The sequence below is a fragment of the Vanellus vanellus genome, assembly GCF_965231255.1.
Source record: "Vanellus vanellus genome assembly, chromosome: 1".
Classification (NCBI taxonomy): domain Eukaryota; kingdom Metazoa; phylum Chordata; class Aves; order Charadriiformes; family Charadriidae; genus Vanellus; species Vanellus vanellus.
The window spans coordinates 54932691-55003749 of record NC_138905.1 but is presented as its reverse complement, the minus strand read 5'-3'; the positions used below and the strand labels follow the sequence as shown (position 1 = coordinate 55003749).

At 48.2% G+C, this 71059-nt stretch overlaps 1 protein-coding gene across 1 annotated transcript; it reads right to left on the bottom strand.

The window, feature by feature from the left end:
• Positions 1-37523: 37523 nt before the first annotated feature.
• Positions 37524-52834, bottom strand: EMP1 (epithelial membrane protein 1). Its single transcript, XM_082482672.1, has 5 exons — positions 52712-52834; positions 41176-41293; positions 40095-40197; positions 39847-39987; positions 37524-39240 (listed from the first exon to the last, which is right to left on the bottom strand). Exons 2-5 carry the CDS (start codon positions 41251-41253, stop codon positions 39077-39079), a joined length of 486 nt encoding a protein of 161 aa, XP_082338798.1. The 5' UTR covers positions 41254-41293; positions 52712-52834; the 3' UTR covers positions 37524-39076.
• Between the last annotated feature and the right edge of the window lie 18225 nt (positions 52835-71059).

Genomic DNA, 71059 nt, shown 5'->3' with positions numbered 1-71059 from the left:
GACACCATGATTCTTCATAACCAGAGCAGTCAATTAAATTAGCTGGAAGTGGAGAGACGCAGCAATGAGGAAGGCAGAGGAGATATACAAACATAATACTGTATGCACGATGGCCTGCAGCTGCAGAGGGCAGGGAAAGCTCTACTCCTGCTACTTAGGGAGCCAGAGAGAGGTCTCTGTGTAGGAGGGCAGGCATTCCTCAACTGCTTTGGGTTGCTGCTGCTGCAGTCCACTGGCTGAGGAAGGGAAAGGGTCAGTTCCTGACAGATTTATGGGATAGAGGGTTCTGCTCAAGTCTCACATGCCCCTCGCTCATATTCTGTCGAGGATGTTGATTCTCTGTGAGGTCTGCAGGACAAAGCTGAGCAGCACTTCCCAGACAGTGGAAGCCAACCCTTCCTCATGTCTGTCAGCTGGCACCATCCTCAGTGGGGAGCAAGGAAGACTTCACCGGGGGCAGCATGGGGCTGTGTTTCACCGGCAACAGTGAAGAACAGCTGTGGGTGTAGCACAGTCTGGTAGGTACGCCAGCTCCAGCAGGATATCCATTTCACCCAGGGTCTTCACACCAGCTGTGGTCAAGGAGCAGGCACCCAAGGAGAGCGTGGGAGAAGCAGAGTGGGAACAGAGCCATCTCTGTTCCCAGCAGGGCACAGTTCTGGAGGGGAAAGAAAAGTAGTGTGACTTGGTTGAAACCCAAAAGGGGGATTAAGAAGTGTGTGATGCCATTTCCCAAACCTGGATTTTGTCCAAGACACTTGGATCAATACCTTGGGGTTTGGCAATTGATTCAGAACAATTACCTAAGGACCTTGGATCGCAGCCTTTTCCAAGATCTGTCCCCAGCCACATGGAGGTCCGGCCCCCTGTAGGGGTGTGATCCACCAGGGAGGAAGAGGGAGGATTGGCACGATCTGAGTCACCAGTGCCGTTTCTTGCAGCTCCCCAGTGCTAACCTACATATTAGCTGAGGACTTGGCTGCAGCCCCTGGCCAGCTTCCATACTCTGCAATTGCATTCTGCTGCTTTGAAATCCCCCTCCTCGCACACCTGCACATGCGTACCCCATGGTTCCAGGGGGATACAGAAGCTGTCACTGTTTTCTATCCAAAACTCCTGCACAGTGGTGGAGCTGGCTCATCCTTCTCAGGAACCGGCTCCATTTCAGTGCCATGAGACATGAATTATGTGTCTGGAAAGGTTATAAAAACTCCTTGGGACCCTTCGGAAGGAAGATGCAATCTTGAGATGAAAAGTGGTATTAAAATGTCACCTGGTTTGACTGCTGGCACAATCAGGGCCTGTGGCTTTGACTGGGGAGAGGTATCCTCGTGATGCTCTAAGGCAAAGATTGCTGACACTAAGCATATTCCGTTTATGAAGTCATAAAGGTGTCTGTACTAGGTAACTGATTTAGGATTTTGTTCCTCCTTCCTCCTCCTCTCCTTGTCCTGTGGCTTTTCTTCAGCTTCCTCGTCCTCCCCACATTATCTCTTCTCCTCCCAGAGAAGCCGAGTATGTCCTGCCATCAGAATGATTATTCTCCCCTGTATTAGAATGAATGATTAGTCTCTGTCTAGTTGCCTCCATAATTAAGTGCTGCATGAAAGAATATTCTTGTAAGTAACCAAGGCGGTCGCTCCCTGTGGGGCTGTTGGGAGCATGGTACGCGCCAGGAGATGGGTGTCCTGCGTGGAGACGCATTCACACCCAGCCCCTGACACAGGTACCGCATATGCAAGCTGCCATGCTTGTAGCTGGGGCACGTACCTCCACAAGATGGATGTGCCCACACGATGATCTCTTTGCATTCATTTGTGGGCTGCTACGGCTATCCCAGCTGATGTGTGCATGCACAGGGACACACACTCAGCATCCCTCAAACAGGTACCCAGCCCTACCTGGTCTTATATACTCCTGACCAAAGACAGAGCCTCTGCGTACCTCCAGCTTCCCTTTCTCATTTCCCTGACTCAAACCCGTCAGTCTAGTCCTTTCCTGTCTAGTAAACCCCCTGGATAACCCCCATAAAAGAGCAGGGTCTCTGTGGAGGGCTGGGGTGAGGGGAGAGGTGGTGAATGGAGAAGAGGCATTAGACAGCAATAAAGTGTAAAGAACACCCCACCCTTCCTATAAATATCCCGACAGCTCCCCTGCTTCCTAGCAGCATTAATGAGGCTCAACAGGAGTGATGGAGGGCGACAAAGGAATCGCTGATGAACAATCAGAGATGGTGCTCGGCTGCTAATGGGACTAATGAGCTGCTTTGCATAAGATGAGAGGGAGGGAGGAAGAGGAGCAGATGGGCTCTTAGAGGGAAGGCCAGTGGCAGCGGGAGCACCATGAGGAGTGCCCTGCAGTGTGGCAGCACTTGCTGCTTTCTCTGCTCCTTCCTCAGCAGGAAGCACTGACCACAGGAAAGCCAGCACTGGGCAGCTCTGTCAGAGTGGCTCAGGCACAGCCCCCATTGTGGTGTGAACCCCAACTTATCACAACATGCCTCAGCCCCCATGGCAGGTCTTGTGCATCAGAGAGGTTAATCCAATCATTTACTGAGGAAAGAGAGACACGCTGGTAACACCGTAGGCCAGGGCATGAAGATGTGGACCTCCAAAGGACAATTCACCCTACTCTTAGAGATATCCAAGATAGAGCAGAGGTGTCAGGCTCTGAAAGTGCATTTACCATGGCAGGCTGGATTGATTCTCCATTCATCTACGTTCCGAGCAGGCACCGGGTATGACCAGACAGATACCCTGGGTGTTATTATCCTGCGTTGAAGGGGATTAGCCTCTTGCTCCCTACCTTTTGCCAGTAGGAACTGGGGTTCAGCTGTAGGTGAGAAGCTCAGGTTTCACGGGGAGTTGGCAGCTGTGATATGGTTGAGGAAAGGGGTACAGGAGACAGAGCAAGAGACAGAGACGTATGCTGCGAAGCAGAGATGCTAATCTGTGCCTCAGCCAGTCAGGTATAGGCAGGGGGAGAGTCTAACCCTAGCCCACACCACCAAAGTTTGACAAAGATTTTGTAACTTAAAAACCAGTGTGGCTTGGTGCAATCTGGCAATGCCGGGCAGGTACACAAAGAGGATTTCCCAGCTTGAGAATATAGAATCATAGAATGGTTTAGGTTGGAGGGGACCTTAAAGATCATCTAGTTCCAACCCCCTGCCATGGGCAGGGACACCTCCCACTAGACCAGGTTGCTCAAAGCGCCATCCAGCCTGGACTTGAACACCGCCAGGGATGGGGCCTCAACAACTTCTCTGGGCAACCTGTTCCAGTACCTTACCACCCTCAGAGTGAAAATTTTTTTCCTAATATCTATTCTAAATCTACCCTCTTCTGGTTTGAAGCCATTGCCCCTCACCCTGTTACTACATGCCCTTGTAAAAAGTCCCTCTCCAGCCTTCTTGTAGGCCCCCTTCAGATACTGGAAGGCTGCTATAAGGTCTCCCCGGAGTCTTCTCTTCTCCAGGCTGAACAAAACCAACTCTCTCAGCCTGTCCTCATAGGAGAGGTGCTCTAGCCCTCTGATCATCTTTGTGGCCCTCCTCTGGACCCACTCCAACAGGTCCCTATCCTTCTTATGTTGAGGGCTCCAGAGCTGGATGCAGTACTCCAGGTGGGGTCTCACAAGAGCAGAGTAGTAGGGCAGAATCACCTCCCTCGTCCTGCTGGCCATGCTTCTTTTGATGCAGCCCAGGATACAGTTAGCCTTCTGGGCTGTGAGCGCACATTGCCGGCTCATATTGAGCTTCTTCTCAAACAACACCCCCAAGTCCTTCTTCTCAGGGCTGCTGACACAGGCAAACCACATTTGGGCCACTTTTCCTTGGTACATTCGTACCACTTCTGCAATGACTGCTAATGTGAGACTGGAGAGACTATGATGCCCTGTTTTGCCTCTTACACCTCACTGCTGATCCTTCCAGCACTGCTGGGTGAGAGCAGGAATACCATCTCTGTCACCCTATTTCAGTTCTTGACCCCTCTTGTGAGGCTGCAGGGCAACCAAACAAGCTGTGGTCTCTATTGCAGTCTGGGCAAGTGTCTGCTAATAGCCAGCCTGAGGTCCATTAGTGTGTTTCCCTTTCACAGAAGGTCTCTGAATAGCCAGAAGATGGTGACAACCGTACAGCAAGAGCAGCAGGTTAGAAAGGCTGCAGCATTGCACTCGTTTGAATTCAGAAGCAGATGCTATAAATTATCTTGCAAATGGAGCTGTAGGAATGATTTTCTGCCTCGCCTCCATAATTTGTTGGCACTTTATCTAGGTGCACAGCTGCGGGTGGGGTGTCCTCGCAGGAGGGCGAAGGCGCTGAGCTCTCTGCCCATTTATTAGCTTGTACTGGGAGAGATGATTATGGGCTGGGTGCTGCTCCTCTAGTGGAGAGGAGCTGATGAAAACCCTTTTTCCCCTAGGGCAGGCTGTGTGCGAGGCTGTACACTGACTCCCAGTCCTGATAGGGTCTCCAACGCAGGGGGCATCTCTAGCATGTCATGGGCCTAGAGAACCAGTTCTGTATTCAGAGCATGCTGTAGGCTATGTAAAGCCACCAGATATTCAGACGGCACTTATGCTTCTCTAACTTTTCAGGGAAAAGGAGTAATGAAAGGGGATAATGTGGTACTAGGCAGATGAGAATTACAATGCTATGTTGACTTGAAGCCAGCTAGTTGGAATGTCCTTGGTGTTGGGCCAGGAGAGACTACATGCCCTACGTGCCCTGGGGGCATTCACAGGGAAGCCATTCTCCCACTCTCCTCAGGACTTCTCCAGCTGCTGCTTCTTCCCCTCCAGAGTCCTGCATGTTCAACTCCAACATGTGAGCTCCCCAGGCTGGTCCCTGGAGGATGAGATACCTAAACATGGAGATCTAAGGTGAGCTGTGAGGCAGATCATTTATGGGATCTTTGTGTTGCTTGTGGGATATTCCGTCCTGTCACATCTGCTACGTTTGGGTGCCTTGAGTCCAGCACTGTCTGTCTTGCTGTGAGCATCCCTGTGTCACTTCCATGCCTCCAAGGGCTACTGCAAACGGTCCTCCAGGATCACCTCCTGGCAGCTTTGTGTAGTTGCAGAGAAGCCCTGTAGAAAAACCCCACAGGTTTTCTCTGACTCTGCATGGAGAATATTGCAAGGAAAAGAAATAAAAAAGACACGGTTGACTCAAAATCTGCAACCCATCTTTTCAAATGGCCACAATGCTGTTCTGACGCCTGATCAGAGAAAGAAGTCTACCTCTTTGGTAATGTGATGGGTAATGCAATGATATCCTTAATGACTGCAGTGATACGACGCTAATGGAGGCCAGAGCCTTGTACACACACAGATGTAGATGTGTAGATTTTGCATGTCCTCAGAGTTTACAGGAGAAATCCATGAGAGGTGACGGGGGCAAAACATGCAAACAGGACAGACAAGATGACACATGAGTTTTGCTGTTATGGTTTGTCACTGCCATGGTGGTAGTGGTGGTAGGGGTGAGCTAGTGGCACTTGACTAGATGGGACAAAAGAGGGTCTGGAGGTCAGCCAGTAGCACTAAGGGGGTAAAACCTTGCAACACAAAACTGCAGAGAGCAATGGGAGAACGTTATCTATGGCTGTTGGTCTCTGCCCAGTCTGCTTTCTGTAACTGCTCTGCCAGCTTCAGGCTGTGCTTGGCATATGCTGCCAGCTCCTTCCCCAGAGAAAGGAAAGAGCACTGCTGTGTGGGCCTTAACACCTATGTACAGTTTTTCCCTTCAGGATCCAGAGGTGCTAAGATTGCTCACTTGGAGCGCAGCTTTGCAACCTGTTCGCCTGCTGCTGACCCTGGCACTGGTACCTGAGAGCACACATACTTGTTTTCTCTAGCTACTGGCACACTTCAGTCTCCACTTGCCTCTTCCCTGTGGTTCCTTTCCCAAAAGTTAGTCGGGCAGAGGCAAAAGAGGAGGAAGGACACCAGACAGACCTGCCCAAAAGAAATTTTTCTCTGTATGTTCTTTCAGGGTCTGGCCCTTAAAATACAGGTGAAGATGGTTGTTGCTGCCCTAAGTGACTATACTGCATCTGATCAGTGTAGACTTATCTTCCTTCCAGCTGGTAAATGCTCTCCTACTTCCTCTATGTAATATGCTATTATGGCTGAAGGATGCTGGGTTATTTTTTGTTTAGTTGGTACTGTTTCTAGCTTGGGAAGAAAATGTCTTTGCTGAAACCATGGTGGCCATGGAGCTGTTGTGTTGCCTGTATTCATTCCATCTGTCTGATTGTGCTGGGTCTCAGCAGCTGAACTGCATCTGCTGAATTCTTTAGCTGAACACCTGGAGATATGACTTTGGAGATACTTGTATTGTTAGACATTTGTATGGAGGTCAAGAGCTGTAGGTTCAACTACTTCTATCACAAACTTCTAGTGCAACTTTAGACAAGGTGTTTTAACCTCTAACACCTCATCCCTGCTTTCCATCTGCAAAATACAGATATCTAAATCTTTCTCTTACCCACTTGGATTTTAAGTTCTTTGAAGCAAAGGATTTATTTTTACAACATGTATAACAGTCTCTCTTTGGGCTTCTGATCATCACTATGCCATAGACAGATAGTTTCAGTTAGTATTAAAGCCGATCATTTTTAGTAAGTGATGATCTAATGATGCTCTTTGCAAGAGGATGAAAGCTATGCTTGGAGTCCTGTTCCAGTTCTTCTTATGTCAGTATCTTCTGTATCTCTTAAGTTCCCTCTCCTGTTTCATATTCCCTTTTTCTCTTGAATTCTTTTATGCTGTGCTGCTGGGGCAAAATAGCTGCCACAGACCACTTCAGACTTGATGTATGTGGGCAATGGGAGGTGACAGATGGGAACAAAGTCCTCTTATCTTGAAGAGAACTGCAACTTCATAATCCAAAATCTGCAGTCAAGAAGGATTTTAACTCTTAAGTTTCTGTTAACACCTCGGGCCGTATTCATACACCAAAATAGCATGGTGGAAGGGCAAAAAACCACAACGCACCCAAACCTTCACAGACATTTGGCCTGCGGCAGTCACCTACACATACCCAGGAACTCACTCTCTGTCATCTCTGGAGACACTAATTTCTGGGGGCTATGTAACATCTGGGAACTTGCATACATCAAGTAGAATATTTACAAATGCACCCAGCTGAGCCAAGGGGTCTCTGTAATTATCTTTCACTTCACTGGCAACCCTAACAGAAAAAGTCCTCTTTCTCTGGTAGATTGCTCCAGCAGAAGCACCATAGGCCCCGTTGCCATGGAAACAAAACCTTTTCCTTCTCATATTTCAGTAATGTATTGAAGATTTTCAGGGCCTTTTCCCCTTTTTCCTCTGCTTGGCCTTTCAGCATTTACTGTGCATCATATGCTGGAAGTGCAATGCCCTTATTCTTCAAAACCCAAACAAAAAACAACCCACAAAATCGTTCTTCCATCTTGACTGACTCTCCCTCTGCCATCCTTCCCTTTTACTCCTTGTCTCTCTCATTTGATGGCTTAGGCTTTCTGCAGCAATCGAGCTCAGAAACAGCAATTTGCTTGGTGTGATACAAAGTTCCTTTGCTGGTGCCCAAAAGCCCTCCCTGAGGGTGAGGGAGAAACGCTGCTGCTGTGGACCTGTCTTGCGGATGAAGTTTTTCCCAGTTACACAATGCAGTTGAGTGTCTTTTGGGGTATTGGGGTTGAGGAGGCAGGAGGTGTAAGGATTTCCACTCATGGGAAGAAAGTGATGAAATGTGCTTTCGCAGCAATGATTCCCATCTCTGCAGTTTCGATGCCTTACCAGCCGCTACTGTGAAACCTACAGCCCCAGCCTGCTCGCTTCACGGCGCAGAGCTGGGTGCACCTGCTTGCTGGAGTCTCGGTTGCTGAATAACACAATAGCTGAAATTAAGAACAGATCTAGGACCAGTTAAGCCTCGAGCTTTAGAGATGGTCCTCGCTATGCTGTGCAGCTGGCTGTTTCCTTGCATCCCTCCACTCCTCTAACAAGCCCTGCGGCTCCCTCCAAACAATGCGTGTCCCCCTCCAGCAGGAGCTCCTCCCTTACGGTCCACAGGTGACTCCTGGCTTGTGAAAACCTTTGTGAAAAGCCTAGAGAAGGGTCTTATGTGGGTGGTCATCATGGTACACCCCCTGAGCAGTTATGGGCCGCACTTCAGATAAACGTTATTATGAGCACATCCCCTCATCGCCACTTCCCTCCACTCTTTACGTGTCCCTCCACAAGCACAGCTCTGAGTGCCTTTGCTTTTACCTGCTAAGCTGACTACAAAGGATGTAGCGTGTTTGAGTTTTGTTGCTTTTGAGTGTGTGGGAATAACTGTCGGCCCTAGAGGGCAAACAGTGTTTTCTAGAAGATTAAAAATAAGAAAGAGGCAATTTATTTGAATACAGCAGGGGTTTGGACAGCACTGAAGGCATCCTCTGACCCATCAAAAGAATAAGCTAGGACATCAAAAAGCACTAGAGAATGCACAGGGTTACGGCGTTTACCTGCCAAGAATAAGAACAGGAGCTGGATCTCATAGCTGAGGTACTGAGATGGGATGACAAGAGAGCAGATAAACAACCACCAGTGTTAACGGGTGTTTGGCCCACTGCAGAAAGAGAGGAAAAATAAAAGGAGGGGTTTCCTATGGTTCAAATTGCTCCTCTCTGGTAGTACGGGAAGACACGCCCTAAACCAGTCATCAACCATCATCACTGCCACCCCATCGTCTACAGCAATTGGCCCACTCCAGGAGAAGGGTCAGAGGGGAACATTACCAGAGCCCGATGTGTGCACTGCTGGATGGCTTAAGGCTGCAATAGCACAGAACGCACGTGTGACTGCCTCCCAGGGAGATTAGTCTCTGCTGTGTTCTTATCTGTGCTCTCAAACGGAGTCAGGCTGAGCTAAGTCATTATTTGGTCAGGAGACCCGTAACTTGGGCTAGAAAAAGGTTCAGCGTTGGCGAAATTCCCACACCGTCCGTGGAAAACATTGTTCGCAAGTCAAAGGTGTGCATTTGGCTGTGGGAGGTGCTCTCTTTCTGGGGAGCAGAACCACAACACTGAGCACTTGGAAGTCGTGGAAGGATTTGCTCCCTGGGTCCAAATGACATGGGGAGGCAAAAGTGCCAAACCCCACTCTGAGTTCACAGCCTAACAATAGAATTGTCTACCGCCGAGGAAAGTGCTTGAGACTGAACTATTATGTAATTGCACTGTAAACTCATAATTACTTATTGTGTTTCCTTCCAAAGATGCAGGGCTGAACAGAGTGTCTTATTTTGTAGCAATTACTGACAACAAATGGTTTAGTTAAAGCTTAGTAAAGATACTTTTGGTCAAAGCCTCTATTTTTCCAGCGTGGACTAGAACTTAATATTTTTGGCCACAGCCCAAAGAGGTGACATTTCAAAGTATGAATAAAACTAGCATAACAACTTGCAATCATGCGAGGACAACTAAGATCTACATTTCCTGTAATTCCTTCTGTTGCCTGCTGTTTTTTCTCATGATCTGGACCATCTCAGTTTGGTTAAACAGCCAAATAAAAAGGCAAGAGCGATCTTTCTGCTACAGTTTTGTCTAGTGCCTTGCACAGGAGCTGTTGGGGACTGCTGCTGGGGGTCGAGGTGTGGGTCCCCAGCAGTGGAGATGAGACTGCTGTTGCGATAGGATGAGCAGAGATGGGCTGCATGGACCTGGGAGGGTGGTCCCATGGGAAATGTAATTATCAGGCTGGTGTCAGTCACAGTGGCAGTGGGGCTTAAATCCCCATGGATCAGGGTTATCAGAGAGCGATCAGCGCTGGCAGGAAAGGGGGAGCAGTTTAAGCAGATGGGATCTCTCTAATCTTCCTAGTAGTTGTGTTTGTGCGTTGGTGCCGTGAGGGCAAATAATCTGGACATCTAAATCCCTTGTCTACACTTGGAGTATATCCAAATGGATGTCAAGGTAAACAATCACAAATCCTGGCTTGGACTGTCTACCCTTGAGGCCTCCGGCGATGTCGCCAGGCTGGGTGGTTGTGGACTGCGGTCCCTGCCAAATGTACACAAGGCTTACCCTGGATGCATCCTTCGGAGCAGAGCAGCCTTCCTGGCACAGCTTTTAGGAGCCAACCCCTGCGCTGGCACCCAAGATGGGTGAGATTCCACCCCTACCCCCCCACCCACCCCCACGCACCAGTCTGCAGCCTCGTCTTGTGGTGGAAAGGGGCTCTGGGATGGATAAAGGGCAGGAATTTGGGACAGCTGGGAGCGCGTGGGTGACAGCCTCTCCCAGGAGATTTCATGTGCACAGTGTTGTCCCCAGGCGAGGGTCTGTGCTCTTCAGACGGCAGCAACGTGAGGCTGTGGGGGCTTGGCTGGGCTCCCTGTGGCCCTCTGCCGTAGTGACGTGCCACAGGGCTGTGCGCCGGCGCTGCCTGGCTTCGAGGGTACCAACCAGCAGAGCCCTGTGGCATGGGGCAGCAGGCCAGCCTGCTTTCTGGGGAAGAAGGAGGCTGCCTGTGAGTGCCGTTTCATTGCGGTAGGAGCAGTAGATGTGCCTCTGCCCACCAAACCAGAGCCCCACTTGGAGGCACATCCTCCACCCCAGCTCAGCACTGCTGGTCCCTTTCATCCCAGAACCCGTAGCTGTCATACTGCTATCTCGGAGCTTAAATGCATCCTGCTTCCCTACCTGCCCAGAGGCTGCTTCCTATGCCCCCTGCAGACCCTCCAGACCACCTTGCTTCTGTACCCCTTGTCCCAGGCCTCTCCTAACTTCTTCGGAACTGCCCACCTAATACGTGAAGTGCTCCACAGCCCCCTCGACATCTTTTTTTCTCCAAATGTGCCCCTCTTTTCTTCGTTCTTGTTAGTCACAATTTCTGCCGGTTAGTGCGGCTGCTCCAGCCACCCCTCACCTGCCTCCCCAAGGGGGTGATGGCTCCAGTGCACCCTGCAGATGTGCAAACAGCTAGATGCAGGAAGCACTTGCCAAAATTCCTCTACTGGATGAATTAAAGACCACAAAAAAAAAAAAAAAGACATGTCTAGGGAAGACTTGACCTATGCTAGTCTTATTGTTGTTGACTTCTGCTAGGGGTACAGTAACTTTTTTTTTTTTTTCTTTTTACATCTATCATGCATTTGTTTAAAAAAATGAAAGGGTTTGGGTGGAGGAGACCAAACTAATTGAGCATTTGGGCCAAGCTTGTGCAAAAATCTTGGAATTTTGAAACAGTTAGTTTTGGACACAGCTAAAAATTTGTGTTGGGTAATGTTGGAATAGGACTCAAAAATTCTTAAAAATACAAATGTTGTTTTAAAAGAAACTGACCTTGCTGAAAACAAGAAAATTAGGAACGTCTTTTCAGAGTGATTAAATATGTCCAAACTGTAAGAGAGGTCAGTTTGGAAGGAATGAAAGGGGTCAGGCTGAATCCAGCATAAACTACTTTGCTTAAAATCTGCTTAAAAATATTGTTTTGGGTTGAATGTTATTGGAGGCTCTATAAAAATGAATAAACGTCTCCCCAGCTCTATTTAACATAACAGTGAGAAATGCTAGAGGTGGACTTGCACACTTTTGAATGGAGACAACCCTATTTTTGTATGGTACAGAAAGAAAGAGACAGTCACGGCACGGAAGAATGTGCAACCTCTGAAGAAAAGAACGGGGGGAAAAGAAATACGGAGGGAATGAATAAATCCTGTCAGCAAAAAGGAAGCCTTGCTAATATGTATTTGTTTTATGGTGATATGTTTTATTAATGACTTTTTAAACACTGTTTGGGTTTGTTTAAACACCGGTTTTATACAGATTTAACTAAATCGGTTTACAAAACAATTGAATTAAGTCAGGCAATCTCTTAGAGCACAGACACCTGTATCAGTTTAACTGTTTATATTAGCTCAGCTTGTGTCAGTAAATCATCCTTCCTTCGCTGCCCAGCTTCTTCCCACAGATGCCGTTTGAATTCATCGCAGGTGGCTTTGCCTCCCTCTCTCCCCCTGGAATTTGACCCCATCCCCCTGCAGCAGGAGAGCAGTGAGATGGGAGAAGGACAGGCTGCACGCAGGCCTGCCTCCCCCGTGGGCTTCTCAGAAGGTGGATCCTGAGGAGGAAAAAGAGGCACAGGGGATGGCTAGCAGATTTGCAGACGCAATGCCTGCATCAACTCAGAGATGCGGCTTGCAGCCGGCTACGGTGGAGCACTGGCTCTCCCAACAGCCACTTTTGTCGCAGGAGTTCTGGCCCAAGCAAAAAATAAGTTGTTGTTTTTTTTTTTTTTTCAGAAAGTGAGCAGTGCACGTGAAGACGTCACTTCTTCGTGTTCTGTCCCCATGTTGACTAATTTCCCCCTGCCCCAAAATGTTTTGTGAAAATGTCTTTTTGCCCAGGTCACAGTGATGCTGTTGTTATGTGGTTGCCTTTGACTCACACTGAAGCAGGATTCCTCAGTGGCTTCCGCAGCATGGGCCCCAGAGATGTGCAGAGCAGCAAGTGCCCTTTCAAACCAACCTCTGTTGATCGACATCCCTGACATTCTTTGCACCTTCCTGCAGTTTACTTGGTTCCAGTCCCTGCACATTAACAGGTGGCATTTCAGCCTCAACCTATGGCTGATGGTCAAGGAGGAAACAAGATGGTGGCCAGGGACCATGGTGGAGCCACACAGTTCCCACCACCCGTCCTGGAGGATCAGCTGCCTTGCACTCAGCCTGTCATCTGGTCCATCAGCTGCGGGTGCTGTGCATATCTGGACACCTGCAGCCAATGTCACTGTGTGGATAAAGAAGGAATGGAGCTTTCCTGCAGTACAACAAGCACACCCATTAAAAAACACCTATGTAGGTGTTCAATCAGGAAAGAGGAATGTGTTATGCCTCTAACCGGTGTCTGGGTAACATTATTTTTGTAGCATTAATTTTGTAGCCATCTGTTGTAGGTGTCCCCCATGGTGCAGGAGTGGTGTCCCAGACTGGACCAGGATGGGAGTCCAGTCCACGAGGAGGGACTTCTTTGCTTTGAGGGTGGCAGAGCACCGGAACAGGCTGCCCGGAGAGGTTGTGGAGTCTCCCACTCTGGAGACATTCAAAACCTGCCTGGACAACCTGCTGTAGGTGCCCCTGCTCAGGCAGGGGGGTTGGACCAGATGATCTCCAGAGGTCCCTTCCCACCCTGACCATTCTGTGATTCTGTGAACCTGTGCCGTGGGACCCACCGGCCCTTCGGGACTCGACGGGACCCTGTTGGTGGGCGCAGACGAGAAGGACCCACCCAGACCTCTCGCCTGGGAGAGCAGGGGGCAGCCCACCCTTCTCCTAGCAGGACCCACCAGCTCTGCCCACGGGTCAGCCAGAGGAGCGGGGGCGAACACACACACTCAGGGCCGGGGCAAAAGCTGTGCGCGGTGGGAGAGGTGGGAAGGACTGGGGTGTGGGGGTGTGGGGGGTGTTTACTGCCTTCGGAGCCGCCCCGGGGCTGGAGCGGGACCGGGCGGCGGGGCCGCAGCGGCGGGGGGAGAGGCCGGGCCGGGGGCGGCGGGCGCCACCTGGCGGGCGGCGGCGGGAGCGGCGGGGGCGGTGGCGGGGGCCCGGGCCACCGCTGCGCCTCCCCTTCGGGGCTGTGGCTGCCGGGGGGGATGGGGGGTTGTTCGCCCCTGCCCAGCCCCATGCTGCCCCCCCTTGCCTGGCGGCACGGGTCGCATCCCTTTATGGATGTCTGCTTCGCACTTCTTCTGGCCACGCCTCGCCGCTGCAGCCGTCCGAGATGCTCGCTCTTGCCAGGGCATCTTTCCCAATCTGGTACCTATCAAGCTAAATGAGGCATAATTAGGAATAATTATGACATGACATAGTCCGGAATGAGAAGCAGATGGGGCTTCCCCCAGGATATTCCTGGTTGGATTTCAGGGAGGAGGGGACGGGGACAGAGGGGGGACATGGCAGTCTTTTACGGTTTCCTGCCCTCCGTCACCTCCGCTGGAAGGGGCTGGAGACAATGTCCTGGTCAGCCAAACGCTGCAGTGAGACCAGTGAATGAGGTCTGTGCTGTGAGATGCCCGTCTCGGTCACTGTGGCTACTCTGCAGTGGCTTTACAAGTCACTCAGTCTGTGTTAGAAGAGCAAAACAGCACCTGTGTCTGGCCATGTGTGCGATTGCTCTGACTCTTCCTTCAATGCAACATTACTCTTAATTTTACAGTAACATATGGAATTTTTCTCCAGGAAGGAGGTGGAAGAGGGGGAAGTGAGGAGTATTGGCTCTTTGGCGCAGGCAGAAGACTCTGGTGCTGAACTGCAGAGGGCAGGAAGGCGTTTTCACCAGTCCTCTGCGCCCCTTCTGAAGGACACTCAGCTGCTCTGTGTTGTAGGGTGGCCTGTGCATGGCAGAGATGCTGGAGAGATGCTGGGGACCACTAGGAGGGAGATATTTAAGGGAAATCTCAGCCTTTGGCTCTTCTGGGAAGATGCTCCTTGGAAAGGGGGTAAGAGAGAGGCCCTTGGTTGTGACATTTCTGGCACGTTTGTTTGCCTTTGTACAGGGACAGGAGGGAATGCAGGTTTTGACTGGAGATGTGTGGTGCAGTGGATCCACATGGCTGTGTTGTGGAAGATGTACAGAGAGGGTCAGTGTGAGTTATCATGTGAGCATCTGTTTCTCATTAAAAACTTATGTTTTCCACAAGAAAATCCAGGGCTAAGGGAACCTGTAACCACTCTCTTTTCCCATGACTAGAACATGAGATGTTGGAAGGCTTTATCGCTGGCATTTTGTCACTCTTGCATATCTGGGTACATCCCTCTGGGGAGAAAACCAAACCTTCCCACACAGGAGGGGGTGATAGTGGGGGGTAGACTTCAACGCCAACTAAAGCACTGTGTTTATGTGCCTCTGTAGCTGCCTTGCTGTCTGGAGGCACAGACAGGAGGCAAGAGGCCAAACTAGCCCAGATCCCAGATCAGGTATGTTGTTTGGGAACCGATACAGGGCCGTTGTGTTGCTCTCACCTTCACCTTCCTACTGCCCTCCGGCTCCCCAGCCATGCCCCTGAGGCAATACCTGACATGCAGAACATGTCATCCCTTGCTATATGACCTTGGCTTCAGGGACAGCATCCAGAGGGAGTAGTTGCTTCACTTTCCTCCGGGATAAAGCTTGCTTGTTGCTGAGAGACATTTTGCACTTAGTTTTTCCAGCAGCCATTCTTTAAGTTGCTCCTGCCTCTACTTACCAAAACTATACATTTGCTGTTCCCAGCAAAAAGCCTTTTTTTTTTTTTTCTAACAAATGAAGGCAAAATGAGATTTTCTTAAGAATGTTATGGGAGATGGATGGATGTACCCAGGAGTACTCAGGAGCTGCAAGCTATTTCTGCTTGGACATATGGTCATCCCATGTATGCCTCTGATCAAGTAGTGTTGCTTGTGACATCTCCAGTACGCCACGTGGTTGAATTCAGCCTGCTGACCACTACTGTCACTACTGACCACTGCTGACCGCTATTCTCTTGGGGTAGCTTATCTATCATCAGGTCTTCTTGCTTGTTGCAAGGTTTCTGCCATGTCTCATATGTAAATTAACTGCCTGGTTCGACAGTGGACTTGCAGAATAATTCCTCCTAAGGAGCTGCCTCCATGCTGTGATAGTGCTGGCTGTAGGTTTCTAGTTTGCTGGGGCTTGGAAGCCCTGGCTTTGCCAAAGTCGATGGCTTCTTGACATTTTTCCTGGTGAGTGGGAATGAAAAGCTGTATTTCTGATTTTTCCTCTGCAGGGAATTTTCAAATTGAAACTGAAGAATCACTTCTGGAAAATCAGTCTTGTCATCTCCAAGTTCTTTAAAAGTGCCATGCTGTTAACATCTTTTCATGCCAGGACAGTTGAAACATCTATTATTCTTATTTCAGTTTCAAAACCACTAAAGGGAGGATTTTTCTTAGTATCTCCCGAAACCCCTTTTCTAGAATAGCTGCTTCTGTTTCTTTTATAGCGAAATATTTTAACACACTGATAGAAAGGGAGGGTGGATTCATCTCGTTCGACTTGACTCGTAGAAAAGTTAAGCATTTAAGCACAGCTTCTTGTTTGGGGTCCTTTCACAGTCAGGGAGAGAAATGTGAATCGACAACGTGTTCCAGTGAGGTCATGCTGTAACTTGAGCAAGAAGAGATATACCTCCATCTCACAGAGCCCTGGGTGAGTAGTACTGCCCACTTCTTGTTTGTTTTGTGATCAGACCCACTGAATCACCCTCTGGATGTTTCTGTTTCTCCCCTTTTGCTATAGAGGGAACCCAAATGATCAGCTTTGCCCAGATGCCTAATTGTTAGATAGCTAAAATTAGTATGATGAATGTTACCCCGCAGGTCTAGTTCAAATTTGAAAATGGGAATCAGATATTTATGTCATTTGGACATTTTTGAAAATGTCCTCACTGGTAGACACAATTGTCAGTACCCTCTGTAACCCCTGAGCGTGCATAACTGAAGCTTGGCTACTTCAGGAGATATTGCTTGGTTTCTCAGAGAGATATTGCTCATAAGCATAATGCTGTTGTTTGCTTATACACTGTGACACATGCAGTGTTCACACACACTGATTGTGCCCCTCCTGGGCATCCTAGATAGCACTTTTTCTGTGATGGCATCTTTCATCATGTCCAGTTTTAAGAACTATCTTCATCAGCAAGACAAACTGGGGAACATTTTATGCTAGAATCATTCTAAGAATAGAAATCTGCTGCATATATACGCAGGATGCCTCCTGGGTTTGTTGCCTTGTGGGCTCTTGGATCCTTTCTTGGAAGTATAGGTAGACACTCTCTTTGAAGCAGATCAAACTGGAAGACTCCTCTGTGCTGGCTGTTTCATGTAGCCCCACAGGTTATAGACTTGTAGCGATATATTACCTTGAGCTTGCCCAGTGCTGGGTTCTGGCAAGCTTTCCAGCTGAGTTTACTACAGTTTGTAGTAACTGAGACAGAGTGGGAACGGCCCACGTGAATGGTGGTTATACAATAGAAGTAATCTCATCTTCTCTGCATTGCTGGACACCTAAGGGTCAGCATCTGTAAGTGAGATGCCAAATCAGATTTAGAAAATATACATGTGCCTAAGGTTGGCTTCTTATGAGATCTATAGATGCCCCCAGGTAAGTTAGTGAACGAAGACTGATGAAGAGACACCTACCTCTCTTAGATTTTAATTTTTTCTTTTTTAAAATAAATGCCTCTATCTTCATTTTTAGCTTTCTGGATGCTTTTGTAGATATGATCTGCTCTTACTTTATCATTTCAGCTCAGTTTGAAAAACCCAACTTGGAATAAGCAAGCATCTATTTCAGTTTCTCTTTGTTCTGACTGGGGGTTGCTTCTATTATCAAGAGATGATGGGGCAGCTCAGTCCAGATAAGAATTATTGTCTTCACTGTTGTCTCAGCTTATGCACTGCAGGCTGACCCCAATGAACAATAGATAATACAAACTACCTCGCCTTTGTCTGTGTCTTTCCCACATTTTGGCACTTACCAGCTGATACAGGGACAGGACTCTGCCTGGAAAAGTCAGGAGGAAGCACAGCATTAACCATTCACTAATCAGAGATTGTAGAGACTCCTGGTTACTGACCATTCCCACAGTGGTTTTGTTCTGTCTTCATCATCCTCAGTCGTAGCAGCTAGTAGGATGTGCACCAGTAAGGATACTTGCTGCTCAGCATATGGCTGGGTTTCACCTTGAGACCTCAGTTCTGTCAGCAATTTAAAGATTAAATGCCACCTCTCTAAGTGAGTGTCAGAATCACCGCAAAATTCACTGAGAGGTAAGAGACATAATCCCTTAGGTGCATCTCCATTGATCTTCTCATGGTTCCAAAGCAGCGTGTAGTCCTTAATGCATGACTGTCCATTTCTCCAGATTAGTTGATTCAGTTACACATCCCTTGGGCTTGTCAGGGGGGAAATTTGTATCCTTGGAAAGAAGCAAAAGTCACATAAGAGCTACTCCAAGCCATACCAAACAGCATTACTCGCTGCAGTAAAAGTGCAGGTGTCTCCTGGGACTGGAAGGCAGATGTTTCTGTTGGTCTTGCTGAAATCAGCCCCAATCCCCTGTCTCCAGTGCAACAGTGCATGCTATGCAGTATGGTTGTTGCTGCTGGCGTCCAGCAAAATAAAAGCTGCTGTGCTGGATGGAGAAAGATATTTCTTTATATCTTCACCCAGCTTCAGAGGGTCTAGCATCACATTCTTCCCCTAGACAGCTGGTGAATGGGTGGACCTATGTGTGGCGCCCTTGAGAATTGTTGACCAATGTTTTGTGTATTGCATGGATGATGCTTTCCCAAGGAAGCATTCTCTTTTCCATTTCTTTCATTTTTTTTTCTCCTTCCTCCCTCTCTTCATGCTTTCCAAAGTGTCTGTTTTTTTTCTGATATATTCAGTCTATGAAGACGCAAGGTGGCTTGACATCCTGCATGTGAAGACATGGAGACAGAAGTGATATTACCGGGGCTATGTTCATGGGCATTTTCTCCAGAAAACCTGTTGAAAAAAAAACTCTTGTCTCTTTTTTTTTTTTTTTTTTTTTTTTGTTCGGTTGTTGGGTTTTTTTGTTTGTTTGTTTAATTATTGCAAAGGAGGAAATGCAATGAACGGGGACACTTGCCTGGTATTTTGCATACACAGGCATTTCGGTATGAATTAAGGAGTCGACTTCAGCTGATCATTTCTCACGCATACCCAGAGCCCTCTGGTGGTCACGGAAGATTTCAAGTTTCCTTTTTTTTTTTTTAGTTTTATCCAAACGTACATATATGGCCATTTGTAAGACTTATTTTGTGTGTGTATGCTTTTAAGGGGGAAGTTTGCAAATGTTGGTGTAACTTTTTTCATTATTTACCCGCACATTTTCCCCAGTTCTGTCTATTAAAAATGGTATTGTTCTGCTGCCCAGTAATGTTTACTCGGAAAATTGGCTTGGCCTAAGAAGTGCCATATTTACTCTGCAGGCAATGGAAGCTGTTGATGTGCAGTTAAATAAAATTCAGGGGGTGTTTTGGAGTTGGAATTAATTTCAAATTAGCATGTACTGAAACGTTGACTTTGCCATAACGTTTCCTTTTAAACCTCCAGCTTGGAAGCAGATTTTATACTGCTCTCCAAGGGTGACTGACTCTGTCGAGGAGAACAGGGAAAGCGGTGGAAGAAGGGGAGAGGAGGACACATGAAAAGGGCTGTGCAGCGTTTTCCAGATGTCACCCTCCCTTCAGCCTTCTCTTCTTAAGCGCTTTAGCTGAAACAGCAGCACTGGCTGGCTGGTTACCCCAGACTCTTAAAAACATAAGACTGGCCATGCTTGGTTAGACCAGAGGGGCGTCTCTTCTTGCGTCATGCCTCCAAGAGACATTGTGATCAGAAGTTGGTTCTCCCCAGTTAGACTCGTGTCTTGCACTTCAGGCGCGCTGACCCCTGCAGTATCAAGCTATGGAGCAGCCCTCTGTCTGCATCTGAAAACCAAACCTTCCACTTCGTGCCGTGGCCAGACTTTGACCCTCCTACAGTCTACAGGACATCATGGAGATCATCTCTGCAGATCCATCTAGAGAACAGGAGCTGCTGTCCTTTAGGAAATCACAGGATACCCTCAACTATGATGTAAACACTCCTCTCGAGAGGTCTGTCATGCAGGGTCCCCTCACCTGTGTGCTCCTGGATCATCCCAGCACAGACCAATACAGGACCTCTGGAAGAAACTGCCTTGTTCTGAATGAGCGTAGCTGTGATCTGTGTGCTGGGCTGGCCAGTGAAAGGCTGCAAGCAGTGGAAATCCAGCAGGGAACAATGAGATGTTACCTTTTTTTGCTGGCTGAGGAAGAAGGCAGCTCCCCCTTGGGAGGAAGAGGCAAGGGTCGGTTTGGAAGAAAGGAAAGAGACTGACTTGTAGCAGGAAAAGAGTAAATACTGCTTGAGAGGGCACACACGACGTTTTTGGTGTTCAACATGCAGTAAGCTTTTGTGTGTTTGTTTATGTGCGTGCACACCTGGGGGAACTTAAAGACCTATTCCCACAAGGCTCAGATAAACCTATGCCTTTCAACCTCTGGGGGCAAGGCAGCCTTGTAGTCCCTTTGGGATGCTGGCAGTGAGGTCATTGCTCGGTGGTTGCAGGATGGATTATGAATGATGGGATGTGTCCAAGGCCAGCCAAGGAGCAGCTGGAGCAAAGACCTGCTGCAGAGCTGGGGCCAACCTGATGCTGCTGCTCCCGCCATCGTGCTGAGAACTGTAGCAGATTTGGATCTCTTGCTTTCTGGGTAGGCAGCATCCCAATCTGATTACTAAAACATCTTCCTCTTTGCACTTAAGTGGGTTGAAGAATTATTGCGTCCACTTATGAAATATCGCTCTGGCAGCTCTAGGCATCTGAAGAAGAAGCCGGGAGGGGCAGGCAGTCTGTATAAGTTTTCTCATGACGTGAGTTGAGTCTTCATCTTGTTGCTGAGCTGGGTGGAAGCTGTAGGGGTCAGGAGGAGGCCTGGGAGCCAGGCTGTTCACAGATCGCCGCCTTGATTGTACTCTAGTCTCTCAGCCACAATTCCCTCTTGCACTGAATAATAGTAATATCTGTTACCTTCCAGGCTGCTGAGAAAATGGAATAGTTAATCAATTTGAGGATGGTATGATATTGCAAGCTAAGCAGATCTGGGCCTGATCTACCTTTGGCAGAGAGGTCTGGGCGATACAGTAGATAACATTAGGATCCTGCCTGTGACATCGTGCAGAGGTGATGGACTTGATGGTCTTTCTGTGGTCCAATGATTTGTATCAAGCACAAGTGTCTTAGTTCCTTTCTTATCACAGGCTCGTTATCATTTTCACAATGATATGGCTTGGTTTGAACCTATGACCTTGCCTTTCTTTAGTCTCCTAAGCCAGCCCCTGTTACATGCTAAAAAAAGATTCTTTCTTTTCCGATCTCAGAGAGAATAAAAATCAAATCCCTACAGAACAAAGAACCTTGAAGTGCTACAGAGCGGTAGGAAGCCAAGTCAAGCCGTTGGACAGCATGAGAGCTTTGAAACCTGGATTGAATGGCCAGCTGGCTGAATGACCCTCCTGAAGAGAAGAGATGTCACCTTTCACTCAAGAGGTGGAAACTTGTCCTCCTCAGTGCGTGCATGCACGTGTGAGGGAGGCAGGCAAGGAGTGGGAGGAACAAGGCTGGTATAGCACCGCAGACTCCTGTCAGGAGCAGAATGCACTGGGTTAAGCAACTTGCAGCGGCTGAGATGGTCTGTGCTGGCTTATGAGGTGCAGAGGAGGTCTGTCCAAGTCCTCTAGCAGGTAACTAGCTTACCCAACTGTCCATTCTCTGTTATAGTCTCTCAAACAGCAGCTGGCTGTTCTTCCCCATCCTGGTCATCTTTTACATTTCTGGGGTGATAAGGGACCCAGGAGGAAAGAGCAGTTATTTTGCTCCAGAGGAATAATGGGATTGTATTGTTGCTTTTGAATATTGTGTGGGGAAAAAAAAAAAAAGTTCAGAACTCCTTCTAAGATAAAAGCAATCTTGGGTTCCTCTGTTGTCTAGAATTAGAGGCTACTGTGCCACCGAGTTTTTCCATTGGAGTCTGCGGAAGTACTGTGATTTACATCCTACAGGCAAATGGCCTTATATTCGGAGATTGTAGCCTCATCCCCAGAATGTATGTTCCTTTTCCATGAACCAAAACTTCAGGATCCAACTCAAGAAAAAAGCTCCATTCCCTCCTTATTTTCCCCCATAGCCAGGCACGATCGCATTTTCTCACACACCTGCTGATGACAACAGCTGGGGTACCTACCTCCAAAGTGGTCTTGGTCCCCCTTAGCTCTGCTCTCTTCTTCCAGCTGCTCTGGGGCTGAGGGCTGCTGGAAGCACTGTAGTGCTGCCAGCCCAGCTCCCACCAGCCAGGCAGAGCCTGTCTGTGTTCAATAAACTGTGCAATCGCCTTAAGCCATGATGCTGTGGCTGCTACTCTTATTTTGTGGCATTGAGGTCAACACTTACTGTATTCACATATGTGGCTCTGTAGGTCAATGAAAATCAGCCCATGAGGAACTTTTCTACTAATGTTACATGGAACTGGGGGAAAGTGGTACTTTCAGCTGGGGGACTGGGAGGGATTGCTGGTTGTAATCTGCTTCCCTCCTGCTGCGGCATGGATTTGGGGCAGGGACAGGAGGGAGGGCCCTCTTCCATCTCAGCAACAGAGAATTTTGTCTCTGTATCCTTTAAGGAGGTTGCTTTCCTGATGTTTTTCTGACAAAGCTCTTAATTCCTTTTATTGATGTAATAATTGATCTCCTGACAGTGCGGGCTGAGATGCTGCTAAACATTTCCAAAGGGCTCAGATTAAATAGCATACAATTCCTCTATTCGGCTGTGAAAAAGCCTACCTGGAATTATCCTGTAGATGAGATCAGGATGAGGTAGGCTACCTCTGGCTTGTCTGTAGCACTTCAGAGGAAAGAGGAGCATCCCACAGGACATTGTTTAGGGATAACCTTCCTGGAGGGATACTTTCTGTTTAATTCCTGCCACTTAGAAGCTATTTTTTATATCCTGCATTAAACACGAAGCTCCTAAAATTTCCCATCCATTGCAAGATGCATGAATCCTGCTCTACATTTTGCTAAATTCTTAACCTGAATGACGTCTTCCAACAATAACTTCCATAAGGTATTTAGACGCCATGTGGCACACAGTTCACCGTACCTACCTCTGTTGTGATTGAATGCCCTCCCGTTTCCTGCACAAGGCAGTAATTTTGCCTTCCCCTTCCTTTGATATTTTTATCTGTTGGAGCCCTCACTTATTTATTGCCTCTTGAAACCCAGCAAAGCCAATCATTCTAATCTCTCTTTAGGCCACAGTCTCGTTACTGCTTGGAGATTTTGCCCCTCTGTTTCTTCTTCGGTTTCTGTGATGTCTTTCTTGATATCCTGGTCCTGCTGAAGTGCTCAGGTTTCGCTTGAAAAACTCAGAGAGAGAGTGCTGTTTCAAGTGAAGGTGCATCACAGTTTTGCCTTCTGTATTTTTCATCCTATTATGTACATTTAAAATCTGTACACCTGCCTTTGGAAGTTACTAATGCTACCAGGTATTCAGGTTAGTCCATGCTCTTAGAGGAAGAAATGCCTAAGTGCTGTGATAACTTTAATTGCTTGTCAAGACATTTGCAAAAGTTTAATAGTAGCTGCTGTTTGCTATCCAGAAAGTGCACTCAGGTTCTCTAGGATGAATTATGCTGGAAGAAGTGAATTTGTCATCCTTATCAAAATTATCAGCTTGCATTACTTTCCATAAAGATAATGATTTCAACTAAGCTAAGTGATTTCTGTGTTTTAGCCCTGAAGTCCTTCATGGTCTCCAAAGACTTAAATCCATCACGTGCCAGGCGTTGGCCTCACAGATTTTACAAGGATGCAAATTAGTATTCAGTGTCGTTAGCTTTTTCTTAAAGGGTAGTAGTCTTTGCTGTGGGTACCTAGGTCTGTATTTAATTGAGGGAGAAAATGCTTGAAAAGGTAGGGTTGGCTTCAGCTCTGTGATGTCTGAGACATGGAAGAATGAATCACCGGGGTGGAAGAACTTCTTGCTTTTTTTTTTTTTTCCCTCTATATCCGCAGCATAGTGTCAGGTTGGAACCTGCAAATTTATAGCTTCAAACCAGCTCTGGATATGTAGCTGCCACGTGCATTCCCCGTTCGCTTGCAGGTCAGACCACAGGCCTGGCATGCTGTGTGCGGGCTGCTGTAGGTACAGAGGTGCAGCCATTCATGAATTCTGAGCTGGTTTTCTGTCCTCTCCCTTGGTTCATCTACAAAACATCAGGCCTCTTTCCTGGCCGGGAATTCCACCATCGTGATACTTCAGGCACTTGGTCTCTAACAGATTTGGAGTAAATAAATAATAAAAAATGCTGATGAGGACAAAGACACTAATAAATTTCTCCTAGAAATAGTGAAACCAGAGTCTGAAAGACAAAGATCAGTGTGCCTGTGAATGGATATGAGTGGGCAGGAGGCTGCTGAGCTCACGATCTGTCAGACTGACCAGAATTGCTTCATTGTCTCTTCTTATTCCCCTCCTGGTTGGTATCCATCTGTTGTCTCTTGTCAGCATATTAATTCAGGCTTGTAATTGCATCTCATCATCAAAGGGGAAAAAAAGGCTTTTAAAATAAAGGAGTGTTGTAATTTAACCCCATCCATAAAACACTCCAGTCCTCTTGCTGTCCCTCAGCTCTGGTCCCCAGTCCCACTCCTGGCTTTGCTGTTCTGCCAGACAGATACACTTCCCTTCATTCCTCACTTCCCTCGTCCATGCTCCTACCACGCTGCTCCTGTCCCCCTGACCCACATGTCTTGTGTCACTGGTTGTGCACAGCCTTGAGGGCTCCTGGGCAGAGCTGGGACCTCTTTTTGTTCATGGAGGTCTCCTTGAGCTGTCAGTGTGCTCCTGTTGAAGGGAAGATGGTAGGCAAGGGTTTTCTTTTGAATAGCCAGTGGCTGGACGTCTACTGTTTTCCTCCCCGTCTCTCTCTCGGTAGGTTTCTCCCCGTTCAGCCTCATGACCTCCCACAACCTGTGCAATAGCCTCCCTCCTGGGAGCCTCCCATGTGCTTTGCTTCTGACACAAGTGCCCCTCTTGAAGACACTCTCCTTGGTCACTTGCAGGCTTCCTGGGGGGAAGGATATGGGAGTTGATCACCTTTATCCATCTAGGCTTGGTGTAGTTAACCTATCCTGTCAGTGACTTCCTGGATGGATTTCCCAGTGCTGAGGAAGAGGAGCGTGCAGAGAGGAGTGGGCAGTTTCTTCTCTACCAAGCTGTCTTGAGGACTCTGATGACTGCTTTCCCTCAAGGCACCATGCTTTCACAGAGCAGGGGACCGGGTGACTTGCTGGTACTGTGAGGGCTTGAAAGAGTCACGTTATGCACCGAGGCTCTGAGGTATTGCACAGAGGCATGGAGATGCTGGCTCTGGGAGAGTTGTTGGTGGGTTGAGAGGCTCCAGGCAGTAACTTGATGCTTGAGTCATTTGGGCTACGTGTTCCCTGGGTGTCCTAGAAGAATCTGAGACACTTGAGATCCCTTACTTCTAATTGCTTCCAGCTGGAAGTCCTTAGAATGGCCTCTTCAGTCCTGTCAAGGTTTGTGGTGTTGGGCTTTGGCCTCAGAAGTGCTGCTGGGGGTTGTGTTGTGGCAGGGTAAAACCCCTTCTCAGGTACCAGTTCCCTGAAGGGCTTCTGTTTGTACTTACCTCTGTTATTGCACTGCAGGATACTCTAGACCCTGATTTATGAAAGCCCTTAAAGCTGTGTTTGAGCACACTGAATTAGATTTTCCTACCTCACAGAATCATTGTGAGGGGAAAATAATAATCCAGAGTATATTTGTTCCTGTGGGGAAATGGAGTGGACACAGAGTCGGGCAGGAAAATTAACACAGGGTGCAGAGTGTATTTCTGAGGGACTCAGATACCAGAAGTGCTTCTGTAAAGAAAATCTGGAGTAATGGTCCTAAACATATCTTGTCCTAAACCCCCTCCTTCCCAACCAGCCTTCAGTCTCACGCTGGTGATATCAGGCTGCCGTCTTGCTCTTTGGGATCCACAGACAGGCCAGGATGGTCAGCTCCGGAGCCCTGCGTATGTGGCTGTTGGGAATAAAAGAAGAGAAGAGCTTGAAGGGGTACTTGAAGCAAACATTTTGGCGCTGATACCAACAGAGATGAAAGCGCACCAGCTTAAATTAAACATTAGTTAGAACAATGCAAAGTTTGTGCATCTTGGGGGAAAGAAATGCAGAGCTGGAAAGGCAAGATAACCCTAAAGTAGCAGGTAAGAGCCTTATCAGAGTCTACGGTTCTGTATGGTCATCATCAACCTCATTAGTGCATCTTAATTTTGAATTAGGCTATCATTTGAAGAACCAATTATAAGTTAATAAACTAGAGTGGGGGAAATAAATAATTAAATTAAGTTTAAGGCTGCACGCATTGTTTACAAATTGCCAGATCTGAATTTCCTATCATATACAAAGTATTTTATCCCATTTGTCTGCTCCTCCTTCTACTCGTCTGACAACTACTGAGCCCATTACTCCATTGTTTTTAAAAAAAAAAAAAATATAAAGGAGAAACAAGTGCTGTGGGCAAGAACACGCAGCCATGGAGTTTGCTGACAGATCTCAGGAAGGTGCGTGGTCTGACATGCACACAGGTGGGACGGCTGTGGGTACGGGCAGAGCAGGACCTTTCCTTAGGGAGGCAGGTTGCCCCTGACTGGTACCAAGACTGGTACCACCCGCTTGGGCAGTAAGCACTGGCAGTCTCTGCCTCCTCCCACTGCAGGCAGAGCGAGGCAGCCTGGCTGGTGTGTCCGCCAGGACCAGGTTTGATGGTATTTGGTCCTTCTGTCTCCCTGGGTGGGATTTGTCCCAGCACCGACTGTTGCTACCCTGCCCCAACACAGTGGCATATCCCGCATGGTCAGCGGCTCGGGTTTGGTGCTTTCACTGCTGTCGCGTGGATCTGATTTCCTGCCAGAGGAGAGAGGTTTTCTGTTTAAAATACAATATTCCCAGGGTCTTGTCACAGCTAATATGCAAGACCTTTTGTCCTGGGTGTCAACACTAAATTTTTTCCTGTGCTGCTGGGCATTTTTGAACTAGCTCTCAACCTGTCTTCACAGGCACACACATGCACGCTTATGTACTTATGCAACACCCATTAACAGGAAAGAACACTCAGTATAAACACATACACACACAGAGCCATATGGACACATGCTCGTTAATTGAAACCAACCCCGTGTACCGAATCTCTTTGTTAGCATCCAAATCCTGGCCAATCTGCCAGTACTTATGAGATACAAGACTGGATCACTTCCATTGTCTGTCACTTAAAAGCTGAAAATTATTTCGCTGGCCTCTGGCCCTTGCTCCCATATTCTTTGAGAAATAGCACTGACATTTTGCTTGAAGGCACATGTGGATATATTTATATTTTGTGCAGTATATTGCATGTAAGCTATAGCATGGAAGCTGACGTTTACTCCTATGCAGATGGTTAGCTCAAGGCATACAAATAACTTTGTCAGGTCCAGCTTAAGTGGAAAGAAACACAGCGAACTCCACAGGATGGAATTTCTTTTCATGAGTAAGCTGCACACACTAGAAAACAGTCTTTTGATGATAAAATGGCTTAATTTGAGGAACAAAATCGAGTCCTTGGGAAATGTGACAATTAAGTTTGGTGTGAACCTGAATTAATTGCTTTGGCATCCCAAACTGTTTGCCCATCTTTAAATACAAGAGCACGCGGTGTTTCAACACAGGACTACGCCTCACTGAGCAGGAACAGTGGGAGCAGCTTTTGGGAGAGGTCAGAGCTCGGGAGCAATAAGGACTGCAGAGCGTGAAGCCTTTGTCTTAGTCACTACAGATATTAGAAAGTTTGAAAAGTATGAGATAGAGGTTCCTGGGCACGTTAAGGCTGGTAAGTGCTGTCAGGACAATCCAGAGGCAGTGCCTGCCTCTGCCACAGCTTTCTGTGTGGTATTGGGGGGCATGGTCAGATCGCTGTGGCCTTTTCCTAAGACTAAGTTTGTGTGTGCCACTTTACCCTCTCATCAAATGAGAAAAGTATCTTATGTGGCCACACATGAAGATATCTTATGATCTCTCTCCAGCGTTTGAGGGTGAGCAGATACCCGTGTGCAGGGCTCTGCGGGGAGAAGATGCAGCCGGGTCTCATGTCATGAAGACATACATCTCCTGGTCATGACTTGGGTGTGTAAAATTCTGCCCTGGAAGCCAGCAGCCTCTGTGGTGAGCAACGCCCAACCTTTAAACAGAACAAACTCTAGCTTTTCCTCTTGAAATTTTTCCAAAAATTTTCGTCTGCCCGTCTCTGCTAAAAGAGCCTTTCTTTGGAGGGAGCAGGGGGCTGCAGTGACCAAGAGTGGAGTGAGCAAGCCACGTCTGGCAAAATCTTTGCCTGATGAAGGAGAGAGTCCCAGGCATGGGGACTTGGGAAGGGTGGGCTGGCAGGGAAAGCTTACTTGCAAGCATTTTAAGTCATTCAGTTGAATCCATTCTCTGCACCAATGTTGCAGACCATAATTTTCCCGAAGACTTGGTATTTTAAAACACACTGTATGTATTTGATCTGTCTTCCTTCTAAAAGACCATCGGGAAGATTTGCCAGTGATTTACTGTGCCCGTATTGGAGGGAGGGGAAGCAGATCATTAAGCCTTGAATACAGCCTGCCATCTGGATGGGCTGAATGAGCAAGAAGGCGTAAAGTTGGGATGCAAATGTGCAGCACTTGGTTCTCAGCCAAGACAGAGCTTGTGCTCAATTGTTTAAAAGCAGATCTACGCAGACATGACTTATTGCAGGGGAGGAAAGAGGCTGATGGGAGCCCTTGGGGTCAGCTTAGCAGAAATCACCACTACAGCTGAAACCCATGAGAGCTGTGCTTTGAGTGCATGGAGATTTCTATACGTGGGCTATTGGCATCTTGATAGTGGCACCTAAGATTAATTGATCCTTCTGAAATGTATCTTTTTGTTCTTGTGTTTCCCATCCAGAGGGGTCATATTGGTAAGAAGTTTCCTGGTGTTTCCCAGGTCAGGAATCCTGACTTGAGGTGACTGGTGGCTTAAGGAGATGCATGCAACCTTCCTTCTACCTCTCTCTGCATGCAAGAAAATGCACACAGCTAGCCGTATTGAGAACATTACAGTGGGTTGTAGAAACCCATTCTTCTCTCTCTGCCTTTACCATGGACTCCAAACATGATGCTGAGCAAATCACATACACCCAACTTTTCCGTGGTGGTCACGAGCTGTTTCCTTTTGTATGTAGAGGCAGCCAGCCACTGTGGTGGCCAAAATTAATGGTCAGCATTGCAGATTTTTAGCTGTGATCTGCCTGTGTATCAATCCCCCTGTCTCTAAAATGCCTGTGATAATGGTTTGGTTTTGTAGGGGTGACTGGAAGACAAAAGTCCTTTTGAGTTTGGGAACTGCTCAGTGGTGATAATAATGAGGCAAATTGAAAAGCCCAGGAGGGAAGCAGAATTCTGTATGCTGCATAGTGGGCTGCTGGTGTGCAGATAAATATGGCCACAGAGTGAATAAGGAAGACAGCCTCAACCGCAGAGCACTTCTGTGTGCTGAATGAGGCAGCGGGTCCAGTAGAAAGGGGAAGAATATAGGATCAGTTAATTAAAACTGTACCTCTATTATTATTTTTGTTTCTAGGGTTTGGTCCTTCTCCACCATCCATTTGGTATCAAATCAAGGGTGGGTGGGAATAAAATGCTTATTTTTAGAGACTCTTGTGGGGTTGAAACTTACATTTGATATCAAAAGCCATTTCCTGTCCATATTTGAAGCTGGTATCATGCTATTCTGCAGCAGTTGCTAGTGGAAACTGTTGATGTGTTGGTACACTTCCATTATCCATCACTCTGTTCTGCAGTTTGGGAACTGGAAGGCATGCAGGTGGCTTCATTTTAATATCTATTTAAAGTGTAAATTGTTGTCTGCAGTGCCCTTTGAAAAGGCAAGAGCTGTTGGAAGCTTTCAATACTGGTGAGAACTAGGAGTGCACATGTGATAGAGAAGAGTGGCAAATGTGCTGCAAGATAATTGGCTTTGAGGATTAAAGCTGAGACATTTGCCCTTTGAGTACCTGTGGAAACTCTGGAAGGTGGCAGCAATGGGAAGCAAGAGGAAGGCAGTCCCCAAGGAAGCCGTGTGGTGGGGGGTGACATGGCATGTGTCAGTCAGCCCACCCCTGGAAGGGCTGGGGATGAGATCAGGAGAAGGGTGCTTTTGATTAAATAATGACCAGTGGTGCCTACACTGTGTCTTCTTAATCTGTCTGTCTCGAAGGTGGGAATGCAGATAGTAGCTTTGTTTTGCATATCGGGAACAGTCAGGCGTAAGATTTTTGTAGACCCAGAAGGCAGAGGTAGTATAATTTCTCTCTCTCATACTAGAAATTTATTTCCCCAACCTGCTGGAGGTGACTTTGCAGCCATGCTCTCAACCTTTGGAAAATAGGTTATGTGAAACTATGAAAGTTGAGATGAATCCATGCATACGAAGGATGCTGTTATAAACAGAGCAATTCAATGTAGTGAAAGAGATGAGAAGCAAGAGCTCAGGGTCTGTGGCTTCCCATCCATTGCACACCCTCATAGAGAGAGCACTGTGATGAAAGAAGAGCTCCATTTCAGTTGGATCCCATTAAGATCAGTAATTCTGGGGAAAAAAAAAATAAGGTTACAACATAGGGACATGGATTTGTTCTCTTTGCTCCAGCTGGCATGACATATGCGTGATTGTGCAGTGTTTTCCACCTGAATTGCATCTAGATCTGACTCTACTATGGCACAAAATCTTTGCTGATATTTGGGGACATGTGCAAAACAGCTAGAATGGTCAGAAAGTTAGGAACAGGCTAACTTTCCTGATCGTGGCTTCTCTGAACAAGTAGTGCTTTTATCTATAGCATATGTGTTGGCCTAAGTGGCATTGATTTTCCACTGGGCAATAAAGGCCTCCTGCATGACTACCAGCTTGCTGCTCTGCCAAATTTTGCTTCCATCTCCGCAGTAGGGAGGGGGTAGAAGTCATCTAGGGAAGGATGAAAGGAAACAGTCATGGTAGAAAGCATCTGCTTTTCATTAAGCTTTGCCTTGGAAGCAGATAGTGCAAAAATCTGTTTTGTTTTGTTTTTTTTTTTTTTTCCCTGTGAGTGGAAAAATAAAACAGGACAGGGAGACCCAGCATGGGAGAAGTTCAGAGTAGGTGCTTAGTGTGTGTCAAAGCCAGTCACCTGGATGTGAATTTTCGTAAGGACCAGTGTGCGGTAACGGCTCCGTTGGCACTACAGGTGAGCCCAGTCTCGCTCCCTTGTTCTGCTCCAAAGCATGCTGGATCTGAATGTGATCGTGCTTGATTCTTCATGACCAGTATCTGCTTGAGGGTTTGTGAATCCTGACCCGAATGCCCTTGTTTGCTAGTCACATTGTGAAAGTAATATGGAAAGGTTCTCCTCAGAGGCCTGTCTTCCTTCACCACTCACTGCTGCTCATTAGCCCTGGGCACGGGTGAAACAGGCAGCTGCCCAGGACAGCAGCTGGGGAGGTGGTGAGGGGTGAGCTGACCACCAGCTTTACCTGTGCCTGGCATGCAACAAGCATGGCCTAAACAGCCGACCCCCCCTCCTGCCCCGGGGGGCAGAACACCCCCTCCTTGCCTTCTGAGCTCCCTGTGTCTGGAAGAAGCATGGTTGAAGGCTATGGGGTAGCTGGATCAGTCCTGCCCCCCACACCTCTACTGAACTGCCTCTGATGGCCACAATCTTTCTCTTTCCCTTGTCCCAAGCGCAGCGTGTCGCAGAAAGAGCCTGGCAGGCCCTCTTTGATTTCCTGCTCCTACAGAGGCAGCCTGGGAGGTGACAGCTGAAGGACCTGTGGTCCGAGGATGGAAATGGCTGGAGGGAAAGGGAGGTGTCCTCTCCAACATCTAAGAGGTTAGGCTGAGCAGGCAGAAGGCACTTGTCCAAAGCACAACAGAAACTCCCAGAACTCCCGAAGACGTGGCCTTTTCCTGGACCTCTATCACCTCTGTCAGAGCTTTGACAACTGGATCAAACAAACGCTTTATAATTTGCAGAATTCTCTGAATTTGAGTGGAAAAACTCACCTCCTAAGCTCAGCTTCTGCTGTTTGGGCTCTACCACACTTCCACCCCATGATTCCCTTTTCCCCAGCAAGACAGCAGTCGTGCCTCTCTGTGGGCAGGCAATTATACAGCAGGGACCACTAGATTTACTGCACCGCAAATACAAACTTCGCCTTTATGACAGCAAGGTCATTGCAAATCTTCTGGTGGGCACGTGGCAATAAAAGCAATGACTTCTCTGATCTCTTTGTCTCCCTGCTGTGGGGTTTCAAGGTCTCTGCTGGGTGTCTGTGTTCAGTTTTTCTGGCTTGGGTGTTTGAAATGAGATACTTAAATTGATGGACCTTGCTGAGTCTCTGCAACTTCCACAGATTTCACTGGCAACTCACCAGTATTAAATCCACCCCCTGAAAGCTGGTTACCTTAACACAGATGTAGCTGTAGCCTGCTGCAATCAGTCTTTAGGAACCTAGGGCTTGCTCTTTGTGAAACTGAGAAAAGCCCCCGTTTTGTTAAGATCCACTGGGAGTGAGGGGGAGTTAGCTGGAAAGGGTCCCCCTCTGAAGTGGGAACTGTGGAGGTCATAAAGGACCGTAGTCTTTCCTAAAGGCCACAGCAGCGTCCCTTCTGTTCTCTACTTCCAGCCTGCTTGCCCCAGCTCGATGCCATTGCTGCTGCCTCAGTTTCTCTGACAGTACAGGGCAGAGAGGATGGCATTAACTGCAGGAGTGAGGGACAAACATATTTATCTCCTTGACTCCAAAACAGCTTTCAGTGCCCTAAGAGAATTGAGCCACAGTCATCCGTTCAGGCCTGATGGCTAGAAAATTTTTGCTCATTCTCCCGTAGGTTTCTTCTTCCATTTCCATTTGCCCTGTAGGTTATTTACTGGTGGTAAATACTCCCACGATGTTACCTCTTATGTGGGACAAGATGCCCCCGACATACCTCTTCCATCTTCGACATGACACGCCACAGGCAAGCGGGGAGCCCGTCTGAGGGCTGCTAAGTGAGGCTGGGGTACCCTCCTATTTCTGAATTATACCATGATAAAGCAGCACTGTCCCCGGCTGGGGATGCCCATGCCTCGAATCATAGGATCGTAAGATATATTCAGCAGAGGCATTTGCTGGGCTTGCACTGACCTCTAGTGACAACGCAGGGGACCGGGGTCTTCAGCAATCAAGGGGTTGAAAGTGCACCCGCGGGTCCTCGGTGCTGAACAGTTTACAATTGTTTGCCCCAGTTTTCGGCAGGATTGTGCACATGAGCCTCTGGTACTACCTTGGGGAAGCCATCCTACTGCCTGATCAAGGTCTGTCTGCTTGGTAGACGACTGCAGGGGGTCTCAGGTGTCCCAAATTCCACACACCTCCCCAGTGAACTGCTTGTCCTCTCCCAAGCCATCAGGGTCTTGATACCCTTCAGGTCTTCCATGGTGTTTGTTCTTCCTGTCTATCTCTCTCTCCTTCCTGACCATACATCTGATCACCCATTTCTTTCTGCTGCCCCATTCCTGCATGGCATCTGGTGACTCACTGCCAGTCCACCCACTTGGCTAGGTAGTGTCCATGCTCCTTGCTTCTGGGATGGTCCTGAGGACTTCACTCCTGTCTCTCACTTCTGCCTCCCCTTCCCCACACCCTGGCTCTCTTGCAGAGCCTGCAAGCCCTTTCCAGAGGTGGGATGCAAAGTGCAAGGGTTCTGTTTTCTTTGCCACAAAGCTGCTTGCTGTGCTGCATAACGGGTCATCCTCTATGTGGTGTACATATCACAGAATCACAGAATTTTCAGAGTTGGAAGAGACCTCTAGAGATCATCTAGTCCAACTCCCCTACTAAAGCAGGATTGCCCAGAGCACATTACTCAGGACTGCATCCAGGCAGGTCTTGAAAATCTCCAGAGAAGGGGACTCCACAACCTCCCTGGGCAGCCTGTTCCAGCGCTCTGTCACCCTCACCGTAAAGAAGTCTTTCTGTGTATTTAAATGGAACTTCCTGTGTTCTAACTTGTGCCCATTACCCCTCATCCTGTCACTGGGAACCACTGAAAAGAGCCTGGCTCCATCCTCCTTCAACCCACCCTTTAGATACTTGTACGCCATAATAAGGTCTCCCCTCAGCCTTCTCTTCTCCAGGCTAAAGAGTCCCAGCTCTCTCAGCCTTTCCTCATAAGGGAGATGCTCCAAGCCCTTAATCATCTTAGTTGCCCTTCGCTGGACTCGCTCCAGCAGTTCCCTGTCCCTCTTGAACTGGGGAGCCCAAAACTGGACACGGTATTCCAGTTGTGGCCTCACCAGTGCAGAGTAGAGGGGGAGAATGACCTCCTTCGACCTACTGGCCACACTCTTCCCTATGCAGCCCAGGATTCCATTGGCCTTTTTGGCAACAAGGGCACATTGCTGGGCCACGGATAATTTACTGTCTACCACAAGCCCCAGATCCTTCTCCTCAGAGCTACTTCCCAGCAGGTCCGCCCCTAACCTATACTGGTGCCTAGCATTCTTCCTCCCCAGGTGCAGGGCCTTGCACTTGCTTTTGTTGAACCTCATTAGGTTCTTCTCTGCCCAGCTCTCCAGCCTGTCCAGGTCACGCTGGATGGCAGCACGGCCCTCTGGGGTGTCAGCCACCCCACCCAGTTTGGTATCATCAGCAAACTTGCTGAGGATACACTGTGTCCCCTCATCCAGGTCATTAATGAATATATTAAACAAAATTGGACCGAGTATTGACCCCTGGGGGACACCACTGGTTACAGGCCTCCAAACTAGACTCTGTGCCGCTGATCACAACCCTCTGAGTTCTGTCCCGCAGCCAACTCTCAATCCACCTCACTGTCACCTCATCTAACCCATACTTCCTCAGCTTCCTAATGAGGATGTCATGGGAGACAGTGTCAAAAGCCTTGCTAAAGTCAAGGTAGATGACATCCACGACTCTCCCCTCATCCAGCCAACCAGTTATGACATCATAGAAAGCTATCAGATTGGTCAAGCACGATCTACCCTTGAAATCCATGTTGACCACTTCCAATAACTTCCTGTTCCTCAACGTGTTTGGAGATGACATCCAGAATGAGTCGCTCCATTACCTTCCCAGGGACAGAGCATGTCCCCTTCCCAGGGACATGAAGCAAGTCCTGCTTCAGAATGCCATTTAGAAAGAGAACCCCCTAATATATATTCAAGTTGTGCCGAGGCTATCTTTTACCTCCCTGAGACTGCAAACAAAGATGGTGAGAGCTTTGGACCCAGTCCTTGGAACTGCTAACCATGCTGAGCAGCCTCAGCTTTTACGGACATCAGAAGGACTTGCGAGCTGTCAGCAGCTCCCAGGGAGCTCTGCATTGCCCAGAAGCGTGGGGGAGACCTGCCATGGCTGCAGTGTGAGTAGCACATGGAAACCTCTTTGCCAGCTCCCCACTCCTCATCTCTGCATCTTGATGCCCCCTCCCCCCTCCCAGCCCCTCACAGGCCATGCTTGCAGCATCACCTTTTCCTTGCTTGGCTAAGCTGCCCAGGTGTGTTTATTCATGGCTTCTGGGCAGCAATAACAAGATACTGCCCAATTCAGTTGATATTCCCCTGTCTCTCAGAGCCACACATCCCCCTACTCTCCCAAAGTCCTGGGAAGTGCTTTTACTCACTGAATTACAGCTCGGCTCTCCCAGCTCCGTCTTATCATCAGAGCAAGGCCCAAAAAGCTCTACAGTGAGCTTGTGAATGAAATGGGTTATTTTAGGCGTTGCTTCCAGAGTAAGAAATAATATATGATGCCCCACAAAAGTCAGGAAAAAAAAGCCACATCCAGCTGTGAACGCCAAAAGTCAGGCTTCTGTCCACCCACGGATTTATCTGGAAGGCAGAGGGAGATAGGACCATCCCCAACACCCCTTTCTTTAGCACCTCTGACTCCATTATGCTCTCCAGGTCATCTGCACGGCAGTGACCATGCTCACAGGGCAGAGCTCCACCGCATTGCCTTTTCCCCTAGACCTCACTGCAGATAGATCTGGCTCTGTTGCCCAAATCCCGACACTGGGATTAGCTTGAGAGACCAGATGAAGCATTTTGGGTTCTCATAAATCTCTGCTGAGGAGCATGCCTCCTGTGCTTGCCTCTGGGAAGATGCTGGCTGGAAGCCCCTCAGCCTATGGATTGAGCCCTCTGGTCCCTGGCTATCCTGGTCCACGTGAGAAGCCTCAGAGGGAGTATAAAGGAGGAAGGCTGCCAGCTACAGCCTTCCATGCTAGGTTGAGCAGAAAGGCAATCAAGTTTCCTCAGCGGTGTAACAGATGACAAGGTGTATATTTATACCAGATATCCACATACTTCGGGTGAATTGTGCGACATGAGATTTGTCATCATGCATCAGATCACTGGTGTATCTAATTCCAATACCATGGCTCTGACAATGTCAGGAGAGCTGAGCTGCCTGCAGTGATGTACCTCGCCAACTGTGCAATGCGGGAACAGAGGGTCTGGGATTAAAATTCCTTCCCAGTTCCTCCAGCAATCAACTGGTACCCTGCCTGCTCTTATTATCTGAGCAGGCAGAGCTGCAAATGTAAATAATCACAAGATTAGGCAGCCTTCTAAAGACAACTAGTACAACTGCAGCATACATTTCTGGGCTGCCCCCTGGGCTGGATATGTTTTGAGTGGGATATTTCATGCTGATTTCATCTTACTTTGCTCTGTTAAACGATTCTTAGGTTAACTGCACCGTGGTTACCAGCAGTGGAGATTTACTCCAGTGCTGAAAGTGACCCATGATCTTTTATACCACTCCTAGCATCATCTTTTATGCCTCCCACCACCACCCCGTTCCTTGCATGCTTTTTTTTGTTGTTATTGGTGGCTTGTTTTTTCTCTGCCTTCTTCGCTGCAAGGGAATCAAGCCATTCTCCTGCTCTGAGGGTGCTGGCAGGCAGCTGCATTCTGTAATGGTGCCGCTGCCTTTGTGTTTGCAGTGCTGTCATCACCCCTTGATCAGCCCGGGAATCAGTTACTTTGCTTGGCCAGTTTTGGCTTCTGCCTCTGACAGAGCAGGACTCTCCCCCGAGCTGTCTGCAGAGGCTTTTGCAACACTCCCCTGAACGTGTACAGGTAATTTCAAACCTGTTAATGTGAGCAGTTACTGGACTGCTTCTTCCCAGCCTGCATAGCCTGACTCTCTGGTGAAAGCAAGAGTGTCTCGTGCTCTTGCCCCTGCCCCCTTGGCAGTCCCTCATTTTTAGCTTTGCCTGCAGCTCTCTGCTCTCCTTACCTTGTAGTGAGCACGGAAATAGCTTTTACCTGTTCCTCCTAACAAAATGGTCTGTGCTGGCAATGCCTCCTTATGCCGAGCACCTCCTGTTTGCAGAACTTGTGGTTATCCTCATTCTTTAGGAGCTCTCAGGAAAGTTGAGTCTGGCAGGGCTGTCCTCTGTGTATGGCCTCTGCTACCTCCTGGTGTGATGCTAGTCAGCATGAGCGTGTGGAGCATTTCTTTGGTCTGGCTGATTTACTGTAGCCAGCTGCCCTGAATTAGTCAGTTGTTTGTCTACGCTCACAGTATCTGCTTGAGCTTGCAGAGAGCCTGAAACAGGATCTCTGAGAGTTGTTCTGCTTCCTCCTCCCCTTCAAAATGGGAAATCTCATATACTGACAAGCAAGAGAACGCAGTAGTTCTGCATCATCTTAAAGGAGCGAGCTTTGATTCAGTGGGAACACCAAATGCTTCTGTTAACGAATATCTGAAACACTAATGGAAAAAACACCAAAGCAAAACTCTTTATAATAAAGGGAATCGGATTTTATTTTTTTATACCCTCAAAGTTAAAAATATGCATTTCAAAATATTTACAATGACTATATATGAAATAACCTTTGTTAATGAAACAGCAACATACAGTACTAGAATATATCCACCAAACTGATAAAGTCTACATACGAAGAAAATGTAACAGAAAGAGAGAGAAAGGGAGAGAGAGAGGTAAATAGCATCCACGCACAATCTGCACCTGCATGGTTTTTTATACTCTCTGCCTTTTAGTTGTGGATGGAGTCACAGGAAGTTTTGACCTCTTGTCCCTTCTAAATGCCACTTGTGACTGAGATTCTTCGAACTGACAGAAATTTGTGGGTTGCAGCAGTACCAATGCCTTACTTTCCCGTTCCAACCTTTCACATGGGGACCTTGTATTACAGAGTGGACGTAAAATCTCTCAGCAACCCTGGGAGGTAGGTATAGTTTTATGGAAGAATTTGGCAGATGGAAAAGCACCGGGTTAAGTGACTGGCCTAAGGTCGTGCAGCAAGGAGCAGAACTCACAAGCCTCGTCTCATCTCTCCAAATCTCTCATTAGGGAATCTGCTAACCAGTATCATCTGCCTTTGAGATGAGCTCTGTCACAAGGTGAGGCTCTCAATGAATATCATGTCCTGGATGACAATGTGGGAAAAAAAAATCCTGCCTACAGATAAGGACTTGTCTTAGCAAAGATCTGCAATGTTGCAGTGCTGTTACCCTGTTCTGGAGCTGAACAGAAGATTTCACTGTAGACACACACCCAAATGATTCCCTCCCTGCATGTGCCTCATTGAGCAACTGCATCCTCTGTAATTAGGAACCCCTGTGTATCTTCACCCCCACACTTTCTCTCTCTCTCTCTCTCTCTCCATCATCCACACCTGGAAATTTGCCCTTCCTACCTCAATCTGATTCAACCATGGGAATGTCAAATAGCAAACAGAGCAGCAAAAAAAAAAAAAAATTGCTGCCTTATTTCTGTAGATATTTTAATAGTAATTTAATCTGATTTCTATTGGTTGCTTCTCAATTTAATGTCTTTAACTTTCACATATGTGCGTATATATCTATATATATAAATGTAACAAAAGACCCATCCCATTTGTTTCCATGGACAAAAAAAGGGGTCATAAGCCTCACCGCCCAACCCACAAGGCACACCGAAAGGTAAGTGAGAAGGGCTCTAGGAAGGGAAAAAGATGTAGCCCTTGTTTTTTGTGGGTGCCCTTCAATCATCACTGCTGAGCTTGAAGCTTTGTGAAGGTATGACATAACTTTGCAGAAAAGGAGAATAGCTGCCTGGGTCACCTCCAGATTTCTGGTGCAACAGCCCCAGGAGTGCTAGCTCAGTCGGAGCTGTTTCTCCCTCTCTTTGGTGTAGGAGCTTCTGAGGATTCTAGCTTTGTTAGTGATTTTTCTGTGGTGGCGGCAGTGGTGATGATGGTGGCTGTTTCCATCTTTTTCTATTGGCCCAACAGTTCTCTCAGCAGAGCAATTCTTCCCCATTCCCAGTAGCCAACCCTCTCCCCTAGACTCCCATCAGCCTTATTTTTTCCTAAGAACAAGGTAGAGGATGCCAATGATGAAACTGAAGCAAAAGCAGATCCAGGCCAATATGAAGCAGTAGCCATGGTGAGAACTTGTGGACTCGGGCACCTTGCCTGTGAACCGAGCTGTGTAAATGGAGACTCCGATCAGAATGCACATCCCTGTGGGAAGGAAGGGGAGAAAAGAGAGTTGGAAAACGCACAGAGACCAGCATTGCTGCAGGACTTCTGAAGCACCACTGTCCCCTGAGATCATAATGCATGTTTCGTGCCATATGAGAGAGGGGCTGCTGCCCACGAGGCTTATTTATGGAGGTTTTTCTCTTGCAGGTGTGATGACATAAGGCACTTGGGGCTTGCTGAGTGGGTGCCATGGGAAATAAACCTTTGTTGGGAGGAAATCAGTAATAAGGTGTGCAGACAGTTTGGTGCTACGTGTTGAATCCCCTGAGCAGTAGCTGTCTGTTTATTCCCCTGCCTCCCCCAAATACTTGAATCCTTTTTGTTGTCTTTCAAAGGTATTTTGCAAAACCCACTAGGGTTTTCTAATGAAAATCTGGAAATAATATACAGTAAAAAAAACCAAACCAAACAAACTAACTTTCCAATTCCTCAGTGCTTTGTTTTATCAAAAAAAACCTGGGCCACTCGAAATTTTTAGCTGGTTGACAACCTCCCCCAATGGCTGCGTGTGGCAGATGTGTGGCTACTTGCGCTTGCAGAGGCAGTGGGACACAGGCAGCACTATCGCAAGGCATTCATACTTACAGCAAACCAGCATGATGGCTCCAGTGAGGTAGAAACGTTTGCCTTTCTCCAGGGTGAACAGCTGGACAATGAACATGACAAGCGCGATGACGGAGAAAATGATCGAGAGGATCATAAAGGCTTGCACTGCTTTGAGGGAAGCTGTGAACACACAGGGAAGAGGTTTGTGAAGATCAGGACTCAGCCTTGGTATTGTGCGCAAACGTCCTGCAATTCATCACCACAATGAAAATGCGGATGTAACTTACCCTCATCACGACTGTTGACCGGCAGCTGCTCACACGTCTGGTTGCACAGTAGCCAGAGTCCCGTTGAGACGTTTCCTAAGCTGGAAGAACCCACCATCCAAACCTAGAAACAGGACGAAACGGTCATGTCACGGGGGTGCTGCCTTGCTCTTCTGGCCAGTTTTCAGACTGAACCGTAAGGGGAGCAAGAGTAGCCCCAGTGCCACGAGGCAGAGAGCTGAAAAAAATTCTGCATGTGTCGGCAGCAGATGAACAGCCGAAGCGGGTGGGAGATGACGCAAGCTTCCAAAGCCACGAGGCATTTTGTCCAGGCAAAACACGGGGGAGGTCTGTTCCCGTGATTCGGGGGGATGGGGGGGGGGGGGGGGGACAGGGGTGGGAATCGCTGAGAGCATCCTCTCCGTGTAGCAGGCGGCAGGAGGGCGCGATGAGGCGAGCAAGCCGCCGAGGCACCCGGGGTACGAGGGACCCCGAAACCGCCCCAGAGGGGCGCGGGGGGGACTCCGGCGGTGCCGCCGCCCCCACCGAGCCGCCAGGGGTCACCCTCGCCCCGGGTTTCCCCGGCGCCGGGGGGGGGGGGGCGGGGGGAGCGGCCGCCCCCATTCGCTTGGGCTTTCCATGAGGAGCAGCGCTGGGAGCTGCGTCTGTGGCCGCCCCCCCCCCGCCCCCAGCCCCCGGCAACGGGCTGTTGCCGTCAAAACAGACGGGTATGGGGGAACGTCCAGTTGTGCGACAGCCTGGCCGCCAGATGGACTGATAAATACCGCTTCAGAGCTGTCATCTGCTGATCTCCCCTGCTCCTCTTTGCGCTCTCTTGGATGAAGAGCGTTGAAGTGCTGCTGGGTCTGGGATTTGGGAGCGGGGGGCGGCAGGTGGAGGCTGCCTCCTGTACCACCCCGGCTGCCTTTCCACTCCCTGAGCACACCCATCACTGCTTCACCCATCGCTCATGGCCGTGAGTGGGTGTCCCTCACCTATAGACCTGAGCTCCCACCTGCCTGTCCCGTCCCCCCCCCTCCAAGCCATGGCTACTGCTGCGGAAGGCCATAGCCCTGTCTCATCCAGGGTGGTCTCTACTTACGTTGGCAATGGTGGAGACGAAGAGCATGATGACAGTGGCGATGTGAACCACAAAGATACCAGCCAGTAGCACCAACATCTTGGGTCCCTTCTAGGTGGTGTCACCGATACAGAAAGGTCTGGAGGAGAACAAGAATAGAGGGAGGACGTGAAGGGAAGGGCTGAATCAAAGAATAGAATTACTATAAGCTTTGTTTACATGCAAGAAAACAGGTTGATCTTAAATCCATTCTGGAAGCATGTAGTCACAAAAAAACATTGCTAAAACCTTTGTCAAAATCTGTAAGGGAGTTGCTCAAGAGGTTAAAGAAAGCCTGGAGGTAAAGGAACCGGTCTGGGAGGAGGTGTAGAACAGGGGTAGTTAGCTTGGGGGCATTTTAAAAATAGCCTGAGCGTATACACATGTTGCTTAAATTGGTATGTGGTTAAGTAAAGTAAAAATAACATACTCTAGGCCTATGCTCCAGGATGAGGAGGTTTTGCCCACAGGATTCACAGAGGTCAGGAAAGATTTTCTCTTCCTGTTCTCCCTTTCCCTCTCGTGGCACAGCCACCTCCAACTGGTCTGGGACACGGACAGGTGGCGTGGAGTGGAGGACTGTGTGCTCCTGAGTGCATCAGGTGTTGAGCAGCGGTGGAGAGTGGACTGGGGGGCTACTCCTACTCAATGGCCTGCTCCGTTTTGTGAAGAGGAGAATAACCACCACAGAAACACTACTGAGGTGTTCTGGGGCAGAGGAAAATGCTCAGGTTTTCAATGAAAACTGCCTGTTTCCCTTTTAAAACTTGAGGCAGGCAGATCACCATTACTGCAATTAGATTCTGTTGTAATGCAAATTCCTCTTTGGTTTGTTTTGGGTTGTTGTGGGGTTTTTTTTTGCTTCTGTACCCTGCAAGCTTTTACTATTCTAAGATTTCCTGTCATCGATGAACATGTGATTGGAAAGGGAGGGGAACGTCCTCTGAGTATCTCTCATGACACTGTTCATCAAAGCTGCTGACTTCTCCCCTAAAAATGCGAAATACAAGGAACAAATCTAAGCTGTGAGAGCGAGTGCTGACAACTCACATGAAGTGAGTGAGCATATTTCCCCTCCTTCCAGGCATTTATTAGTAATTGTGCACTATAGCCACAGAAATCAAGCAGAAAAGTTTACTGGGCCCACTCTGGGGCCAGTGAAAGACTGCTTCCTAGAAAGTTTCATAGGGCTGTGTTGCTCTTTTTCTTGGTAGTGCTGGTACTGAAGAGCAGCACCAAGCCTGTGACTAATGTCGGCTGTCAAGTTATTTTGGTCCAGGTGACTCAGGTAAGGTTTGATGCTGTCACCATTTGTACAGGGTGTGGTAACATTGTCATGGAACAACACAATTATACTTCATGATGTCTTTCACACAAACTGTAACAAAAGGCTTTGTGAAGTCCCATAAATGTATTTTATTTTTTTTTTACTCAGTGACTCCACCTTTTCCACTCCTGTCTTTCCTCTCATTGCGGCCATATGTGGGAGTGTATTCCTGTAAAGTGCTGCAGCTATTCCTTGCACTGCTTGGGATAGTTTCCCAAACCACAGCAGGCGGGCAGGCTTCTCCATCAGTGGCTCTCTGTCCAGTTCAGCATTAGCTGATGACCAGGAGGAATTCCTTGAGCTCAGGATCTCAGGGAACCAGCTCTGTTAGGTCACTCCTCCCACCCAAACGAGGTCACTCCTTAGAAGGACAGATTAGGTTTGGTAACTGGTCATTCCTCCTCAGCAACAACTTGTCCTCTGTGAGGTTTCCTTCATCTGGGAGAACTCCCTGGAGTTGTTTAGCTCTAGCTTGCTGAACGTGGGCTGGCCTTGCTTGTCTGCTTTGGGGTGTCCTAGCAAACTCCTCATGCTCTATGACTTGATTTGCCTGGATGGCCTGGTCACTGTGCCCTCTGTTGTCACATCACTGTTGCCTCAGTGATGACCTTGGAGAAAGTACAGCCTTCCTAGGGGTTCTTCTCTGACTGTAGTGACAATCATTTATGAGTTCAGCATCACTAAATCCAGGTTCTCGACACTGTATGCAAGCTACCGCATCAACATGCCTGACCTGAGCATTAAACCCCTTCTTTCCACTGATTGCAAAAGGAACAAGGGTTTCAAAATTCTGGATGGCAAATGATATGGATATTGTTACTGTGCTTTGAGCTGAGAAACTTGCTGTTGCCATGGCTGTTACATATCTGCAGCAGGTGCCTTGAATAGAGCCTCTGAGTCAAATCTTCCCATCCCTTTGACTACTTGTCATCCTTTTTTCTGATTACCTTTGTTCTTACACAAACTGTAATGAGTGCTCTTACCACCATAGTGTATTGGTATGCATACACCAAATGGGGCAAATTTGCCTGCTACGAAATTTGCCTTTACTGAACAGTGGCTAAACTTTCTTCTTTCTTAGATGGACCTATTTTTCCATGGCCTCTTTAAAAACTAATTCAGCAGGTTTTTTGCTGATTATTTTTGAGGAACTTCAAAAAAGTGCTGTACTTGAAAGACTAAAAACCTACTTTCGTGACACCCTAAAGGACTAGAACAGCTCTTTTAAATGCATCTTCTGTTTGCATTCAGAAATGAAAAGGAGGGATAAATGTTACTTTTCAATGTAAAAAAAAAAAAAACCAAAACAAAACCACGCAGAACTTTGACCAATATGCTAAGAAAAAACCCAAATCCTTTATTCCCTTTGCTTTTTCTGCCCCGTTCTCACACTGCTGGAGAGCGCTGTTAGTTCAGGTGCTTTCAGTGCACCTACTTCCTGAGAACGTCAGCACCTCCCTGAATACACACACTATCAAATGCAAACTCCCCCAGGGTTATGTGCTCACAGCTTAGTTTTGATTCTTTGTGAGTTAAAGCACAAGCCTCCCTCTCTATTCATTCGCTTTCCCCTTCCTTCATCTCTCCCTGCCTTTTAAATAAAACACTAGAGAACAATCCCAAAGGAGCAGTGGGTGAACGAACGGCATTGAAATAGAGTCATCTCTGTCTCCAGTGGACTTTTCCTCCCATTAGACAGAGAAGCTGGCAGAGCATTGATGACGGACAGGATACTCTTTCCATTTGTTAAGCATGAGACATCTTTCTCCGCTACAGGGTGGGGTCACATTGCTGGAGCAATAGGACACAATTGCATGCAAATGTCTTTTCTTCCATTCCCCTACCTAAACTGCAGCTGGATTTGGAGCTCCTCAGGCTCTTCTTGGACTATGAGTCAGTCTTAGCCTGCCTAGAGCTGCCAGTTTTTTCCACTGACTCACCCCAAAGCTCTCAAAACCGCAATTATTTAACCCTGCAAGTGTTCAGGACACGCTGTCAGTTTTAGGACTGCTTCTCAAGAACCAGTCAAGCAATCAGGTTGTGAATCCTGCATTGAGCCTCCTGGTGTGTCTTCCCCAGGAGAGACCTCAGCTAAGCCAAGAAAAACAGAGCTGAGGCATGAGAGTAAAATGACTACTGAGGTAGGACCAGCTGATGGAGAAGAAGGAGTCAAGGTCATGCACCTGCTGAACAGCCTATGTGAGTCAAGAGAAGATCTTGCACTGATGACAGTGGACTGAGTTTCCTTTTCCTGAAATGATGGATGAGGAGAAATAACAAGCCCCACCAACAGTAACCATGAATAACAATCACCATAGCAGCCTTCAGCACAAAAAAAGCCTACAGATAAGCATGACAGACTCTTATCTGTGTAAAGACTATTTCGCTCCCCATGCAGGGGTGCACATACTAAGGAACAACAGATGGCTCTGCTGCACCCTCGTCCAAGTTCAAGCAGGCAAACCCTATCCGTTGAAAACTAAGACAGTCTTCTCGAGCAGGCAAAGTGTAGCCACCCATAATACCCCTCTGTCTACTTAAGTGTTTTGGATCCTTCTATCTGGATGGCAGTCAGGAGAAGTGTGTCCTTGCTCTCAGTTTGCTGCTTAGTATGGCATCAGGATGGAATGCAAAGTGCCACTTGCAGATATGACAAATGCCAACGATATAGTTCCTCAAATACAGGGAGTGGGTTACTCAAGAGGATAAGGCAGATTAGGTAGTGGTCCTTTGCTTCTGGCAGAAAGCGCACTGCAGTGAAAGAAGTAGATGGGAAGAGAGGATGTTTCTGCAGGAATGAACGGGTTGTTTGGGGTGAAAAATCAAAGCACTCTCAACTAAATCTGAAATATTTCACATTTGAAGTGTTTCTAAATGATGTAGCTCATCTGACTTCCATTCCCATTCTCCTCTCTGAACTGAGGTTCCTGCTTGGGACTACCTTTCCCAGAGTAAGTTGATGAGGCATATGGTGAGAGATGCTGGCTGAGGTGAGAACTCAGCCAATAGCCTATAGCAGCCTATAGTGTCCGGGGAGCAGAAGACATCTAAATCGCAATGTCTGCGAGCACCATGGTGACCTCTGACTCCTCTAAAACTCAGTTTTTCAGCTGAAGTCCCTTGGGTTTGATACATTCAATTTCTTAAGAAAGGAAAGATGGCATTTCAGGGAAAAAGCAAATGCTTTTGGCGAGAACGTCAACAAAAATCTCTGTAGATCGAAAGCAACTGAGATGAAAGAAATTCTGCCTTCCCCAGCTGCCACTGCAGAATCTAAGAAATGCGGCCATAAGTCAGACCAGTGGTCTGTCTCACCCAGTACACTGTCTCTGATGGTGGCAGTAGGAGGTCCAATATTTAGAGAAAGCCCATGAACCAGGACACTGTCTGAGGTGGCACAGAGTCACATCAGGAATAACGGTGGTCTGAATCAGGGCCAAGGCCACTTGGAAAGAAAGGGGAAAATTGGAGAGGACAGGACAGAAAATAAAAAGTATTTGATATTCTTTGAGACAGCCACAAACTGCCACCTCCATCACTGGTGCATTCCTCAGTGTGAAGCCCACCTACAAATAGCAATTCTGCCATGATGTCAGCAGTAGGGGAAACCTTAGGGTGTGATGAAACCTTCTGCAGGATTTGTAGCTCTGCCTTTGACTGAGCTGAGGCCCTGACTGCACCTTAGCCCTGCTACAACTGCACCCCTTGCCCTTGCGTGTGGTAGAAGCATTTCTCATTGTGCCCAGCGTCATTTGGCAGGATGCAAATATGTAAAGTTCTCTGTGAAATTCTGGTGGCACGGTGATTTTGGACCCATCACATTGTTACTAGAAAGCTCATGACAGCTTTAAACAACCACCGGGAAGGATATTTTTGCTTTCACCCTTTGCTCTGGTTCTTGCTTCAGATCCAGCTGAATCCAGAGTCCTTGCTGACTCCGGACTTTCATAAACCACTGTACGCCAGCACTGCTGTTGACAACCTGTTTTATGACAGACTGGTTTGACTGAATTTACAAGTCAGATGCTTTTTATAGACATGTGGATGAGTAGGCTGGTGCCTCTGGAAAGAGATTTCACATGTGTGGGAAAAGGGTTGGGCAGGAGGTGCGCACACGGAGACCTTTGGAGCCTCTGGTTTATGGCAATGAGGAGATTTTGTGCATGCATAGGTGGTGGCTGTGGTGACCACATGGGGTACAGCGAGGCTGTGAAAGTAGCAGATGAATGTCAACTAAAAAGAAAATGTAGAGCAGCCTGAGGGCTACAACTGAAAATAAGCTTCAGTAAATGGAAGATTTTATCTGGTTCTTGGGAAGCCTTTCCTGGTGGTATGGTCTCCGACGGATCAGGGGGAATTGCCTTCCCAGGGGACTCATAAAGCCCCAGCATGTGAATCATTTCTTGTGGCACCAGACAAAGTCCTCAAGACTCCACCCTGAGAGATGCAAGGGAGAGTCACAAAAGATGACACACAAGGGTTTCCCAGCTCTCATGCTCGTGATTCATATGAGAGTGGGGAAATATCAGAGCTCCTAGGACAGACAGTGAGAAATTGGCATTTTCTCCAGAAGAAACCACCCTCGTGCGTTCAGCCATGTGACAACATCAACAGAAACTCCAAAGCTCGCTTGGTAGTAGGAAGGGGAAAAGACAGCTGCCTGGGGCATGGCAGGCAGCCAGCAGCCACTGCTGGAGGAAAACACTGTCACTCATCACACTAGACACGCCAAGGAAGGGCTGGGACTGATGGGCAGCAAGTAAGAGACAGTGGTGGGGAAGGGGACCTCAGAGCTAATGGAAGCACAGGAGTGTTCCTCTGCACCTTTGGAGGTGCGATGGGGAGCACCCTCACCCCTTAGTGCGTTGGATGGTCCCTGGGTGGGTTAATTAGACAAGGGAGACGCTGGGACTTGCAGGGCTTCAGACAAGATGCCGAGATATGCGAGGAAGGTTTGTGGGAGGACTGACGGTCTGGGCGATGACGTGGTGTGTGTAGGGTTGTACATCTGCAGCTCTGCGTGGCTCCCTCTATGAATGGGAGAGTGCATCTGTGGTTTCCCTGTGAGCAGAGCTGAACTGTGTGTGTGAGTGTGTGTCTGTCTGCGTGAGTTCTCATGCACGGCTTCCTTATGGCTGCGCGTATCTATCCGTGCAACCTTGACACTGACAGTGCCCACGTGGGAGAAACCATCTGACAACGCTGACGGGAAAGTTCAGGTTACAGTGTGGTGTGAGCAAAAGTGCACAGATCATTCCTGGTGGGATTCCTGCTTTTCCTCCTTGCAACAGCCTTTAGATAGAGGTGGAAGGTCTGTGGAGCCCACATCAGCTGTGCTTTTGGCTGCATTTTTAAATTAAAACTGCAATTCTCTGATTTACATAGGCAGTTCTTCCCTTTTTTTTTTTTTTCAGAGGAGGGTAACTCTGAAAAAGAAGTGCCTCGTTATCAAATAGCATCCCTCTCTCTCAAGACTGCAAGACCTCTGAAGGTGCCAGTACAGCTTATGAGACACTGAGGTCAATGCGACTTAGGCATCTAAAGAGTCTGAGCTTTTGGGTCAGTCTGCCTCCAGGGTGCCCTTGTTCCTGCAAGCCAGCTTGGAAAAGACTGTGCAGGATTAAATTGCAAAATTGTGTGATAGCTCCTTCTTTCAACCCACAGCTCACGAGTGATGGACGGGGGTAGCAGGAGAGTGAGTATAGAGCAGAAGCGAGAGGATGCTGTGCAGCCTGGCGTTGGTCGATGCTCTGTGCAGGGTGGGGTAAAAGGTGGCTGTGAGGTAAAAAGCCCCATTTGGCTTCAAGAGGGCTTCCTACACCTGTGCTATACCTGTGGTTACTATGGGCTAGCAGAACCGCATAAAGGTCATTCTAGCTCATGTTACATGCAGAAATGGCTTTCCAGTGAGGCATCAGGGGCACACCACGCTGGCCTGGCTGCAGCCACTGGAGGCCAGCTAGCAGGCAAGTTGGCTTGGCTGGCACAACCGGCAGCTATGCCCGTCTCAGACCCCAGCTTTCCTTCAGCAGTGGTCCACGTTCCTGGAGCTGGTCATCAGCAAGCCCCTGAGCAGCCTGCTGCCAGCTCTGAGCTTTTTGCAGCTCTCCCCTCTTGCTCCCATGGCTCTCACTGTCCTTTCCAGAGGCTCGCTGAGGCCTGTAGGGGAGATGTCTCTCAGGAATGAGAAGAATGTGGGTGCCGGACCCAGTCACGGCAGCTGCTTTCACAACTGCCCTCCCTGAGGAGACTCTGCCCTGTGAGGGCAAAAGGACAGCAAAGGCCCTCGCCCTGGATTTCCTCTAATCCAGACGTATTGCCAGGTGGCCCCATGTTGCCTTTGGCATGAGTCACTGCTCACCTGCCGTCAGCCACTCCACTGCTCATAGTTCATTATGTTTCTCTGCGTGGCTGGGGATGACCTAGCCCAGGACCCGTCCTTGGGCTCTCATCACGGGTACCCTGTGGTACAGACTGGTTTTCACAGGAGAAAGGGGACAGATCATAATTATGAGCTTGGTGAACAGGTCACTCCCTTGGGGAATGTGGGTTCTGGAGCTGAGTTGTCCTAACCTGTCCCTCCCTACCATGACAAGGCATAGGCTACGTTTTGTCTTACTCAGAGAGCGGCTTCCATGTACTCTCTGCCTTGCTGCAAACAGCTCAGGAGGAGGAGGGTGCGTGGAGCTGCAAATTTGGCCAGGGTTTCCTTTGTTCCCTGTCCAGCTGTTCTAACTCAGGAGGTACTTTCCAAAACTCCCCCAGTGGGGTTTGAAGAAATCCTGCTCCAGATTGCAGCCCCCAGATGTGCTGCTTTGCTGCCCTCCCTGTGGTGTAACAGCAGAAGGCAGTTTAAAAAAAGAGGCCCTCTAAATTTCCCTGTGGGCAGTTGATACGGGGAACTGCTGCTGGACCCTGTGTCATACTGTGGGATGACAGACTGTGGGCTGACTCCAGTAGAGGATCTGTGTAGTCACATTTGAGCTGGTACTTCAGCACATTTATTCAGGGCCAGTATTACAGCACTGTGGCTACCAGTTAGTTATCAGTCCTGGCAGGGGCTGTCAAAAGAGCAGGGCCACGGGGCAGAGCCTCCTTTTCTGTGCACGCTGCTTTGCCTCAGCAGGAAAGACCCACAACCTGTTAATCATCCTTCTTCAAATGGGGAGATAGGAAATCCCTTTCCTTGCCCTCTCTTTTGGAGGTGTAAAAGAGCACGTCTGGGTCTCTTACTTCTCCCTGCCTTGACGGAAGGGTAAATCAATCTCATCTTTTAGTCCTCTTTCATTACTTTTTTTTTTCAGGAGGACAGGAGGAAGGAAGACAATTGGGAGTGCCACACCCTGCAGCCTGCGCTGTGTTGTGTTGGGTGACAGTGTTGTCACATCCCTGTTGAAGGGTACAGGCACAGGAGCCCACTGAGATCAAAGGGGTCTAGTAGTGCTATTTCTTGCCTTGTGGCACTCTTCTTGCCGTGGGGCACTTGGGTATCTAAGGGCAAATCCCAGCTCGGCATCAGGTGCTTCCCCTCTCGCCTTCGGGTGTAGCACCCAGTGTGGGAGCACCCTTCCAGCAGCCAAAGGGAACTGGGGGGGTGAGCAAATGGAAACGTGCCGTGGAAGGGGTTTCACAGCTGCCGCGTGGGGTTGATGGAGCCTGTGAAGCCCTGGAGGAGCAGGCAGGGATAAGGAAGCGGACTGCACCCTGCCACCCCTTTTGCTTTTGCTCCGAGGAAACTCAAGCAGGCACAGGCTGGGTGCCATGTGCCAGCCTCGCAGCCAGCAGGGTGACAAAGGGAGGGAAGGATTCATGCTTGCAGCAAATCTCCCCCGTCTCATTATAAACAAGGCCTCGAGGTGGGTCTTTTACCAAAAAAAAAAAAAACCAAACCAAAAACCCGCTGGCTATTATCAGCAGATCTACCAGAACTGTTTCAAAATACAATCTCTGCTCCACCCCAGGCCACCAAACAGTAATTCCTGCATGCACTTGCATTGCTCGCACACTGCAAAATTCAAAGACCACCGGCTAGGCCAGCAGGGCCGGTTTTCCAAGCCCAGGGCTCTCTGTCCTCAGCAAGATACTGGGGAGCACTAGAAACCCTGCAGCTCTGAGGCACCCACTCCAAAACCGGGTGTTCCTCCTCAAGATCCCAAGTCCCTCCTCTATTTATGTCTCCTTGGGTGTGGCTTGGCTCCATCTCTCTCAGATGTCTACCGCAGGATGGCACGTGCCTGGTGGAGATGCCCAAGTCTCACATGAGAGAAGCCTGGATGAATGGCTGGGACTGCGTGCCACGTGTTTGAATGGTTACTCATAGCTGGGGAAGGGGGGGGGGGCTTCCGCGGGAGCCTGCTGGGAGGAACTCCTTAGCTGGGCATGCAGTGCTTTGCACGAAGGAGCTGCATTTCAGGGTGTGCTTCCAGGCACTGCAGTGTTAGCGATAGTAAGAGATCTCAGTTTTCATCCTTTTCCTACGCTGATCCTCAAGGGAGCAAATATAAATAAGCTGCCTTTAAGCCCGCACTCCCTCAGGGCAGACAGCCCCCAGGTTTGGCGGCTGTGTGGGGTGGGCTGGGTGGAGGCATTCAGCCGACTTCATTCCGTTATCCTAGGAAAAATAGCTAATGGGCTCCAAGTTTTCACACTCCTCGTGCCCAGCTCCCTCTTGTGTGTTTGCTCAGGAAAGAATCCCACTCCGTCCAGGAATGTCAAGTGGGCAGTTCCTGGGCAAAGCTGCTCTCAGAGGTGCCTTGAGGAATTCAAAGCTTTTGAGTGAAAGTTGCTCTGTGGCCACAGCATTATTTTATTTATTTTTTTTGCAAACCGTTTATATTGTTAATTGTGGTAAATCGCAACTTCTGAAAACTTCTGGCAAACTTCTGGCTTTCTACCCAGAGTGCCCTGGAAACACTCGCTGCCTCAGTCAGCTTCCCTGCCACTCAAACACATCTATTTCCCAAGCAGGAGGCACCCCTGAGTGACTGAGCTGCAAGCAATAGGGCCAGAAGGGACCTCGGAATTCACAAAATCCATCCTTCTGCCACAAGGTTAAGGTCAGCCCAACGTCTTGGCCATTTGTATAGCGACTGTCCACAGCATCACCCTAAGCCCCGGCCATTCCCAGCAGGACTGGGCTAAATACTGTTTCAGTCTCTCAGTCTCTTTCAAACCCACGAAACTGTGCAGGGGCGTGCTGGGTTCCTGCAACAGGAACCGAAGCCTGGTGCCAACAAACTGGCTTTGCTGCTCTCCCTTTCTCAGACCTCAAAAATAGTTCAAGGATTTGACCGCAGGATACAAACCATAGCAGACGGGTGAAGCGAGAGAACTGGTGAAGAAAGGGAGGGAGGGAGGGGGAGGTTGCGTGGAAAAAAGCAGGTGAATAGGGAAAATTGCCGGTCTCTGCAATCCTACACTTCCCATCAGCGCCTCCCCCCCACCACACCCCACCACGCAGCCTGTGGTGCTCTTAGCGATTCCGCCCGCTCCCTCACTTCACCTCTCCGTGCTCCCCACTCCAGGACCTGTGCTGCTAAGGAAGGCGCAGCACGCATCCCTACCCATCGCGGTGGCTTTGCTTAAGAACTGGGGCTTGGCTTCAGCCTCGGGAGCCGGGACCCTAACAGAAAAAGAGATCTCCTCCCCATTGTACCTCACAGCCTGCACCTTTGGGGCCCCTCAGACTTCACTTGGAACGACCGTTGTTGTTTTAAATTAAAGCTTGGCAAGCTACGGATGGAGGGCAGAGAGACAGGCAGAAAGACGCGAGGCGGGAGCCAGAAACTCCAAACCCGCAGCCCTAATTTCAAGCGGGCGTTTTCCCACGTTCGTAAACAACGCCGCCCCGACTGCGCGGGGCAGCTCCTGCGCCGGGGCTGGCCCAGGTTGGGTGCGCCATGCCTGCGCCCTGCCTGCGCCCTGCCTGCACATGCCCCGCAGGCGAGAATAGCATCGCTGCTGCCAGCGCTCCACGGTTGTCAGCCTTGCAGCGTCGCTTCGCCCAGTAACGCAGCTGGATTTCAGAGCAAAAGCTGGGAGGTTAAAGATGCACCCCGTAGCCAGCTCGCCTGGCCAAGCTGAAGAGAAGTGGAGGGGCAGAGGAGGAAAGCGGGCTGGAGCTGCTGGGCGAGGGGAGCAGCCGCCGGCGAGGGAGAAAAGTCGCTGAGGGTTTTCGAGAGGAGCTCTTACCGTGTGGGCTGGGGCTGGTCCCGGCACCTGTGGGAGCAGGAGCGTGCTGGGCTGCAGCGCTGATGTCCCGGAGCGCGGAGCAGTAGTGAAGGGGAGTGACCTGGTGGTGGTTTAAGTTTCCTCCGGTGGTGTGGGAGGGTGGTGTCTTTCGACTCTGTTTTAAAGGAGTTACTATGAATCAGTCTGCCTTTAAAGACAGGGAGAAGGGGTTGGAAAAAAAAAAATTAATGAGCTACGCCCTGCTTTGTTGGCAGGGAGTCAAGAGTGGCTGGGAGGAAACCAGCGATTCAAAGAAATCTGTGCAGGGCTGCGTCTGACTCAGTGTGCAGTACAGAGACCACAGCCTGGAAAAACTACTGACGCTGATCCAGCTGAGTAACAGAGGCCCACAACAGCATCTGTTTATAAAACTGAACTTCTGGTTGTCATAAAAAAAAAAAAAATATAGTTACAAATGTGGCAACGGGACTTCAACAACACAACCACTCAAACAAACAAACAGCCGGTTGGCAGGGGGCATGGTGAGGCTGGGTGAGTCACCGCATCCCCTCCGTTACTGCACAGAGAGAAGCCGTCGAGGTTGGCAGTGCGGGGGAATGAAAATCGGACCTGTGGGCTTGGCATGGACAAGACTTCTGGGAATATACCAAGGAGCAGAGATGCTCAAAATGCAGCTCTGGCCTGGTGGTGACTCTGGAGCAAGTTGGCCAGATGGTGGTGGTTTGCTTCCACGGAGAGAGGGCAGGCAAGGAAGATGAAATGAGGAGTTTGTGATTCACAGTTTTCTGAGGTCAGCATTTCTTGTCATCTTAAAGACCTCTAAAAATAGATCCTTTACATTTGCAGAGAATTGACTGGTGTAATTGTCTCGTGCGTGCTACAGGCAAGCTTGAGCAGGGGTGTGCTTGAGATGTGGGTGAAGGGGGAAGAAGTTTGTCAGAAAGCATCTGGGTTAAAATGTGATCCATATCATGGTAGAGTTGGTGATTTGCTACTGCAAGGAATCAAGCCTGCCTTTGCAGAGGCCCAGAAAGAGATAAGCAGATACCAATAAAATACCTGGCAAAGGCCTTTCCCACTGTAATGAGAGGGACTCTGGGTTGCCTTTATTTGGAAGGCAAAGCTGATGCTCTTTTAAGTCTACACGGATTAAAAGACTATTTTTCAGATTATTGCCTCTCTCTGGTGTTATTGATATGTGTCTGGTCTAATTTTAGACTATAGCAACCTGCTTAAAAACAGAGCTACGGATAAAACAGCAGCAAAGATGACACATAAGGTGGGCAAAGACGTCATGCCCAGACAATCCCATGGGAATTTTGCAACTGATGGCAAATAAAGACAGATTTTGTTCCCTGAGGGTAGAATAAGGCTGTGTTTAATACCTATGTGTCAGAAGGTGCTTCTTGATGATGTACATGAATACAAATCGAGGGAAAGGAAAATAATTTTGCTAACCCTGCAGAAGGAGCTGGCATTTACACTGAGCTGCACTGTCCATTTGCCCTTCCCTATTCCCCCGGCAGAGTTTATTGGAGTGAGGGACGGTCAGTGCCACATAAAATACTGGAGGGCACGGTCCTAAAGCAGATTCTGTGGACCAGAGTTCAGCTGCGGTGGAGCATCCTCTGCTCCAGACCTGTCCACAAGTCACTGCCAGAAGGCAGCTGCCTGCCCACTCGCAGAATTGCTCATCTGAGACCCGGCAGCCAAAACAGCTGCATCTAAAACACACTCACATGGGGTGACGACTGCGGAGCCCCCTAAAAAGTTGAGTATGGAGTGACCTGTGACTGGCAAAGCCTGGTTTGTTTAGAGAGAGCAAACTCGTTTTGTACTAATTGCTCTCTAGCCTGGGAGGCTGTGGCAGGCGATGGCCAACATCAGATGCTTCGCAGGGAGGCAGCGGGTTTCTGCAGCATCAGCAGCAGCTTGCCCACAGGAGCGTTGCTTCCCTGCTCTCCATCTGGAAATGTTGGTGCCCAGCCAGCACAGTAAAGAAAAGTAACCGGACAGGCCACATAGGCTGTGACTGTGGCCCTGGAGGAGCACTGGTACCCTGCCAGCAATTGGCTTCAACCCGTTGCTATGCCTGTCAGACTGGGTGTTGGGGGGAGTAACAGTGAGTGTCAAGCGAACAAGGGTGAGGGTGGCTGCTCCTGTTCGGGAGCGATGTGGGCAAGATGATGGTTTAAGCAAGGGAGGGTACCCCCCTACTGTCAGGGTGCGGTGAGGTCAGGGGAGAGCTCAGCTTCCACCGAGCAGATTGGTGACTCTTTGGGATATTTCCACCTTGCACCTGGACAGGGAGGCAAAGTAGGAGTAACCTTACCAATAGGTTAAGGTAGGAGAACGTTTCAAGTTTACAATATTTGCTGTGTTTTCTGTGTAGCTGCTCGTCTGTGGATGAAGCTTTAGCTCAATAAGACTTCATACGTGTGTGACGAAGAACCAGCCCTATCCGCCCATCTACAGAAGAGGCTGGGTTTTCTGTGTGCCTCTGGCAACTTCTCTCTTTAGAGTGCGTGGTTTTCACAAGGCAGGCTGCAGCAGAAAAACTGTGACGTGAAAAGTCTCATCATGGATCAAAAGTCTGAAGCATTCTGCCGGTTTGACACACTAAGTTTGAATTGCGTAAGATCCCCACACCATAATCCATGGTGTCCCTTGACCTAACTTCACTCATTTCACAGGCTTTTCTGAATGCCTACGGCCAACTAATAGGAGGCGGTCAGGTCAAAGCCGTGAGGATTTAAGATGTGAGAATCTGGATTGGCATTTCCACGGGCAATGAGAGGGTGAAACTTTCCCATGTGTTCCATGCCTTTGCTGAAGCTCTTCTCAAACAAGCAGCTTGCAGCTGCTGTACGTCTGCTTGGTTTGCCGTGCCCCACACGTTTGCAAACATCAGTGCTGTGTGCGAACAGTAGTCCTTGGTGTAACGAGATGAGCATCTGCAGTGACATTAGATAAGGCAAATATTAAGCTTTCGCAAACCCAGATCAAAGGAGGAATAGATGATGAGGAGTGGGAGATGAAGTGTGGAGTTAGGGGTGGGGGAGGCATGGTCAGGTTCAGCTGGAAGCATCCAGAACGGGTAGTTTCTAGAGAGGGGGGTGCCAAGGGAAATAGTCCATGGGCTCCCTGCACTTTCTTCAGATGACAGAATCTATGCCTGGGAGAGGTCTGCAGCTGAGTTCCCATGCTCTCTGGGATGCTTTCAAGTACAAATTCAACGTATGTTATTTGAGTATGCTTTTCTGGATAACTCTCTGCAAACATACATTGCATATTAAGTCCCCCAGTCTAAACTGCATGTCTTTCCACCTAAAGATATTTAAACCCTTTCCTCTCTCCTATATAGGCTATTTACTCCGTGCAACATACTGCTGGTTGGTTGCAGGACAAGTGGAAGTGATATGCTCCATGCTGTTTTCTGCTTCCCCGCTTGTCATGACATGGAGAAGGCGGGCTTGAGCCTAAGCTAATGTGTGGGTTTATAAAAATAGAAACCGACGAGTTTCATACTGCTCTGTAGTGGTGTAACTGAAGTGTTTGTGTGTGTATCCTGGGGTTATCCATGTGATACAGTAATTTGCAGAGACATATGATACATATCAGAGCCATATGATAAACTGGATTTGTCACGCATGACCCTGCAGGGCTTCAAATGGGAGCATTCATCCACCGGAGAAGAAAAGGCAATGGTTCCCTTATTTATAGCTTCACTCAGTTTTGAGGAAGCAGATGTCAGAAGTCACACCTTTATGGTTTTGGTCATTTCTCTAACGTGTCTCGTCATGTTCCTGTCCCCCCAAGGACCACTAGACTTCCAGTACTTAGGAAAGCTGACTTTACAAGCTCAGTGGTACAAGAAAGGAGTAGATTGTCGTCAACAGTGAACAGATATAGCTTTTCTCATGCACAATCCAGATTTTGTTTGATTATTATTTTTTTTTTGGTGGCAGGGATGATCTCTGGCCCGAGTACCTTGGTAAACTGCATGAGAAACAAAACCTAGAGAAACATCTACATCTGATTTTTTCCAAAATCACTTAGGACTGGCAGACTGACTGACCTTTTGAAAGTGGGTGGTAGGTACAGAGTTGAAAATACCCTCAGTTTATAGTATTTGTGTAGGAATGGTTTGTCACAGAACTTTAACAGGCAAGAATTTCAATAGTTGTTTCCAGGACTTGAGCATTATGAGTGGGGTCTATGCAAGAATGCATTCCCTGCATCCCACCTACCACATCAGGGAAGCCCCCAAACATTCCTTGTTTCTTAACAGGAATACAAAATTAATATGGGAATGAGATAAGGAGACCATTCCTACCACGATTTGCATAGCGAATAGAATTTAGTTTTGTCCTACCACGTGTGAAGGAACATACACTTCATTCTTATGTTGGAAAGGAAGATAAGGATGGATTATGATTCCTCTGTGCAGTGGGTGGACAGGCATCTCCTGCTGTCTTAGAGTACTGACATTCACATTATGGTTTCAGCAGCAGATTTGGAGATTCTGCCAGACCGGGTAAATGGCAATCTATCCAAAACTGGCTGAGGGGCTGGGACTAGTTCTCAGCGGGTCAGTTAGCCCAGAAGTGCCTTGCCTTCCCAGGTGCTGCGGGGTGGGCTGAATGTGATCCTCAGGTTGGGGTTCTGAACACCTGGAGGAGGCAGCATGAGCTTGCTGGTGCTGGGAATAGAGACCCGGACCTGGCAAAATGTAACTTTCTTCCATGCTCTGAAGCAAAAGAAGGTGCGGTGAGATGAGAGCCATCTGAAATGAGGTCTTCCCCTGCTTTTATGACAGTGGGGGAACTGCACTCATTTTGATGATGACTCATCATCAACGAGATGAAACCCATCTCATTTTCCCTTGCTTTAACCTCTACCTCAATATCTTGCTTTTTTCCATTGGAAACAGCCCAGCTGAAGACATATGCTTGTAAATTGCAAATGGTACCTCTGCCCTGGCAGACCTATCTGAGCTGTCACTTTCCCCAAGAACCTCTCCCATCCCACATCAAAGAAGTAGTGGCTGGTGGTGTTTTCCACCTGCACATGAAGGTCTCTCTCATCCATTCCGTCAGCCAAGGAGGTTTTCTTTATTGCCTTCTCCCGCTCCCGGCTCATTTCTGCCTCTGCCTTCTGTGGCTGCTGTGTTGCGCAGTACACGCTACTGATTGCTTCACTGACAGGTTTTACCATGTTAGTGGAGAAAAAAAAAATCCTGCAAGCACCAAGAAATGACATGAGTTGACAGTGCCTTATTGTTCTCCTTTCATACGGTGCTGACAAAGGGAATTACCTGCATGACCGTCCTGGACTGCAACTCTGTCACTAGCTGTAGAAACGGAAGTCAGCTAAGAGGCCAAGGCAAGGGCAAGTGCCATCTGTGCTGCAGCTGAGGTTTGATAATGGGACATCTTTCTAGTTACCTGCTGTTCCCAAGGGCTGTTTGCAGGTGTCAGCTCTACTCAAGGTTTGGTGGACTTTCTTCTTAGAGTAGATGTTGGTGTCCCGAGAAAGCTGTAGGAGCCTCTCCCTCTGCCACCAGAGATAAGCTCTTGGAAGGTGCATGAAGGCTAACTGTACTTGCCTCTCACGCTCTGCAATATCTTGCCTTTTTTAACCTCAGGATGCATTTATTTAAGTAACATTGTAGTGTCACAGGCTCTACAGGTATGCAGGAAGGGCCAGTACCAGTCTAGGAAGGTAAATGGCAGGGACTGCAAGGGACCTGGCATATGAACAAACCGAGCAGGCAGATCGCTTACACAACTAAACTGAAAGAAAAGCCCAGGGAAGGTTTGCTAGGGAGGGCAGTGGTACCTGTACGGGTGTCCCAGTGAGGGGAAGCGTTGGTGGGACCGGAAAAGCACCAGGCTCGGTGCACGGTGAGGAGGGAGGAGAAGGAAAACAGGGAAGTGTAGCAGAGATGGAAAGACAGGTTGGGCATTGACAGGGGCAGGGCAGGGCAGAGAGGGCTGAGCACCACGGGTGATGGAGCCAATAAGGAAAGAACCTCCGAGCTCCAACTCTCTGAGCAAAGTGCAGAGGGCTGGCAGGAGGCTGGGAAGTCCTCTCCCTCCCATTGCTGTTGCATAGCAGAAGGGAGGGGAGGATCGCTAGGTTTGCTTCATTCCTTGACAAAGAGGGAAACGATTCCTGTGACTGCAGAGGCACGGTTCCCTTCTGGAAGAGGAAACATCCATACGTGTCACGCTATGGGCCAGCTTAGGAGTTTATTCGCAGCAGCGCAGAACTGGAACAACTTGCATGGACTTCACAGCAATCTTTCTGATTTTGAATCAGGGATTGAGTCAGTGCCACCCTGTCAAGAAGCTGGTGGTAAAGAGAAAATTTGTGAGGTGGAAAGCCTCTCTCCCCAGCGCAGAGACTCTCTCTCCTTCCTTGCTACCTGCTCCCCTGCTTCTTGCCAGCTGCCCATTGGTCTTTTGAGAGGGAACATAAATTACGCTTTGCTTCCCCTTGTACACATGGGCTCCCTTTCTGTGCCTTATGCATTCACAAACACAAAAAATTTCATTGCTCCATTCCTTCTCCTTTTGTAATGTACAGTCACCACTTTGGTGGCTCCCTTGTGTTTGAGGCAGGATATGGGCAGGAAATAATAACACAAGATTCAAACTGGAAAAATGCAAACCTATTATCTGGGGGAAAATAAACCCAAACTTAGCTATTCAGAGGGCGGGAGCCTTTGGAACTTGCAAAAGAAATAAAGCTGGAAGCAACTTAGGGACAGCAGACAGAGAGCTGAAGAAGAGCTTGCAACGTGATGTAGCACTTAGCAGGGGAGAAGGCAGCCAATGTCATTTCGAGCTCTTCAGATGCTGATGTCCTTCTCGCATCCACAAATTTCAGAGCCCTATTTCACCCTCAGAGAGTCTCTATCAGTGGTAACGACAGCAGAAGCCGAAGGTTGTCATTGCTGAGAGGATTTGCCTCAAATCCTATGGCAGGGGATCACTCTAGCTTAGACCCAGCAGTGCTGTGGGGGGGACTGAGGAATTGCCTGGCTGGTCTGTGGTACCTTCGTACTCGTCAAAGTTGTCATCATGCCCCAGTGCAGCTCCATGCTGGGAGCGTGGGGGAAGACATGAGCTAGAAAAGAGGGAGGAGAAAGGGAGCATTCACCTCATTGCCTGGCTCTAAGGGTAATTAGATATCATGCCGAATTAAAAGCCTGGGCTTTTTGACTTTAAGTGTGATTATGGAGGGTGATGCTTCGTGACTGTGGAACAAAAATCAGCAAAATATCTCAATGGTGCAAAATGATTGCTTGAATTCAATGGGTATGTCTGAGCACCACCATCCCTGTAAGATATATGATTAACCACACAAAAAATGAGAATGAATGAATTGAAGCAAAGTACATGGCAGAGTGGCAAAGAGTGTTCCCAGGTGAGGAATAAGGACTCTTGGAGGTGGACTGAAGGAATGCTTAGGAAGATGTGGTTATTTGAGAGTATTTTTGAACTTTGGACTGAAGCTTAAGGGTAACCCCAAAGCCATAGGTACTGCCTTGCTGAGGACAAATGTTACATCTCGTGTGGTATGCCAGAGCATGGGTGTATTTACTAGTCCAAATTGGACAAGAGGGTGAAACTGAGCAAAGTGAGGCACAGGCTGAATAATCTGCAACAACAGCTCTGCAATGGCCAGGTTTGGTATGAATGATGAGTGTGCTGGGTCAGGGTGAAACACAGAAAAGCGAGGGGCACCATCATCTTCATCACTTCCAGAAGAACAGGGCAAAAACCTTTTAAGTGCAGGGTCTGATCTTCTTCACAGTGCTGCTGTGCGTTTTTGGGGTGAGCAAAGTGATAGGCCATTCTGATATCCCATTTATATTATTGTGGCTAAAGAGGCAGCGAGCCATGTGTTAGGAACGCCCATGTAGTACTCGAGATGTAACTCAAGTACCTTATAGCTGGTTATAGTCCTTAAACTGGTGGAGTTTTCCACAGGTGATGGGGAAGGAGGCCATTCTGCCTTCATGGACCACTTGCAGAGCAGCTATTCCCCGCAGGCATCACCAGCAGCTCCATCTGGCTAGCTGCGGAGTCCTTTTCTCTGCAAGAAAACTTCAGGGTGGAGGGGAAGGGAGGTACTGATCACCTTTGATCTCACCGAGTCTCATGGTAAGGATGGGCTCCATATGACTCAGAAGCAGCGGTGCAGCCAGGCAGACCAGCTCTGATCAGGCAGTGGATGCTCGTGGGCTGCACTTCTGCTTATGGAGGTTCCTTGTGCTGCCTTCCATCCGCTTGTTCCAGTTCAGTGCTGTCACCTTCATGGCTCAATGTAGATGTGATATCCATGCCATGGGCCAAAGGGTGGGCATCATGGAGCTCTGAACGTTGACAGAGACCTCTGCATGTCACAACTACCAAAATAAGTAATTGCAGAGGGAAAGCAGGGCAGAAACAGCAATGAAAAAGGAAGCTGAAAAGTCTTTGGTAGCTGACCTGCATCTCCATCTCTCAGAGGGGTTTTGCTGCTGTCTCTGCTGTTCCCTTATGGAGGAGCAGGTTATGTGGGTGCATTGGAGACATGCATTCCCAGTCTTTCTCTTTGCTGCAAACCGCTCCTACCCAGTACTCACACAAGTGGCAGCTGCTGGGTGTCCCACTCCCCATGCTGGCTGGCAGCTGAGTCTGTCCTAGCAGCAGCTGATGCTGCTCACCCGCACAGGTCACTGAGTATGCACTGCATCCCTCCCAAAACGCCTGGAGAGAGCCACCGTGCTGAGAGGCACTGAGTCACAGGAGATCCGTGGGGGTTTCTTCTCCCAGGAGAGCAGTCTCTGAAGGCAGGCTGCTGCTCAGCCGGTGCCTTGCTGGGTACCACGTGCTATTTGTAAAGCCGAGTTGTTCATACAAGAAAGGCCAGCTTGTCACTGTAATTTAAAAATCCTTTTGCCGTCTAGGGAAATGTCAGCAGGCAGAAAGAAGCAATGGGAGGGTTTGACCCAGACACAAAGAAGCTGTTGTTTTCTGCCTGTCCTGGATGTCAGTGGTGTTGGGTTGCTCAATGCTGCTCAGGAAAGCAGCTCTGGAATTTCTCTGCCTTCCATGAAAGCTGAAGACATGTGAAACTAAATGCTTCTGCCTGAATGAACTGTCATGGGAAGAGCTGGGATGCTGAAATGCAACAGGCTAAGGACTGGCACCAGGCCCGAACTGGGAGTCGGGGACAATCCTCTGGCAAAGGTGGCATCTTGTTTTTGATCACTTGGTTTCCACCTGCAGGTGTAATCGATACCCAGGTGGTGGAGTGACTAAACTTGCCGGCTGTTGCTGCTGCTGGGTTTCAGCTGCACCAAGCAGTGGGGAGGAATAGAGGGGAGGGGATGGGTGTGAGAGAAATTCCTGTCTCAAGAACCACAGAAGCATTTTCATGCCTGGGATACTTTCCTATTTGCTTTCCCCCATGGTGGCCCCTCTCACCTTGGAGACAGCGTGGCACCTGAAACCACGGGCCGCATGACCATGAGGTTATTTACAGCTGCAAAGTCAGGAGCAGATGACACATTTTGCATCTCAGAATCCCATCTGGGGGAGTCTGAGGGATGGATGTGGAAGAGCTGGGGTGTTTCAGAAGAGGATATCAGGGTGACAAACCTCTAAGTGTTCCTGGCTCAGAGAGCCTGTGGTTTGGCAGGAGAGATCGAAGCGTGTGCTGTGCCCACACTTGGCCCACTGATCTGTTTTCTGATCCATCCCACTCTTGATGGCTGGCTCAAGGAGGGTTCTTCTGAGTGCAGGCTGGTTCACAGCTGGTGGAAACTTTCCCAAGTCATCCTTGTCTGCCTTCATCAGTCGTAGTAGTAAAAGGGAAGGGACACATCAGGAACGATCCAAGTCGAGGGAGGGGAGGAGTTGCAGGGAGTTGGTGCAGAGCTGCATCCTCCACTGACATGAAGAGCCCCAACCTTTTCCATGCAGTAACTGTTTTTTCTTTGCAGCCCTCATATCCCCTGGACCTCAGCAACATGGAAAACAGCAAAGAGCTGTGTCCGGTTTGTTCCATCCTTGTATTTGCTAGATTTAAGGTCCAGGCCATTAAAGCAGTTAGGTCTAGTTATCGCAGAGAGTGCCCTCACATACCTGGTGTCTGAGCACACTGCATCTGTAAAAGGCTGGTGCCAGGCCGTCCTTTGCGCTGGACCGCTCTCAACGCAGAGCCCTGGCTGCGGAGAGCTCTGCCAAATGGGAACACAAGTAAGAACAAAAAAACAAGCATCAACTCGAGCACTTCAAATGGTCAGTCTCGACAAAGAGCTCATCAGAAGGACCTCACAGGGCTCCGTGCTAACACCAGTGCTATTCAACACACTTGTCGTGATCTGGAGAGGAACATGAACAGCAAGTTAACAGTTTACTTGTGGCCCACAATTATGCCAGAGAGGCAATCTAAAGCTGACTGCAAAGGGTTGCAGAAAATCTCCTGGCACTGAGTAGCTGGGCACTCCCCGGCAGATGAAATTCAGTGGCAGCAAATGCAAAGGAACTCCACAAGGAAGAAAACAGCCTGGCTGTACGGATACACTGAACGGCTCTAAGTCAGCTGCTGCCAGCAGAGAAAGAGATCTTGGATTCGTTGCAGTCAGTCTGCTGAAAACACTATCTTAAGGTTCTGTAGAGGTCAAAAAGCTAAACAGAAATGTTAGGAATGAGTACAGAAGACACAAAGAACATGATTACGTCTCTGTGTACTTCATGGTCTGCTGAAAGTTTAACAGTTTGTGAGTACTTCTGGTTACTCCTTTGAAGAGTGTGGAGAAACACTAGTAAAAATAGAGAGGTCATCAACAGTGATTAGAAGTAGGAGATAGTTTCTGGGCAAGCATAGATTGCTAATCTTGGAAAAGAGATGCCTGAAAGGGAATCACAAATGGGATGGAGAATGTCAGCAGAGAACCAACATTCACGCAGCCCCATATCACAAAAGCGAATGACGCCAGATAAAATGATTAAGCAACAAGTTTAAAACAAACAAGCTATGGACTTTTTCACGTAGGCATCAAGGAATAATGGAACTTGTTGCCACAGACTGTTGTGGAAGACGATGCATGAATGAGTTGGGCATATCTATGCAGCAAGTTTCCTTTGGTGACTGTTGAATGCAGCAGCATAGATGCTACCTTTGCATCAGAAGCGTCTTAAACGGCAGGCTGATGGAAGGCGATGGGATATAGTTTAGCTTCCTCTAATTCTTATGCTTCTTTCCTTAACACCTGGTGACTGCTAGAGAAGAGATACTGTTCTTCAGCCTCAGCTAGTACAGCAGGTCATTTTACATTTTTAGTAAAACTATCTTTTTTTTTTCACTCCAGTCTTTTCCCAAATTATTATCTGACAGCTGGTGAAATATTACAGCAGAAGTGGAAAGTGAAGCAATAAGCTGGAGAAGACCACAAATTTCCAGATGGAGAGCTGACATCTCTATGGACATTCCTAATGTCCTGTGCTAGGCCACGTCACCAACCAGAAATAGGGACTTATGAGTGAAAGTAAGCAAAGATTGTGGTCATGTTTTTAAAACGAGAAAAACTTTGTTTTCCCTATTAGCTTTGCCACAGCAGTAGATGTCCTTAGACATTTAGGAGACAGAAGAGAGACATAGTCTTCCCTTGCTGGACAAGCAGTAAATATCCTCTGGCTGTCTGATCCAAACAGTTACACCTGTCCAAGCAGGAAATGCCAAGTTTCATATCAGCAATGAAATTTGAATTCTGCCGATTTGCAACCGAACATTTGCAGAAATAACTGAGAGTAAAATTTGTCCCCAGGGACCCTGGTCTTTCCAGCTTGCACAGATTTCATTGCCTGGGGGCAAATTTCAATTGAGAAGAATAATTTTGCATGAATAAGCTGGAAGGAGGTATAAACTGTCCACAGACAATCGTTGCAGAGGAAAAGATAACTAGCTACAAGGCCAGGACTGTGGGGTGTTGGCAACAGAAACGTGTTGTTTGTGGCTTAGCACAGTTTCAACCAGCAAGCGGTCCTGGCCACAGCCACTCCGGGGGTGTTTCACAATGTAAGATCCTGTCACAGCTCTGGGAGGGGGAGACTACACTTTCTGCAAACAAAGTTACCTTTTCGTTTATTCGGCCCTTTCCAATTCAAATGCCTCGATCGCTGATGTCTGCCATGTCTTAATGACCAACCTCTACTCAGAGACTACTGCTTTTAAGATGATTCGTGTCCTGAACCATTTCAGCTGTGGTTCTGCTTTTTTTTTTTTTTTTTTCCTGTTCTGTTCTGCCTAGTTTCTGACTCCACCTTCTCTGCCTGCCCACCCTCCTCAGTAGACAATGTTTTTCCATTTAATTTTATGAGACAAACGTAAGGCATTCTCATCCCCTCCCCCCGGCCTGGAGAAGAAAACCCCACATCTGGAGGCCATTCACAGCTGGAAGATCTCTTCTGACATTCCTTGCTTTGAAATCCAACCCATCTAACCTTCTGTCTAAATACTCTGTGCAGGCATGGCAGAAAGGGGCTTTGTGAGGGGAGTCCGTGAAGAAGCCTGTGACTCCTACAGCCTTTTGCAAGCACCAGGCTTCAAGATTTCAGGCTTTCTTCCCCACAAGGCAATTGTTATTTGGGTTTAGAGCTTCCCAGTTTTGAGGTCTCCAAATACCCACTTTGAAAGCAATTCAAAAAGGGGACTTGATTCTCCTGTGGTGTTAAACGTACACAGCAACAGTTAAATGAAGCTGTCTGAAGCATTGTGTAGGTTCCACAACTGATTTCGTCCAAACAGCCCAGCCGGTGGCCTGTGGGCTGCATTTGGTCTGTAGAAGAGTGGTTCACCCAGGCTCCTAGTGATATTTCCACCACTGAAAAATAAAATTTTAGATCTCTTGCATCCTCCCTGCCTCCTTAGAGTAAATTGCTGTAATCTGACCCTTGCTTCCCAGGATGGTGGGTAATTTGTAATTCCATTTTAAATACCTTGGAACAGAGACTTACTTGTTATCTTTGTGTTTGCTTAGCCTGTATATGCTTTAATCTGTGACTGCATTACTGAGTGCTTTATAATGCTAGCAACCACACTCATCATTGTCGTAAATGTCCCTGCCATGACTAACAGGACAAAGATCATTGAGCTACTGGTCTGGCATTTAAGGCCTGGCACAGAGGAAGCAGGTGTGTCTTTTACCTAAAAAAAAAAAAAAAAAAAAAAAAAAAAGAAAAAAAAGTGAGGGAGGGTGTCATGTTTGTTTCCCAATAGGATTCTGTCTGCTTTTATGTTCTGATAATGGCCAGCAGCTCCCTGCGCCCAGTAACATGTCCCTTTCCTGGGCAGCTCACTGTTCCTGCTGTGCCATAGCTTTGAATGTTTCACACTGCATTGGGTCTCTGGGACTGAAATGAGTCCAACTACCTTAACTTCTGGTGTCACACTGAGGTTCTGTTTCGCTCCTATTATATGTTTGCTTGCTTGGAAGCATCCTGCTCGGTGTTCCTTCTTATACTGTAAATCTGAGCAGACTAGAGAGGTGATATTCTTCTACGTTAGTATAGTTTGGGGTGGTTGTTGAAGTTTTACTCTTAAAGTAAGTGAGCCTTATTCTGAGAAGAATAGATAAATGTGTATGTATGTACATGCACTCAAGAGGGGGAAGAATATATTATAAAAAAGCTGTATTGATTTTCTAGTTCTCAGCCCCTGAGAGATTATAGGCATCCATTCACCTTTTAAAATTTAACTATTGCAGGGTGTGATTTAGGCTGTCCTGTTTCACTTCATGCTACTACAGGAACAGTTCATTCAGCTCATGTGTCTTAGCTGAGAGCATGGTCATAAACTGCTGAACAAGAGTGACTTAAACCATGACGCATTTCATAGGGACCTGTCTGACTCAATTCAGCTTTCTAGGCTGCCCCATATAATGTAATGCAATATAATGGTCTACACGTATCTGGGCCATATTCAGCCTACATGCCGCTGCAGCCTGACTCACATGTTGTGACTATTTCCTTGAGCAGACTGCTGAGGGAACAAGGGGTTAACAGCTCTGGGGAACAAGTCAATTTTCTTTTTCTTTTATCCTGCTAGAACTGTTTTTTTTTTGTGATGCACTCACTGGAACATCTGGAATAGGCATGTATTTTAGGTGATATGGCTGCTTGTGTGTAGAGCTAAAGTGTCCCCTAAGGCTTCATATACCCAAAGGAATACCTTTCTAGTGCTGGAATTAAATTTGCACTGGTATGAAAGATAAGCACAATACTCAATACTCTTACTGTCGCTTTATTCTAACATTTTTTTAGGAAACAAACCAAACCATATTATTAGTAATGATTGTTACTGTTGTCTGCTCTATGGCAATGCTGAGAAGCTAGGGGCCCAATGTTCTAGGTGATGGCCAGAAATATAAAGAGCCACCACTGTGCTTAGAGGTAAATCCGATGCTGAAACGCAATCATCATCACTAGAGCAGCCGTCATAGAGGTCTGCATCCCTGTTTCAGAGTGCAAGGGTTGGCCTAGAAGGAAGCCGTTTTCTTTTTATGTGTTCTTCAGTTTTGGATACTTTGGAGAATATGCAATATGATACTAGACATGTGATGCTGACCTTCCCACCTTGGTTATTCTCTTGCTGGTGACCGCGTGGATCTCATCAGGAGCAGTGAGACCTGCCTCTGGAGACAACCAGTCCTGTTACACTGGGATTGTAGGCTCTTCACCTGTTGTGAGCAGCTGGAGATGGTCACAGCTGCTGCTCCCGCAGACTGCTCTGGAATTGTGGTTTCTTATCACTTCTGAAAATTTGTCTCCAGCTCCCAGCATTGCAAGCGGTGTGCTGCCCTTTGACAGGACGGCGAACCAGGGCAGGGCAGGGCTGGGTCAGGCAGTTCTTTGGAAAAGCTGGGCTTGCACACACAGTGATGAAACTTTGTCTTGGAAGAATGGAGGCTAGTGGAATACGCTGCTTAAGGGAGAAGATCCAAAAGAAAATAGCTGGAGTAATGGAAAGAGTTTGAGTGAAAGGAAATTTTCAGTTGAACATCAGGAAATCTTTGTTAGCAACTGGCTTTTGTTGGTGTGTGGAATAGCTTCCCAAGGGAAACCCAGTAATGGAAGCCTAGCCTATCAGTTCTGGTCTCCAAAACTGGCCTGGACACAGGAGAACACACTGCAGGTCAGGAAATAACTTGCTTTGGCTGAGACAAAGACTATGGGTGTAACTCTGCACCATAAAAAAAAATGTGTTTGCCAGTGACCTCAGGGAACACACTCCTCCTAAACAGTAACCCAGTGCTGATTTTCCATCTCTCTTCTATACCCGAAGGTGCTTCTTGTCAGTACAGTGGTGGTGGCAGAGTCACCAGGATATCCAGAACCACGGCTTTCTGTTCAATTCTGCAGCTTCAGGCAGCTGTTAAGAAACAGTGCAAGAGTCTCTGAGATGCACAGTGTTGGGAATAGGGAGACAGATCTACTTCCCACCAGCAGGGATGGCAGAGAGCACATCCACCCTGGGCACTGGGCACGGGGCCCGTAAAGCTGTATTTATTATACTAATTGAAACTCATCCCAGCCTCTGATCTGGCAGGAGCAGGGAAAGGGGAAGGAATAGATGCCTTTCTACCAGGCTTGGTCTTCCTTCACTTGTGCGCTCTGCTCCCCTGGGACTCCTCTGCCCAGCAGCCCTTACAGCAGAGGCAGGTGACACTTTTTTGCTCTCTCGTTCTGATGGACTGGCCCAGTGGTGGTCCCCATCTTTTGCCAGCTGTATCCCCAAGGAGCCACCCTCCCAAAGCTCGTTACAGTCCTTCACGGTGTTCCCCAGCTACGCTAAGGTGTGTTAGTGCTGAGGTGCACAGGGCAGTGTGAGAAGGGTGGAGGCAAATAACTGTGGTTTTAAAAGTAAATAATTTAAGCAACAATAATCTCTCCACCCAGGTAATCAAGGTGAACAAACATTCTGCATGTCAAAGGTGTTTCTGGAGATAAGGGTTAGCACAATAAGTCTCCTGCTTTCTTAGCTTTATCTAGTGCTCAGTTCTTAATGCAACCGAGCTCTCTGCTGAAGGCAAAGCCCCGTCCCTCTGAGCAGCAGTGCCCCAGTACAGATTACCAGTCATTTTTCAAGGTGAAGTTTTTGTGCTGACAATAACCTCCCAGTGTGGCAGGTATCACGTTTTCCAAGGGGGGCAGATTTAACCCCTAAAACTTTGCCCTTGGCTCAGAGAGTGCAGTGTTTGGGTGAAGAGAGAAAAGAGGCAGATACTGAGTAAAAGCCGTTCTGATGGCTGGAAACTTCAGCTTCATAGTTGCAAACTGCACTTGTGCTTGCAAAGGAGGCTGAGGCTTTAATTTCCCCATTTTTCTTTCTTAATTACCCATGCAAATACTGCTTGCTGGAGAAAATCTCTGTTTCCTCAGCCACCCAGCCAAGGGGAGCTCTACAAACGTCCTGTAGGTTGCTGCTGAAGATTTGGCCTTGTGACCTTCCTGCTGTATGTTGACAGGCCATCACAATGTTGTGATGGTTGCCTAGCAAGGTGGTGACCACTGTGCTGTGGCACAGTGACAGTTGTGTCACGCCAGAGGGCTGGTGAGGCTGAAACTCTGTAATACAAGTTTTGCAACAGTGCAGTGCTTGCATCAGTGTGTCCCCAAGTTGTGAATGGGAGCGTAGTGACAGGGTGACACCGGCTACGTGCTCACCTCACTTCTGTCATTGAGTGCCCTACAGTGGCTCCCTGTTTTTTGGTGTTGCCAACATCCCTGCGAACAGGAATGACTGAGCCTTGCTGTGCTCATAAACACGAGAAGTGGAGTGTCGGTTCTATAGACCTGTACAGCTGAGCTTGGAACTGTGGTCAAGAGCAATGCCTTACATACAAACCCATCCTTTCGTTTATAGTACAGTTATTTTTGCATTATGACATAAGGGTCAAGACCGCGGCATGAAAGAGTCCATGGACTGTGATACAGAAACCTTCTTGTGGATGGCAGGGTTAACGGCAAAGCTAATCAACACAGCCTCAGTTGTATGGCTTGAAAGCTTATCAATGGTTAGACTTCAGAAAATACCTGCCGGGGGGGGTGTCCTATTATCATATTATCAGCAAGTGCTTCTAGTGGGGTTCCTACGGAAGTAAGGTTTTAGCCTGGTGATACTGAACTCATTTATTAGGAAAATTTAATTGCTGGCATATTTGTATGTAACACAAATAGTAGCAGGGAGGGCAACAACAGCCAGGTCAGCTCAGATTGCACAGGCAGAGAAGGATCTCTTGAGTACATTGCAACAATGAGGTGCCACAGCCACCTTCTTGTAGCAAAGTGTGTATGTGGAATGCGCCACTGAGATTGGAGACAATATCCTGGAACACAGGACTACTGTAGAGGATATGGGCATCACGGTAAATAGTCTTTAAGCTAAAAAACCCCAATAGTTTAGTAAAGACATCATTCCTAAATGTACGAAGGGAATAGCAAGTGGGGCATTGTCATTTTTTCAGTCCCACTAACCTCTGTGTCCAAGCTGAGCAGCAGAAGCATAACTTGGCGTCCTTTAAACACTTGATCCCCTGAGAGCTCATGTCAGGGACCAGATTAATGTATTGTCCAGTTGGCCCACACCTGTAGGATTCCTGACCCTGGAAATGAGGTACGCAGGTGAGGGCTTGTGTTTTGTGCTATGCTCAGAAGGGGAGAGGAAGTTGGCAAGGACCTGGAGTAACAGGCATGGCTGGTGAGATCATACTGGAGTACTGTCTTCTGTTTTCCTGTTTGTATTTCTCAAAGGATGCTGAAAACTGGAAAGGACTCAAAATGTAGTTTATATAAGAGAAAGTTAAGAATTGACATAATCACAGTCTACAAATACTTCAATCGGGAGAGAGATTTCTAATAGTAAACAACACTGGCAGAAAAGGTCTTGTCAAAATCTAGGTTACACCTACACTAGTAAATAAAGCAATCCAGGGCCAGTTCTCTGAACCTGAGGGCAAGTGGCACATAAGATTTCTTCTCCCCCAAAAGAAGGCAGCCTTGCCCAAATCACCTGTTGAGAACGATGCCCTGACCCGTGGTGTCAGACTCAGCCCTGCTGTTGTTAGGAGAGTACTAGCTGCTACAAGCCAAAACTTGCCATGAAGCACTCTAACAGCTTAACAATGCAGAAAATTGCACGTCAGGGCTTGAGTGCATGGCCTGAACTGCTAAGCTTACTAATGCAGAAGTCACCTCAGCGGCTGGCAGTTGAAGGCCATCTAGAAATAGGGTGTGCACTCCAAACTGCGAGGCTGGTTAGCCAGCGGGGCAGTTTAGGGACAATAAGTTC

Coding starts and splice junctions, on each gene's coding strand:
- EMP1 (XM_082482672.1), bottom strand. CDS start 41,253: ATGTTGGTGCTACTGGCTGGTATCTTTGTGGTTCACATCGCCACTGTC. Junction 39,988..40,094: donor GGTCAACAGTCGTGATGAGG/GTAAGTTACATC, acceptor GTGTGTTCACAG/CTTCCCTCAAAGCAGTGCAA. Junction 39,241..39,846: donor AGCCATCATGCTGGTTTGCT/GTAAGTATGAAT, acceptor TCCTTCCCACAG/GGATGTGCATTCTGATCGGA.